Genomic DNA, 72,089 nt, shown 5'->3' with positions numbered 1-72,089 from the left:
CCAAATTCTGAGGTTTGCAAAGGATTCTGGGTAACAGAACCTGGTCAGAGCCCCACAAGTCACCGCATCTTGGATTCCCCTAGGTCTCTAGTTTTAAAAAATGCACAGGTTTGGTAGGTTTCCCTAGGTGCCGGCTGAGCTAGAGGCCAAAATCTACAGGTAGGCACTTTGCAAAAAACACCTCTGTTTTCTTTAAAAAAATGTGATGTGTCCACGTTGCGTTTTGGGGTGTTTCCTGTCGTAGGCGCTAGGCCTACCCATACAAGTGAGGTATCATTTTTATTGGGAGACTTGGGGGAACATAGATTAGCAAAAACGTGTTATTGCCTCTTGTCTTTCTCTACATTTTTTCCTTCCAAATATAAGAGAGTGTGTAAAAAAGACATCTATTTGAGAAATGCCCTGTAATTCACATGCTAGTATGGTCACCCCGGAATTCAGAGATGTGCAAATAACCACTGCTCCTCAACACCTTATCTTGTGCCCATTTTAGAAATACAAAGGTTTTCTTGACAGCTATTTTTCACTCTTATATTTCAGCAAATGAATTGCTGTATACCCGGTATAGAATGAAAACGCACTGCAGGGTGCAGCTCATTTATTGGCTCTGGGTACCTAGGGTTCTTGATGAACCTACAAGCCCTATATATCCCCGCAACCAGAGGAGACCAGCAGATGTAACGGTATATTGCTTTCGAAAATCTGACATTGCAGGAAAAAGTTACAGAGTAAAACGTAGAGAAAAATTGCTGTTTTTTTCACCTCAATTTCAATATTTTTCTTTTTTAGTTGTTATTTTCTGTAGGAAACCCTTGTAGGATCTACACATATGACCCCTTACTGAATTCAGAATTTTGTCTACTTTTCAGAAATGTTTAGATTTCTGGGATCCAGCATTGGTTTCACGCCCATTTCTGTCACTGACTGGAAGGAGGCTGAAAGCACAAACATTTTTAAAAATGGGGTATGTCCCAGTAAAATGCCAAATTTGTGTTGAAAAATTGGGTTTTCTGAATCAAGTCTGCCTGTTCCTAAAAGCTGGGAAGCTGGTGATTATAGGATCACAAACCCTTTGTTGATGCCATTTTCAGGGAAAAAAACCACAAGCCTTCTTCTACAGCCACTTTTTCCCATTTTTAAACCCACAAAGTCTGGGTACCTCTAGAATCCCTAGGATGTTGGAAAAAAAGGACGCAAATTTGGCTTGGCTAGCTTATGGGGACAAAAGGTTATGAGGGCCTAAGCGCAAACTGCCCCAAACAGCCAAAAAAAGGCCTGGCACAGGAGGGGGAAAAGGCCTGGCAGCGAAGGGGTTAAACAGTGAAAGAAAAATTAAACTGCTTACATGCAGTAGTAACATGTTACATGAAGCAATTCTACAGAAAAACAAAAACCCAACTAAATTCTAGGCAACTGTAGGGCTGAAAAACTTACTCACAACAAACAGTCAAATGTATAGTTAATAATCATCAGATTCAAGCTAAGTGGCCGTTCTGGTAGACTCAGACCACTGTTGACAACCAAAAAGAAACATCAACTGCATTTATCCACAGCACACACACCTTCACATCTTAAAGTTGGGCCCAATATTTATGCAATACTTTTATTGTGTAAATATTGGGCCCACCTCTTAGCATCTCTGCTTCTCGTCTGATAATTGATGCCTGCACCCAATTTACTAAGATGTCTTATGAGGAAATTTCAAACTTAACAGAGAACAGAGCTAGTACTTTTGGTTTCTCATCTGAAGAAGTTCAACACATTTATTCATTGATTGGGGTAATGGAGACCACAACCACAAGTGCAGGATCTATACAAAACAACATCAAACATTTATTATATGTCACTGTGAACACTGAGCTTATTACTAATGATTTGTATATATTATGGGAAAAGGATATGCATAGGAATTAGACTAATAAAGAAAGAACAATGTGCAACTTGGAAAATGTGCCGTCATTAAATAGATAATGCATTTAGAGAATGCATATTATTTAGTATTCAAAGTGTGCATGTGGAGAAAATTGTAGCAATATGTTATATTAATGATTTGATGTTATCTTTTTGCTTATTATTCGTAGGCTTTAAGTTAGCAAGGTTTGGGCCTAGTTGCACAACCTCATATTAAACTGCAATGTCTGAATAAGATCATGTAACTGTATGTCCAGAAAAACTAATGCATTTATTGTTCACACTGTGTTGATCACTGCTTACTAGAATGTCTTGCACTAAAAGTCGCTACATTGTAGAGTTTGATGCATGAGACAGCGATGTTCCTAGGAACCATCAATGGATGCATTGACTGGTGTACGGATTGTTTCAAGAATGTTACCTGACGAGCCGGACGATGGGAATAGGCGAAGAGGAGCCAATCATCAATGTGTAAAAGACAGTTCAGTTATATCTTAGATTTGGGGTTTAGTTTCTGTTGGATTAACTGTAAATGTAAAATTTTCTGACCAATTACAACATGGGAAGTTCTTTAGGAGGTTTTAACTTAGCCCGACTGCACAGAGGAAAAGTGTGCCTTTTCTATTTTGATTTGACCCCTTGAGGTTCTGTTTTGAGGAGCTGAACAGTTCCTGGTGACTTTATTTTCTAACTTTGACTTTATAGCTTAATTGTTAATAGTGGATGCTGATCCCTTAGAGATTGCTTCTTAAATGGTTCAGATTTTCTTAGAGTCCCCCATGTCTGAGCCATTCTCTTTCATTGTCCTTTTGATGAAGATTACCAGACGGATGTCCAACTGACGAAGAAAATCGCAGCTTGCCGATCCATATTGAGGAGCGGTATAACAAAATGCTATTCTCTTGGTTGTAGATTTTTGTTCTTTGTACCAACCGCTATTTGATAGAGCCATAGTTGGATGTTTTTCCAAATTAACTTTGACTAAATTGTTTTGCATGAAGCCCAAACATGTTATTCTAATCAGAAGGTTAGTCAGGGAGACCCAGGAAACAGATTAACTACTAAAAGGAGTTGATGTTGTTCATTGGCTGAATCTAGATGTATGTCATTTCTATTGCACAGTTATTCTTGCTATTAATTTGTACCGTGATTCTTGAATGCCTAACAGTTAATGCACTAGCTAAATTCAGATTCTTTAGAAGATTTGGTCTACCGGTGTTGTTTATGTATGTTTACCACTTGGTTTTGAGACTAATTTACGTGATATTAGCATTGTGAATCTAGGGAAATAAACATATTAATTTTACTAAAAGGTGTGGTTATTCATGGCCCAATGGGTCATGGTGCGTGAATTTGATGATGTTTATTGGAGATGATGTTATATTTGCATTAAACTTGGGACTTATGGTGGAATCACTCTAACCGTAGTCAAAAGAGCCATCGACCTTATAAAAGTCTCCTTATAAATTAACCATAAAAGACCAAATAAAGACTGATGTGCTAACAGAAATGGTAGCAGAGTTGGATGGTTAGTCTCCTTAAGAGGCCATCATAAGGTCATTTGCATGGTTAGTCTCCTTAAGAGGCCATCATAACGTCATTTGCATGGTTAGTCTCCTTTAGAGGCCAACATAAGGTCCTTTGCATGGTTTGTCTCCTTAAGAGGTCATTATAAGGTCCTTTTTTCCCTTAGAAATAGGTAAAACAGCTGGATGGGTAGTCTCCTAAAGAGATCAATATAATTCTCAGATTTGGCAGAGAAGTTGGTAAAGGTTAAGATTTTCAGATTCGATGATACAAAGTGGAAAGGAAACCTACCATGAGTTTCCCAAAACCTTGGAGTTTGCCAATACTTGTTTGAAGATTTTCTCTGCATCCTAGTAACAGTGTGAATGAAATAGATTTTGCATTTGCATAGCTTAAGCAAATAACAGGTGAATTGAAATGTTTGGGAGTGTTTAAGGATTTTGTGTACTCCAAATGAAGTTGTTTAAGGAGTTTGCATGCTCCAAAGTGTGAGAGTAGGGAAGTCGTCGAACTTCACATGTGTGTGGAGCTTTGTGCTAAAAAATTGCCCACGTGGTTGTTGGTAAATGGACCCTGTGTAATCTAAGACTGCGTAGTATTGAATAACTGTATGAGACACTTGGTTTATGTTGTAATTTGTCTGTTTAATAGGTTGCTCGGGTGTGGTTGACAAACTCAAGAGTGCGTGTGAAAGTGAAAGGTTTTCAACTGAGATTTGGTAAGTCCTATGTGCACCAGGAGGATCCAATGTTCAGTTGAGAGTGAAATTTGCTGGTCAAATTTTGCTTGCGAGTGAGGGAAACTGAGATAGAAGGAGTATCTGTTAAGAGCGAAATGTCACAGAGAAAAATCAGTAAGGTTTCTGAAGCGATTGTGTTACCTACCTAAAGTGAACAGGTAAATTTATGTATTGGTTTTATTTGGTGCTCACAATAGTTGCATTAGTTTTACGCAGATCTGAGTTTTGGAGGACCAGCCGAAGGGCTTTGTCAGCAGCTGTACGTGTGAGTGTGACATCATTGGAGCAGCACTGGGATAGGTTGGTTAGTAAGAAGGGCAGCGAACGGATTGGTGGACAACCATGAAGAGTCATCGGTTGAGAAGGCAGTCGAAATAGATTTTGGGATCGAAAGTCACTTCCGGATTTAATTGAAATTAGCGTAAATTACCGAAAATGAAATTTTTCAAAGCGTTAAAGAGTGCCCTAAGGGGTGATACGTTTATTCCAACTAGATTAGGAGAAATTACACCACCAGAAGATACACCCTCCTATATCATATTCGAAGAGCAAGGGGCTGCGCCATGTCTTCGGCTGAAACAATGGTGAAAAGAAACAGAGAGAGACGGGAGCTTAGCATTCCCGGTCCATGGAACATTTCATTTGAGGATTTTGGAGAGTTTGAGGCGAGTACTGTATGATTTGCAACTTTCTCAGAGAGCCGCACAGTTTGAAGCATTAGTTATTTGAGAACTAGTAGCCAGACAGCAACAGCAATTGAAATTTAAGAGGAAAATGAGGAAAGCTGAGAAGACTTAAGCTGAGGTGAGATGGGATAGTTGGCAGAAATGTTTGCGGACGAAGACTTTACAGAGAATTAAATTGTTTCCTGCAATTACGCAAGAGAAAGGGGATGCGACTAAAAAGAGTACTAGAAAGAGGGATTTCTATCCTTCTAATGAAAGAGAGCAGAAATCCACAGACTGTAGAAAGTCTTTAACTTGCAATGAAGATTCAGATGACAACAAGTTTATTTCGCAGTTACGGAGAAATCGTGCCCCACCAAATGCAGCACATGAGAAAGGTTAAAATGCTAGTGTACACCCTACAGCTCCGATACCAATTGAATCTACACAGAGACAGATACAGGTTAGCCGTAGTGTTCCAAACACTTCTGAAATTTAAATGCCTATGCTGCAGATTGGCATACTGAGAATTTACCCAGATGTGCCTATTGTAGATAATGCAAAAAAATTAGTAGTGCTGACAGGACACGTTTATCAGAAGCCGACTATGATCCAGATAGATCCCACACCTAATTTGATGTCCCCAGTGCTAGAACAGACAATCCCGAGATACACCCCCACAACAGGATCACAGACAGAGATGTCCCCTTTGAGAAGTCAGAATGCATCAGTAATGTACCCGAGAGAGTCAAATGCCAGATCCAGTCCAGATCCAGTGTGGGTACTGGTTACCATAGGTCCAGTCATACCATTGTTCACCCAGAGAAAAAACAGGAACAGTGAGCAGAAAATCCTGAATACGAGCGTAGAAGAACAAGGCGAAAGGTAGAGGTAGAGGTGGAATTGGAAATATGAACCGTGGTCCTGATTTGAATACAGTTGTGGTTCAGAATGATGTGCAAGGAATGAAGAGAATGTTACCATGTCATGCTTGCATAGGCCTCGGACAATGGAAATGGGAGTGTCTGATGTTAGGTTAGGTCAGGAAGGTGTTGCTCAGCAGACAAATGAAATCAATTCTTTCCAAATATGAGCGGACCAAGAATGAGAGATCAAAATCCAAATGTCCAAAATAATGTGAACCCGATGCAAAGTTTTTGACCCATGCAACAAGTCCAAATGCCACGTTTGCAGATGCCCCTATCGCATATGCAACCTCAAATGCAAATGCAAATGGTACCTAGTCAGCAAATTCAAATACCTCAAGCCCCAATGGAGCAGCAGCAGGTGATGCTTCCTCAGCAGGTCACATGTCAAAGTTTTAACCAGAGTAATAAAACAGGACACCAGTACACAGTGAGGATGAAGCGAATGATGATTGGGTAAGTGACAGTTCAGATGAAGAGGAATGAGTGTTAGTAGCTTTGTTAGAAGTAGATCAGAAAGTACTCTTTGATCAGTTTTTTTTCCAGTTTTCACAATACGAGATCTTCCTTCTGACTTACAGGGAACAGTTAAAATGAAAGTGTGGGACTTTACAGGAAAAGACATTGGTTTAATCAAAGGGTTTAAGCCAGTTAAGATCCCAGTCAAGCCAAATGCAACTTTTCCCCAGATACTCCAATACCACATGACACAGGACACAATTGAGGGGATTGCTCCCACAATTGCAGAATTGGTAAACCAAGGTGTTTTGAAAGCAGTGCTGAGCAGCCCATGATATTCACCAATAATGGGGTTACGAAAGGCATGTGGGAAATGTCAAATTACTCAGGATTTGCGGACAGTAAATGACATTGTTTTGCCCAGTAGAGCCAACTCCTGCAGTGATATTGTTTCAGATCCCATGCAATGCTGAATGGTTCACCACAGTGGACCTGTCGCAAACATTCTTTTCCAAACCTCTTCATGAGGATAGTCAATTACTTTTTCAAATTTTTGGACCGAGTCTACTGTTGGTGCACAATTCCTCAAGGAGTCACCGTCCACTTTCAACCAGATCCTGAAAAAGAATCTGGAGTCATTGAACATGTCTTTCCAGGGGGAGTGGTCTGGCCACGAACGAAGATGGCCGCCTAGTTTTGGTACTCCGCAAGGCTTTGGGCTCCGATCGGGGGCGAGGGTCGCTCCAGGTGCAGCATACTCTATCATTTTGGCCCAGGAGCTCCCCCTTGATGATGGAAGACGTCGTGAGCGGAGCTGTTGCTGGGTCACACAGCCCTAGGCCGGGGGAGAGAGATGTGAAGTAAGGGCCTGCCGGGGAACCGCGAACCATGGCCCACAATAAGATCGTGGCGTGACCGCTGGAACGGGTTGGCTACGCATGTGAGAGGTGTCGAGGCAGGGAGGCTCTGTGTCTGCACCTCGGAGCCCTGAGGGATGTAGCCACTGGAGCGGGCCAGCTATAACGCGGGCAAGAGACACCAAAGGTAAAGGCGCTTCTAGCGGAGCCCTCTAACAGGGGAGAGACGCAACAGGAGGGCCTGACAAGGTAATCAGGAGCCGCGGCCTGCTGTAAGACAAGGACGAGGGCGCTGAAACAGGCTGGCTGCATATGTGAGAGGTGTCGGAGGCACGGAGGCTCCGTGTCCGCACCTCGGAGCCCTGATGGTACTGGACACCACCAGACGACATGGGTGGGGTGTGAGACTCACTGAATAGTGTCAGGGGGAGGTGAGAAGAGGAGACTCCCCTGGACAAAAGCTGGCCTCAAGCACCTGCGATCGAGTGGGGCGTTAGCCACAGCAGAGCGGTGGGGTGCTGGCACGGCGGGGGAGGGCCGGCTCTGACGCTGCTCACCCGGGCTACCACCTGAGAGCCCAATGGCAGTTTTTGAGGGCCGAAGGGAGCGCTAAAAAACCTGAAGATCCCGAAGTACCTGGAAGCTCCCACATATGTTCCCCGAGTGGATCCCTTACAACGCCTGGAGAGAGAGAGTCAGGTGAACGACCTAAAGCAAAAAACCTTGCCCCGGGAGGGGGACGGGGTCGTAGGGGGTCTTTACTTTAAAGGACTGCAGAGAATTAGCAAACCCCTTGTTGTATCCTTTACACCCCCATCTCCCGTATCGCCTTAGGAGGTGCCTCAAACTGCACGGGATCCGGCCACATTTAGGAGAATCGTTCCTGCCACTCTTCTCCTTCCTCCGTTCCGTCTATTATTACATCAAAGAGGGCTTGCAGTCTCATTCTCCCCCCCCTCCTTCACTGACCTGGGGGGTACCATGCCAGCGCTCTGACGTGGCAGATCTGAGAGGGAGTGGGAGACAGGCAGAGGCCACATCGCTCAGCACATGGTCGTCTTCAATTGTACCAGCTTGCATATCTGGTCACTATTCCTCCAGCATCAATGGTGCACCAATAGGGCTCCTCTGTGATTAGCCTGAACTAGGGCCCCTTGCCCTTTACCAACACAGCCAGACTGCACAGACGAGATTTTGGAGAAGAGGCCCCACATCGAGACCTCTTCCTCTCCCACCACTCCATCTGGCCTGGGAACATAGGCTAGGCTTCCAACCGCTAGCCCTGAGGGCCAGCCCGAAATCGTTGTCCTGCGATACCCGGCAGGAAGACGATGGGTAAACCCTCAGGCATACCGGCACAACAGCTACTCTTCTCGGAGGCCCTCCAGCTTAACAAACCGGCGTCCTCACTTGTACAGTCCCAAGATATGGCGGGCAAGGAGCAAGTAACAACAATGGACCGCATACTCCAGGAGATCACAGTGGTCAGTCGCAAACTCGAAGGAATGGACACAGCTATAACCTCACTGATGACAGAGACCAAATCAATGCGCTTAGTAATAGCAGGATTTCAGTCTTGTGTAACAGGACTGGAACACCGAATAGCGACCATGGAGGACCAAGTTTACACGGTCTTAGACAAAGACCAGGAACTCCTGTTCCTCCATAGTAAACTTATAGACTTAGAGGCCAGAAGTCAGAGGGACAACATCCGTCTTTTTGGATTTCCGGAACACGCAGAAGGCACAGACATCCCCTCCTTCCTCCTCTCCGTCCTCCCAAAATTGACCGAAACAGTCTTCGAACCGCCATTGGAGTTCCAGAGAGCACATCGTCTGGGCCCAAAGAGGAAAGACGGAACCTCCAAACCTCGCCCGGCCATTGCATGTCTCTTGAGACACGAGCAGGTCCACCAACTCCTGTCAGCGGCCCAAGCGCACAGACCCTTCAAAACAGACGGCTATGAAATCCGCATAACAGACGATTTCTCCAGAGAAACCAACGAACGCCGAAAGGGGTTTTTGGCACTCCGACTTAAATGAGACAATCAGAAGTAAAATATGGCTTGTTCGAACCAGTGAGACTGTGGACCACCAAGAATGGAGTATCCAAGAACTTTTATGACCCAGAAGACCCAGTCCATCGACAGAACGGACTCAGACCGGCCTCTGCGACCACCCTGCGACACCCGAGACACCTCACTTCCATCGTCCAGCCAGGAGGGACCAGGCCAATTTGAACCCGACCGCAAGCCCAAAGGCAGAGATCTCGATAGACTTGCAAAAACTCAGGACGCAAGGGGACAGATCCTGCAAGCGGTGGCGCTCCACATACAGCTTTCGGACAGAGACAAATCCTGTTCCCCCCTGAAGCCCACACCGGACCCCACCTGGACTTGAACTCACCTGACCCCACCTGCGCTTACCCATACTCGCAGTCATGATATGAAGACCTCGAGAGCCCAGAGACTTGTTGAGAGACTGGAGGGCTCATCAACTGACCGGCAGACAGATGAGTATCTGCCCGCATGCTAAAGTTATAATGTTATATAATTACAATGTTTCTGGTTTCTTGCATCATACTTTATATGCGTGACTATACGTTTAGTTTTGGTCTTGATTATGGTCTCGACTGAGTTTTACAAGTCGACAAGGTATGGATAGACACATACACTGCCTCTCAATGTTTACGTTAATGGTTCTTTCTATGCAGTTGTTTCACCTTTTACGCTTTCCAGAACTGCCCACCTGCAGCCCTGCCGCTCCCACCCCTCATCTCCTCCCCATACCCCACACTTTCCCCTCCCCCTCTTCCCTCTCACCCCAACCTGCGTGGGCGTGACCGCTGCTCAGATAACCCCTCTCACCCCACGCTGAGGATTCAGTTAGGATATGACCCGACCTAACCATGGAACTACAACACAAGTGACCAGTACCTCCCTCAGACATGACGTACGCCCTTGGCTCTGTGAAAAACCGAGCCACAAGATGATTAGCAATACGGTCGCACTGACGGTACACACGCCCTGCATCACGCCGCATTTTCACCCTACCGACGAAAGTGGGAGATCCGCTCCTCTACGACCCCCCCTTGCGATCAATGCATTCCCAAGAATCAGAGATACCTCCGCTCAGTATGACCGAATAATACCCTCACGTCACGTCACGTCGCATGCCCTCCTCCCCCCCTCACTGCCTCCCCCCTATTTTTATTTCTATTTCTAATTCTGCTTAGGCAATAAGAATTTAAATCATTACATGTCATAGCGGTTCCCCTCCCTACCCCCCTCTCTGAGATGACAAGCACCCCTACGGCCCTTGGTGATTCTGCCCACTCCTGTGGTCTGCCCTCTTCTACCCCGGTGGGGACAGGCCGTGGGCGTTCGTGCCCCCGATTGGCGCCAATCTGGCTGAGCGTGGGGCCCCATAGGTACGAACCTGCAGTCGCCAGATCCGGTCCCTTGGAGTTTTGTTCCTGTACTCCTTCACCTAGCTTCCTAGCTCTTCTCTTTTTCTCTATCCCCTTCCGTTCTATCCTCTGTCTATTCTCCTCCTCACTCCCCCCTCTGTTTCTTCTACCTATTTCTCTTTCCTCTCTTTACACCCACACCCTTGCTCCTCCCCTCCCAGCCTCTTTCCCTCTCCCCCTCCCCCGCATCTATCTCTGCACTACCTCTCCCCCAAAGGGGGACATCTAATGCTAGTCACTCCCTCTCCCCCACTTCTTCCTCCGTGACCCAACTTGACAGCCCCGCTGTTCTATACGGTGCCTACCTCCCCCCACCTTTACCCTAATAACCTCTTTTGGCTCCACCATCATGGCCGGCCCTATTCCTCCTGCTGCCTGCCCCCTTTGGATTGTCACGTGGAATGTCCACGGCCTGACGCATTTTGTGAAACAGAAAAAAATACTGTCCTACCTTTAGTCCAAACGGGCTGATATCGCTCTTATCCAGGAGACACATCTGGATAGCACTGAATCCAGTAAACTACAGAGGGACTGGGTGGGAAAGGTACTTTTTAGCTGCTACCCTCAATCTCAAGAGATGGGAGGTGGCACACCGCAGAAGTGCGGGGTTGCAATCTTGCTCCGCAAAACATGGGAGGATCCCGAGGGGAGATTGTATTCACTAAATTGAGGCTGGGAGACTCATCAATTTTGGTGGGTTCAATATACGCTCCAACCGGCCCCAAAAGACAGTTCCTCTTGCAACTCAACCACCTTCTGACAAAAATAGGAGCAACCCGCTATATCATAGGGGGGGACTGGAATTCGACGCGAGATGCAGTATTGTACAGGACGGGCCCTCTCAACATTTGCAATAACCACAACAGAGCTCTCTTAACTGACGTGATGGCAGACGCAGGACTGGTAGACTGCTGGAGACTTAAACACCCAGCCGACAAGGAATACACTTTCCTGTCACCTGTACATGGCACTCAGTCTCGACTAGACTTTTTCTTGGTGTCGCACAATGCTGTGGCCCAAATACAGGATACTAGTATTATGGAATGTGGCCTTTCCGACCACTCCCTGGTTCAATTATTAGTACAGTCGGGCTTGATGTATCCCGGCCGCAAACCATGGCGTTTCACCGTCCCACATTATAGAACTCCCCAGGGCAAGGTACGCCTGCAGAACCATGTGTCCACCTACATGAGGGACAATTCCGGGTCTGTCGCCTCAAAGAGAGTGCTATGGGCAGCAGCGAAGGCAACGCTAAGAGGGCAAATGATGCGAGATGCAGCAATAGATAACAGAGACAGGAAAGCTCTCCAAGCTACCCTACAGGAAGATATACGACGTCTTACGAGACAATATACCATCCAGCCATCTCTGGGTATGCGCCGCTCCCTGGAATGCGCCCAAATGGCACACAACAAGCTCTTCACGTCCCAAGCCGAATATGCGCTACAACATCTGCAGGTGAGACACTATGAACAAGGGAAGAAGGCTGGATACTACTAGCGCCGCAGCTCAGGCAAAGAGAGGCTGCTTTCGCAATACCAGCCATCACATCCACGAATGGCGAGATACTCACTCGACCCCAGTACATAGTAAACTAATTCGCAACTTTCTACCAACATCTGTATACTCCAGAATCAATGTCTGACCCCACCCATGTAGAAGCATTCCTCAACACTACAGCTCTACCGTGCCTTTCGGACGTAGGCCGCTCTCTCCTAGATGGACAGTTCAACAGGACGGAAGTAGAGCTCGCCATTTCCAATCTCCCTTACCACAAAGCACCCGGGAAAGACGGTTTCCCTGACGAATTTTACAAATGGGCTGGTGATCAGGCGCTTAGCTCTGTCCACGATGCACTCAATGGAGCCCGTCGAGAAGGCTCTCTTGGCGAGATGTCCAATAGAGCAACGAGCTATTAAGCAGTAGTTATCGCCCCATATCTCTCCTAAACGGGGATAGGCTCGCTTGCGCAAAGTCATCCCGTCCTTGATACACCACGACCAGGTGGGATTTGTACCGGGACGCACTTCCCTGAACCACTTGAGCACTCTTGGCCACACCCTGTGGGAAGCCAGGTACATCCCAGAAGAGGCTCTCGCCCTGTCCTTAGACGCTGAGAAGGCTTTTGACCGGATTGAATTGCCCTATCTTTTCGCCACCTTGTCAAAATTTGGATTAGGAGACCAATTCATAGCCAAAGTTCGCATGCTCTGTGACCACCCTACAGCTCAGGTCAAATGCGGGGGCTTTATATCGGACCCATTTTCAATCCAAAGAGGGACGCAGCAGGGATGTCCTCTCTTGCTGCTCCTGTTCTTGCTGGCAATGGAACCTCTCACGGCCACTGTAGGAAGTTGGCTCTGTATGTGCTATTTCAAAGTAAGGAATAGCATGCACAGAGTCCAAGGGTTCCCCTTAGAGGTAAGATAGTGGCAAAAAGAGATAATACTAATGCTCTATTTTGTGGTAGTGTGGTCGAGCAGTAGGCTTATCCAAGGAGTAGTGTTAAGCATTTGTTGTACATACACATAGACAATAAATGAGGTACACACACTCAGAGACAAATCCAGCCAATAGGTTTTTATATAGAAAAATATCTTTTCTTAGTTTATTTTAAGAACCACAGGTTCAAATTCTACATGTAATATCTCATTCGAAAGGTATTGCAGGTAAGTACTTTAGGAACTTCAAATCATCAAAATTGCATGTATACTTTTCAAGTTATTGACAAATAGCTGTTTTAAAAGTGGACACAGTGCAATTTTCACAGTTCCTGGGGGAGGTAAGTTTTTGTTAGTTTTACCAGGTAAGTAAGTCACTTACAGGGTTCAGTTCTTGGTCCAAGGTAGCCCACCGTTGGGGGTTCAGAGCAACCCCAAAGTCACCACACCAGCAGCTCAGGGCCGGTCAGGTGCAGAGTTCAAAGTGGTGCCCAAAACACATAGGCTAGAATGGAGAGAAGGGGGTGCCCCGGTTCCGGTCTGCTTGCAGGTAAGTACCCGCGTCTTCGGAGGGTAGACCAGGGGGGTTTTGTAGGGCACCGGGGGGGACACAAGTCCACACAGAAATTTCACCCTCAGCGGCGCGGGGGCGGCCGGGTGCAGTGTAGAAACAAGCGTCGGGTTCGCAATGTTAGTCTATGAGAGATCTCGGGATCTCTTCAGCGCTGCAGGCAGGCAAGGGGGGGGTTCCTCGGGGAAACCTCCACTTGGGCAAGGGAGAGGGACTCCTGGGGGTCACTTCTCCAGTGAAAGTCCGGTCCTTCAGGTCCTGGGGGCTGCGGGTGCAGGGTCTCTCCCAGGCGTCGGGACTTTAGGTTCAAAGAGTCGCGGTCAGGGGAAGCCTCGGGATTCCCTCTGCAGGCGGCGCTGTGGGGGCTCAGGGGGGACAGGTTTTGGTACTCACAGTATCAGAGTAGTCCTGGGGTCCCTCCTGAGGTGTTGGATCGCCACCAGCCGAGTCGGGGTCGCCGGGTGCAGTGTTGCAAGTCTCACGCTTCTTGCGGGGAGCTTGCAGGGTTCTTTAAAGCTGCTGGAAACAAAGTTGCAGCTTTTCTTGGAGCAGGTCCGCTGTCCTCGGGAGTTTCTTGTCTTTTCGAAGCAGGGGCAGTCCTCAGAGGATGTCGAGGTCGCTGGTCCCTTTGGAAGGCGTCGCTGGAGCAGGATCTTTGGAAGGCAGGAGACAGGCCGGTGAGTTTCAGGAGCCAAGGCAGTTGTCGTCTTCTGGTCTTCCGCTGCAGGGGTTTTCAGCTAGGCAGTCCTTCTTCTTGTAGTTGCAGGAATCTGATTTTCTAGGGTTCAGGGTAGCCCTTAAATACTAAATTTAAGGGCGTGTTTAGGTCTGGGGGGTTAGTAGCCAATGGCTACTAGCCCTGAGGGTGGGTACACCCTCTTTGTGCCTCCTCCCAAGGGGAGGGGGTCACAATCCTAACCCTATTGGGGGAATCCTCCATCTGCAAGATGGAGGATTTCTAAAAGTCAGAGTCACCTCAGCTCAGGACACCTTAGGGGCTGTCCTGACTGGCCAGTGACTCCTCCTTGTAGCTTTCTTTGTTCCCTCCAGCCTTGCCGCCAAAAGTGGGGGCCGTGGCCGGAGGGGGCGGGCAACTCCACTAAGCTGGAGTGCCCTGCTGGGCTGTGACAAAGGGGTGAGCCTTTGAGGCTCACCGCCAGGTGTCACAGCTCCTGCCTGGGGGAGGTGTTAGCATCTCCACCCAGTGCAGGCTTTGTTACTGGCCTCAGAGTGACAAAGGCACTCTCCCCATGGGGCCAGCAACATGTCTCTGGTGTGGCAGGCTGCTGGAACTAGTCAGCCTACACAGACAGTCGGTTAAGTTTCAGGGGGCACCTCTAAGGTGCCCTCTGGGGTGTGTTTTGCAATAAAATGTACACTGGCATCAGTGTGCATTTATTGTGCTGAGAAGTTTGATACCAAACTTCCCAGTTTTCAGTGTAGCCATTATGGTGCTGTGGAGTTCGTGTAAAACAGACTCCCAGACCATATACTCTTATGGCTACCCTGCACTTACAATGTCTAAGGTTTTGCTTAGACACTGTAGGGGCACAGTGCTCATGCACTGGTACCCTCACCTATGGTATAGTGCACCCTGCCTTAGGGCTGTAAGGCCTGCTAGAGGGGTGTCTTACCTATACTGCATAGGCAGTGAGAGGCTGGCATGGCACCCTGAGGGGAGTGCCATGTCGACTTACTCATTTTGTTCTCACCAGCACACACAGGCTTGTAAGCAGTGTGTCTGTGCTGAGTGAGGGGTCTCTAGGGTGGCATAATACATGCTACAGCCCTTAGAGACCTTCCCTGGCATCAGGGCCCTTGGTACCAGAGGTACCAGTTACAAGGGACATATCTGGATGCCAGGGTGTGCCAATTGTGGAAACAATGGTACATTTTAGGTGAAAGAACACTGGTGCTGGGGCCTGGTTAGCAGGGTCCCAGCACACTTCTCAGTCAAGTCAGCATCAGTATCAGGCAAAAAGTGGGGGTAACTGCAACAGGGAGCCATTTCTTTACACAAGCCCCCCCCAGCCCACAGGCCAGGAGACTCAGCCAACGCTGGAAGAGTCTTCCTAGTCTGTCAGGCGAGGAAGAGTAGAGGAAATGGCTGGTTTGTTGCAGGGCCTACTCTGCCTTACATCCTCCTGTTCAGGTCATTCCCTTTGGGGAACTGACCTACTTCCACAGTGATAGGACCTAGTCTGAATTGCCTCTTGTCTGCCTCTTCAATGTCTCCACCCATTCTTTCTATTTTGGTCTTAGAGGTATCCACCTCTGCTAATCTTATCTTGGCCAGGGTTACCCCTAGCTTACCCAGAGAGGTTACCCAGAGCTGGAGTAACCCCACCATGACCAATAGGGTCAGGGGGCCTAACTTGCTATTTGGCATGGGGTCAGACCACCATGCTAAGGATAGTGCAGCCATAAAGGCTAACACCCAGCAGAGGCCACTGACAGCTGTCAGTGCCCAGAACCACACCTTTAGCTCTTCACCTACAAGGGAAGGGGCTAAGTTACAGGCTTCTTTGGGTTCAGGGTGCCTGTCTGCTGTATTAGAGTGGGGGGTCACCACATCTTGTAGTAAACACCCTTCTTCCACTCTTTCTTCGGTTAGCTGAGGAGCCACCCACTCAGGCTTAACAGTTGCCTGACTAGCCAGGACTTCTTGTGGGTCAGGTTGGACTTTATCAGAGCCATTTTTGGAGTTCTCCCCTACTGGAGCAGAATCTCCTTGGCTTGCTGGAACCTTGGCTAAAGGTTGTCCACCTTTCCTACTCTGTTTCCTTTTCTTTTTCTTCTGGGGCCTACTTGCATTTACTGCAGAGGCAGGACTTCCAGAATCCTTGGGAGAGGACTGGCACTGGACCAGTTCCTCTCTTGGGCTCTGACTAACCTCTGGGTAGTCATTTCCAAGGAGACAATCAAGGGGGAGGTCTGTACTGACTACTACCCTTCTCCAGCTAAGAGTGCCACCCACTTCTATGGGTACTAAAGCCACAGGCCTCTTAGTGACCCTGTCTAGGCTAACTCTTACCCTGGCAGTCTCACCTGGGATGTACTGGTTTGAGAGCACCAGCCTGTCATGCACAATAGTGTGACTGGCACAAGTGTCTCTCAGGGCAGTGGTTGGGATTCCATTCACCAGTAGGTGGTGGAAGTGTCTACTTCCCTCTGGAATCTCCAACTCACCTGTTGGGCCCTGTTTCCAGTTGAAGGCTATGAAGACCTCCTCATCTGAGGAGTCATCTCCCATGGCTACACTGGTTACCCCTGGAATCTTGTTCTGGGGTTTGTTTTTGGGACAAGAAGTGTCCTTGGTGTGGTGCCCAGACTGTTTACAGTTGTGGCACCATGCCTTAGTGGCATCCCAGTTCTTACCCTGGTACCCACCTTTGTTTTGGGTTGTGTCTTGGGGCCCACCCACCTGTTCTGGTTTTTGGGGGCCTACAGAGGACTCTTTTTCTTTGTTTCTAGTGTCACCCACTTTCTCCTGGGGAGTTTTTGTAACCCCTTTCTTTTGGTCACCCCCAGTGGAAGTTTTGGTTACCCTAGTCTTGACCCAGTGGTCTGCCTTCTTTCCCAATTCTTGGGGAGAAATTGGACCTAGGTCTACCAGATACTGATGCAACTTTTCATTGAAGCAGTTACTTAAAATGTGTTCTTTCATAAACAAATTATAAAGCCCAACATAGTCACACACTTCATTTCCAGTTAACCAACCATCTAGTGTTTTTACTGAGTAGTCTACAAAATCAACCCAGGTCTGGCTCGAGGATTTTTGAGCCCCCCTGAATCTAATTCTATACTCCTCAGTGGAGAATCCAAAGCCCTCAATCAGGGTACCCTTCATGAGGTCATAAGATTCTGCATCTTTTCCAGAGAGTGTGAGGAGTCTATCCCTACACTTTCCAGTGAACATTTCCCAAAGGAGAGCACCCCAGTGAGATCTGTTTACTTTTCTGGTTACACAAGCCCTCTCAAAAGCTGTGAACCATTTGGTGATGTCATCACCATCTTCATATTTTGTTACAATCCCTTTGGGGATTTTTAGGATGTCAGGAGAATCTCTGACCCTATTTAAGTTGCTGCCACCATCGATGGGACCTAGGCCCATCTCTTTTCTTTCCCTTTCTATGGCTAGGAGCTGCTTTTCCAAAGCCAATCTTTTGACCATCCTGGCTAACAGGGGGTCATCTTCACTGAGAGCATCCTCAGTGATTTCAGAAATGTGGGACCCTCCTGTGAGGGACTCACCATTTCTGACTAACACAGTTGGAGACAGGACTTGAGGGGTCCTGTTCTCCCTATTTAGGACTGGAGGAGGGACATTGGCCTCCAAGTCACTAATCTCTTCCTCTGTGAGGTCATCATCAGAGGGGTTGGCTTTTTCAAACTCTGCCAACAGCTCCTGGAGCTGAATTTTGGTAGGTCTGGAGCCAATGGTTATTTTTTTGATATTACAGAGAGACCTTAGCTCCCTCATCTTAAGATGGAGGTAAGGTGTGGTGTCGAGTTCCACCACATTCATCTCTGTATCAGACATTATTTTGCTAAGAGTTGGAAGACTTTTTAAAGAATCTAAAACTGTTTCTAGAATCTAATTTCAAACTTTTAACAAACTTTTAAACTCTAAAAGACAATGCTAAACAGGGACTTAACACACAAGGCCCTAGCAGGACTTTTAAGAATTTGGAAAAATTTCAATTTGCAAAAATGAATTTCTAATGACAATTTTGGAATTTGTCGTGTGATCAGGTATTGGCTGAGTAGTCCAGCAAATGCAAAGTCTTGTATCCCACCGCTGATCCACCAATGTAGGAAGTTGGCTCTGTATGTGCTATTTCAAAGTAAGGAATAGCATGCACAGAGTCCAAGGGTTCCCCTTAGAGGTAAGATAGTGGCAAAAAGAGATAATACTAATGCTCTATTTTGTGGTAGTGTGGTCGAGCAGTAGGCTTATCCAAGGAGTAGTGTTAAGCATTTGTTGTACATACACATAGACAATAAATGAGGTACACACACTCAGAGACAAATCCAGCCAATAGGTTTTTATATAGAAAAATATCTTTTCTTAGTTTATTTTAAGAACCACAGGTTCAAATTCTACATGTAATATCTCATTCGAAAGGTATTGCAGGTAAGTACTTTAGGAACTTCAAATCATCAAAATTGCATGTATACTTTTCAAGTTATTGACAAATAGCTGTTTAAAAGTGGACACAGTGCAATTTTCACAGTTCCTGGGGGAGGTAAGTTTTTGTTAGTTTTACCAGGTAAGTAAGTCACTTACAGGGTTCAGTTCTTGGTCCAAGGTAGCCCACCGTTGGGGGTTCAGAGCAACCCCAAAGTCACCACACCAGCAGCTCAGGGCCGGTCAGGTGCAGAGTTCAAAGTGGTGCCCAAAACACATAGGCTAGAATGGAGAGAAGGGGGTGCCCCGGTTCCGGTCTGCTTGCAGGTAAGTACCCGCGTCTTCGGAGGGTAGACCAGGGGGGTTTTGTAGGGCACCGGGGGGGACACAAGTCCACACAGAAATTTCACCCTCAGCGGCGCGGGGGCGGCCGGGTGCAGTGTAGAAACAAGCGTCGGGTTCGCAATGTTAGTCTATGAGAGATCTCGGGATCTCTTCAGCGCTGCAGGCAGGCAAGGGGGGGGTTCCTCGGGGAAACCTCCACTTGGGCAAGGGAGAGGGACTCCTGGGGGTCACTTCTCCAGTGAAAGTCCGGTCCTTCAGGTCCTGGGGGCTGCGGGTGCAGGGTCTCTCCCAGGCGTCGGGACTTTAGGTTCAAAGAGTCGCGGTCAGGGGAAGCCTCGGGATTCCCTCTGCAGGCGGCGCTGTGGGGGCTCAGGGGGGACAGGTTTTGGTACTCACAGTATCAGAGTAGTCCTGGGGTCCCTCCTGAGGTGTTGGATCGCCACCAGCCGAGTCGGGGTCGCCGGGTGCAGTGTTGCAAGTCTCACGCTTCTTGCGGGGAGCTTGCAGGGTTCTTTAAAGCTGCTGGAAACAAAGTTGCAGCTTTTCTTGGAGCAGGTCCGCTGTCCTCGGGAGTTTCTTGTCTTTTCGAAGCAGGGGCAGTCCTCAGAGGATGTCGAGGTCGCTGGTCCCTTTGGAAGGCGTCGCTGGAGCAGGATCTTTGGAAGGCAGGAGACAGGCCGGTGAGTTTCTGGAGCCAAGGCAGTTGTCGTCTTCTGGTCTTCCGCTGCAGGGGTTTTCAGCTAGGCAGTCCTTCTTCTTGTAGTTGCAGGAATCTGATTTTCTAGGGTTCAGGGTAGCCCTTAAATACTAAATTTAAGGGCGTGTTTAGGTCTGGGGGGTTAGTAGCCAATGGCTACTAGCCCTGAGGGTGGGTACACCCTCTTTGTGCCTCCTCCCAAGGGGAGGGGGTCACAATCCTAACCCTATTGGGGGAATCCTCCATCTGCAAGATGGAGGATTTCTAAAAGTCAGAGTCACCTCAGCTCAGGACACCTTAGGGGCTGTCCTGACTGGCCAGTGACTCCTCCTTGTAGCTTTCTTTGTTCCCTCCAGCCTTGCCGCCAAAAGTGGGGGCCGTGGCCGGAGGGGGCGGGCAACTCCACTAAGCTGGAGTGCCCTGCTGGGCTGTGACAAAGGGGTGAGCCTTTGAGGCTCACCGCCAGGTGTCACAGCTCCTGCCTGGGGGAGGTGTTAGCATCTCCACCCAGTGCAGGCTTTGTTACTGGCCTCAGAGTGACAAAGGCACTCTCCCCATGGGGCCAGCAACATGTCTCTGGTGTGGCAGGCTGCTGGAACTAGTCAGCCTACACAGACAGTCGGTTAAGTTTCAGGGGGCACCTCTAAGGTGCCCTCTGGGGTGTGTTTTGCAATAAAATGTACACTGGCATCAGTGTGCATTTATTGTGCTGAGAAGTTTGATACCAAACTTCCCAATTTTCAGTGTAGCCATTATGGTGCTGTGGAGTTCGTGTAAAACAGACTCCCAGACCATATACTCTTATGGCTACCCTGCACTTACAATGTCTAAGGTTTTGCTTAGACACTGTAGGAGCACAGTGCTCATGCACTGGTACCCTCACCTATGGTATAGTGCACCCTGCCTTAGGGCTGTAAGGCCTGCTAGAGGGGTGTCTTACCTATACTGCATAGGCAGTGAGAGGCTGGCATGGCACCCTGAGGGGAGTGCCATGTCGACTTACTCATTTTGTTCTCACCAGCACACACAGGCTTGTAAGCAGTGTGTCTGTGCTGAGTGAGGGGTCTCTAGGGTGGCATAATACATGCTACAGCCCTTAGAGACCTTCCCTGGCATCAGGGCCCTTGGTACCAGAGGTACCAGTTACAAGGGACATATCTGGATGCCAGGGTGTGCCAATTGTGGAAACAATGGTACATTTTAGGTGAAAGAACACTGGTGCTGGGGCCTGGTTAGCAGGGTCCCAGCACACTTCTCAGTCAAGTCAGCATCAGTATCAGGCAAAAAGTGGGGGGTAACTGCAACAGGGAGCCATTTCTTTACAGCCACTATTCGTCAATCCCCACAGATTAGCAGTATACCCCTGAAAGGGGGAACCTCCACAATATACCTATATGCGGACTACGTGCTACTCACCCTAACTGACCTGACGAGATCCCTGCCGGCTTTACTGCAGATCATTGATGATTTTGCATTGCAATCCGGTTACCGAGTGAACTGGGACAAAAGTGAAGCATTGTCCCTCTCGTTCATAACGAAGAGAGCAGCACTACATGGTTCTCAGTTTTGGTGGACCCCGTACTGCCTCAGGTACCTGGGAATACTTGTCAACCGGGGTTTAGAATGTATGGTGCCAGATAACTTGGACCCCCTTATAGCACGCATGAGACCAGACTTTGCGAAATAGTCACAATTGAGCCTCTCCATGTGAGCAGGGTACAGGCAGTGAGAATGATCACACTCCTGCGTTTTACCGACGTTCTAGGCATGATCCCCCGTCAAGTCTCCCTCTCAACCCTCAGACAAATAGACGCAGTACTGAGAGCCTTCGTGTGGGGCTCTACACGCCCATGACTGGCAATGGCAAAACTTCTGGCACGTCGATCCTGTGGGGGCCTGGGTCTCCCCTCCATCGAGCATTACTCCCTGGCTCTCCACTTATCACAAATGCTATTCATGTTACCCGGACACCCAGAACAACCACAATGGGTAGCTACAGAGAAACTCCTACTTTCACATTCTGGCATCCTAAATGGCCTATATTGCATGGACCCTACACAGTCCCACCCTTCCAACCCGATTCTAGCGGCAATGCGTGCAACCTGGCGCAGAGCACACCGCCTACTTGGTATACACCCCTTCATACATACCCAAGCCCCCATTTGGGGGAATAACAACTTCAAGATTGGGGGAACTACCCTTAATTGGCCATAGTGGAGCCAGGTGGGCATTGAATGCCTTGCTCAGATAGTCGATGAGGGGTCCCTCCAGTCATTTGATAGCCTACGAGTGGAATACAATCTCCACACGAGGCAGGAATGGTGCTGCCTGCAACTCAAACACTGTCTCCAACAAACACTGGATGCTCCTTCCCTTGGGACGTTAAGGCCTCTCCAGTGGTCACTTATTTAAAAACATGGGGTCACCATAAAGGAGTATTGGCAGGCCTATGTGATGTACTAACATGTCACCTTCATTTGCAACCCCCTCCTCGAAACACTACGCTCTAAATGGCAGGTCCATTTACAGATGGACCATTCAGTGGAAGACTGGACAGACATACTGGATGCCATAGACAGGGGAACAAGGGAAGCCCGATTGAAATTCTGTCTCTTTAAGCTATTACATGACTGGTACTGGACCCCCATGAAACTGCACAGAGTCGGACTACTATCACATGCGAAATGCTGGAGATGTCTGAAGACTCAATGCGACCTGCTCCATATTCTGTGTGAATGCCCCTATGGGAAGCGGTGAACTCCAACCTCAAAGACTCCATGCCACTTCAATCACCACTCACCCCCTCGACTATCCTTCTACATGATCTGGACCCATTTCCCGCTCTCTCTCCCCCGCAACAAAGACTGTTACATGTGGTGCTTGCGACAACTAAGATTTGCATCCTTCGGCCCTGGAGATCAATGGCATCCCCAACCCCAGAAGAATGGATTACGGCTATGATAAGAATAGCCACCCACAAACGGGTTATCTACAATCTACAAGATCAGGCAGCCTTATTCATCCAGGTGTGGGCCCCCTTCCTAGTGGAGGCATCATAACTCCTACCTCATCCTTCTCCCTCCCTCCTCATCCACACAAAGCACCATGGACCTTCAGTCACAGCCTAGCTGTTTTCCCCCTACCCTCTGACTTGTGATAGTACCTTCTGTGTCTGTCCGTCCTTTACCCCATCTCCCCTCCTTTCTTCCCCATACCTCTTTTCTCCTTCTTTTCTTCTCTCTTCTCCCCCTTATCTTCTCCTTCTCTTATCTGCCCTCCTCCACTCCCCACAGGCCCTCCCTTAGCCTTGTTGTGGACAATCCCCCCCACCGCCAGCATGAAGATATGGCCTACTGATACATACTATCAAGGACTACACCTTTCACGGATAGGCGACCCCCCCCTTAAGCCCTACCCCCGAAGGCCAACACCTGGCACCTACACTGACAGCCAGGATGGATGGCCTGCCTGTAGACCCACACACAGGGGTCATCAGACATCGGACATCATGACTGTGCCTCTTGCTCTACCGGGCATACGAAATACGAATGGGTTGGGTCAGGCTGGCACACCCAGATAAGCAACAGTTTACGTTTCTCCTCAGTCTGCAACAGTATAATGTTTACCCTACCACACCTCCTTGGCCTTGAACGTCTTCCCCCCCTTCTCTTTTCCCCTCTTTCTCTTTCTCCCCTTATATTTCCCTGTCCTGAATATTATTTTCCTTTCACAGGAATGGACAATTGTTAACCTTGTGCGGTGGTCTTTCATGTATGAGAAATGTGTTTTGGCCATTATGATAGGCCGCAATGATAGACCTCAAAATGTCCTTTAAAATGTCCTTTATCCTGTACAGTTTCCATATGTACTATTGAATATCTATAATCAAGAACTGAAAAACAAAAAAAATGGAAAATGCCTTTCCAATCGATGTTAGTCCAGTACATTGATGATTTGTTAGTTGCGTCAAGGACAAGAGAAGCATGCAAGTATGATACTATTGCCTTACTGAATCACTTAGGAAAAAACTGACATAAAGGGGGTCATTACGACCCTGGCGGACAGCGTTAAAATGGAGGAAAGTACTGCTAACAGGCTGGCGGTACTTTCCTCCATATTAAGACATTGGCGGTTTGTCTCAAGCCAAACCGCCAATGTACCATACCGCCCGCCACGGCGGTAACGACTGCCGGGCTAGAGACTTCACTCTCCAGCCTGGCGGCTGTCACTTGCCCACCTGCGGGATTATGACCTGCCTACCGCCATGGTTTTTGTGGCTAGCTTACCTCCACGAAAACCATGGCGGTAGGCAATATCAGTGACAGGGAATCTCTTCCCTGTCACTGATACGGGTCTTCCCTGCCCCCCTTCACAGATTCATCCCCCTCTTCCCATCCAGCCCCCCTTCGTACACGCACCTTCATGCACACATGCACACGCATACACACACTCATTCCAACATTCATCCACGCATGCAGACATCCATTCACACACACATCCACACACACTTACATACGTACAGGCTCACACGCATTCACACAACACAACATACACGCACTCACACATCCATACATGCGCACACATACAAGATGCAACACACACCCACATTCACGCATGCACAGACATAAACACCCACCCCACACACATACACAACACCCCCCACCTCTCTTCCCTGTCGGAGCACCTGACTTATCTGTTGTCAGGGGGTCCTCTGGCAGGAGAAGACGGGACACTGCTGCTAGCAGCAGCCTCTGTCAGCAGAACACCACCAGGCCGTATCATAGGTCATGATGCGGTCTGCGGTGGTCTACTGGCGTGGCGCTGCTGGTGGCAGCAGCGCCACCCTACCGCCATCCGCCGGTATGGCCACAGCCAGATTTCCACCATCTTTCTGGCGGAAATCCGTCTGTGGTCATAATAAGGCGGACGGCTGGTAGCCTCAGCGACCGTTTATTTGGCGGCCATCGCTGCAACGGTAGGCGGTTTTTCAACCAAGGTCCAAATGAGGGCCAAAGTGTTCCCAGCTAAATTACAGTATAGTCAGAAAGAAGTGAAATACTTGGGACACCAAATTGAGGAGGAAGCTAGGAAGATTTCAAGAGAGAGGATTACAACCATATTCCAGATGAATCCCCCAGCTACACAGAGAGATGTCTTTGCCCTTGCGGAAGCTGACTCACAAAGAAGTTACTGATCCCTTAGTGTTAGTTCAAGCTTGTATGAAAGCCTTTACTGAATTGAGAGAGAACTTGTGCAAAGTCTCCGATTTGGGAATGCCTGATTACACAAAACCCTTCATGTTGTTTTGTCATGAGCATGATGCATGTTCTTTGTCCGTTTTGACACAAGAGCTTGCTGGTATAAACCACCCAGTAGACATATTTTTCAGATACTTTGGACCCAGTTGTAGCAGCTTCACCAGGCTGTCTGCATACTGTTGCTGCGGTTGGATTGAGCCTCACTCAGAGTCAGAGCATTGTAATGGGACATCCTTTAATGGTTATAGTCCCTCACTCCATAGATGTTTTACTTACCCGAACCAAGACTCAGCACCTGACGAACGCCAGGTTGACCCGGTATGAAACTGTCATCCTGGGTTCCCCCAGTGTAACATTGAAAAGGTGACAGAGCTTAACCCAGCAACTTTGCTTCCAAAAGAAAATATTGAAGTTCGTAAATTGAAAGAAGTTGAACATGACTGTCTGGAGATTACTGATTTGTGCACCAAACGTAGACCTCATATTAAAGATACTGGATTGGATGAAAATGACCAAATAATGGCCCTCATTACAACCCTGGTAGTCAGTGATAAAGCAGTGGTAATACCGCCAACAGACTGGTGGTAACAAAAATGAAATTATGACCATGGCAGAAACCGCTCAGACAGACAGCCACTTTAACACACCAACCGCCACAGCAGTATCAACAAGCACCATGGCGGTAACCGCCAACAGCCAGGCGTAAGACAATGTACCGCCCACACTAATACGACAGGCCTATCCATCACCTTTTCCGGGGCGGTACCAACGACATCAAAAGCATGAAGGAAACAGAACACAGAAGTCAAAGGACTCACCTCTGGAGAGTCAGGGAACAACCATGACGCCATGGAGCCCGAGCTGCACCTTTCTACCTTTTCCTGCATTAGGAGCAGCAACGCCGGCGAAGATGACCACGGTGAGTACTGCCACCTAGCACACAAGGGAGGGGGGAGGAAAAAGAGAGTGACACACACACGCAACACGCAACACCCCCACCCCCAACACCATACACACAATCAGATGCACTAACATTACATATCCACCCTGTGCCCCTCAGGAATAATGCAAGGACAAAATGGTTGGAAGAAAGTGAGTGTAATATGATAAAATAACATTAATAAGTGCATCAAAATACAAACGTATATACATATTTACAAATGTAGGGACACTGCCCAGTCCTCAATGTCCGTGGGCCACAGGGCCACATCACATAGGTCAAGTCCCCACCTCACTCATGCAACAACACGGAGAGAACACTGCTGGGACATCAGGTCGAAAATACACAGGCATCTCAGGGGGATGGGGAATGGGGGGGCACCTCAGCCGGAAGATGGTACAACGCCAGTGGTCCTGGAGGGGGCTATATGCCCTGTATGATGTCCTGGGGAGTTCAAGACCACAGTCTCTCAAGTGGGTGGTTTGCCCACTGCTTGGTCCTGGGGAGTGCCAGGCCACAGTCTCTCAAGTGGGTGGTTTGCCCACTACTTGGTCCTGGGGAGTGCCAGGCCACAGTCTCTCAAGTGGGTGGTTTGCCCACTGCTTGGTCCTGGGAAGTGCAAGGCCACAGTCTCTCAAGTGGGTGGTTTGCCCACATGCTCTGGAGGGGGCAACATGCCCTGTGCTCGGTCCTGGGGAGTGCAAGGCCACAGTCTCTCAAGTGGGTGGTTTGCCAACTGCTTGGTCCTGGAGAGTGCAAGGCCACAGTCTCTCAATTCGGTGGTTTGCCCACTGCTTGGTCCTAGGGAGTGCAAGGCCACAGTCTCTCAAGTGGATGGCTTCTCCACTGGTTCTGGAGGGGGCATTGTGCCTGGTGTGCTTCAGACTGGGAAGGATGGGATGAGTGGATGGCTTCTCCACTGGTTCTGGAGGGGGCCTTGTGCCCAGTGTCCTTCATCCTGGGAAGGATGAGGTGAGTGGATGGCTTCTTCCACTGCTTCTGGAGGGGTCATTGTGCCCAGTGTGCTTCATCCTGGGAAGGATGGGGTGAGTGGATGGCTTGTTCCACTGGTTCTGGAGGGGGCCTTGTGTCCAGTGTGCCTCATCCTGGGAAGGATGGGGTGAGTGGATGGCTTCTTCCACTGGTTCTGGAGGGGGCCTTGTGCCCAGTGTGCTCCATCCTGGGAAGGATGGGGTGAGTGGTTGGCTTCTTCCACTGGTTCTGGAGGGGGCATTGTGTCCTGTGAAGCAGATCTTGGGGAGTGCAAGGTCACAGTCTCACACCTAGATGCTTAGCTGGGGCCAGGATGCAGAACAGCCCATGGAGGCAGGACTCCACACTGTCCACCGGCGGTGATGGCTGCTCAGTGGTGGCAGTGGCGGTGCTGGTGGTGGTGCTGGCAGAGGTAGGGGTAGGCTCCAGCCCATCCCCTGCAGCCTCGGACGGCTGCCCACTGGGGCTGCTGCTGCTGGCAGTGGTGCTGGTGGCATTGCTGGCAGTGGTGGGGGGAGGCTCCAGCCCATCCCCTGCAGCCTCGGACAGCAGCCCACTGGGGCTGCTGCTGCTGGGAGTGGTGCTGGTGGCAGTGCTGGCAGTGATGGGGGGAGGCTCCAGCCCTTTTCCTGCAGCCTCGGACGGCTGAACCACCATGGTTGGTGGTGGGGGCTCTGAATGAGTCCCAACACCAGGCCTTCTGTCCTTTCTGCCTGCTGGTGCAGGCCCCTTGCCCTTCTTGTCAGCAGCTCAGGGTTGCCCCTTGCCCTTCCCTCCTGCATCTGGTGATGCCTCCTTGCCCTTACTAGATGCTGCTGGTGGTGCCTCCTTGCCCTTCCCTGTCGCAGATGGTGGTGCCTCCTTGCCCTTCCTTGATGCACCCTGTCAGTGTTGCTGCCTGGTGCCCGGGATTCTCTCTCACCTGCAGTATCTGTCAACATTACTGTGGCCATGGACTGGGTGGCTGAGGTGTTCGCCTGGGTTCTGACCACCCTGGCCCGACGAGAAGGATGGGAGGAGTGGTAGGGAAGAGGTCATGGGTGGAGAGGAAAAGATTCTCAGGGACATTGGGGCGGGGAGAGGGTGAAGGTTTGGGAGTGGAGGAAGAGGAAGTCGTTGTAGGAGGTGTCTATCTGCTGTGTTTGGTGCAAGTGCATGGGCTAGATGCTGTTGTGAGGTGTATGGCTGTTGGGTGTCTGAGTGCTTGCGTTTGTGTACTTTATGAGGAGGGGGCACAGACTCAGTGGGAGAGGACACAGGGGACGTGTGCATGGATGTGGGGTGGTGACTGCCAGTGAGGGGCGTGTAGTGATAGGCGTGATGGTGGTAGTGGGTGAGGATGTAATGCATGCAGGTGTGAGTGTAGACGCAGATGGGAGGGAGGTGGACGATGAGGAGGAGGGGGACACAGTGGAGGCAGTGGATGTTGGTATGTCTGCATCTGGATGGTGTTTGTGTGAGTGCCTGTGGGATGATGTGTGGTGCTTGTGTTTGCCTGAACCACTCCTGTGTGTTGTCCTGGGTGCATGCTGGTCTGCCTGTGTGCTTGGGATAGGTTGGGGCTGAGGGGAATGGGATTGGGCAGAGTAAGTTGGAGGGGGGAGGCTAGAAACAGGGACAATGGCTGCCATCAGGGGGGAGGCCAGAGCCTGGATTGATCTCTGTAGGGCCGCCACACCAGAGTGAATGCCCTCCATGAATGCATTTGTTTGTTGCAAATGGGCTGCCAGCCCCTGGATGGCATTCTCAATGGTTGACTGCCCAACAGAGATGGATCGCAGGAGGTCAGTAGCCTCCTCACTCAGGGCAGCAGAGCTAATTGGGGTAAGGGCCTGAGGTGCCTGGGGTGAAGGAGATGCCCCCCTCCTGGTTGAGCAGTCACAGGAAACACACTGAGGGGCTGCTGGGAGGGGGTGCTGGTACGGGGGTGGCGGCTGTACCTGTAGTTGGGGTGGGCACAGAGGTGTCCGCCACCACCAGGGAGCTTCCATCGGAGGAGGTATCACTGTCAGAACTGTCCCCTCCAGTCTCCACCATGGTACTCCCCTCCGTCCCTCTGGTGCTCTCTCCGTCAGTGGATTCGGCCTCCTGGGCCCTGTGGGATGCAGCTCTCCCCATCGCCGGTGCCTCTGCTCCTCCACCAGATGATGCTAATGCACGTAAGGACAGAGTGACAAAACAAAAAGGGGGGGGAGACAAATGATACCCTTGATCAATAGCGGCAACAACACTATCGTTGGGGTACACAACAGATACAGGGAACAGCCCTACGCACTAGGCAATGCACTAACAGTTACAATGCTAGTCACCAGCCCATGGACAGGGATACCTAACGCCAATTGCAGCATACCTGAGACCCACAGACACCTGCCCAGTAGTGGATGCCTACTAGCTTGGTTGGAGGAGGTGTACATCCGACACTGCCTAACATGGCCCCTACCCTGCAATGTCCAGCCTGGCCTAGGGGCACCCACATCCCCCACCCGGATGCCACCCCACCACGTGCAAGTAGTATATTGAAGCCCTTGTGGCTGCTGTGATGCCCCCAAACGCCCACCCAGCTCTGGATAGTCCATCGCCCCTATGCGGGTCATCAGGGGGGTCAGGGTTCGACAGGCACCCTTTCCTTGTTGGGAGACCATCCCCAGCTGGGCCTCCGCCGTCTTCCGCGCTCAGGGTCTCAGGTCCTCCCACCATTTGCGACAGTGGGTCCTCCGCTTGCCATAGACCCCCAGGGTCCGCCCGCCCTCGGCGATGGCACGCCATGTGCCCTTTTTTTGATGGGCGCTGACCTGCAGAGAAATTCACATAGGAAAAGGTATCAGTCAGACCGTCCTGCCTGTTAAACTCATTGCCCATCATAGCCCTCACATCCCCTTATGAACAGACATTGTCCACCATACATGCAGCACGCTGCCCGGGGCCCTTCAACCAACCCCCCCCACACGAGGCCCTCACACACAGCACTCCATGCATTCATGCCCCATGCATCATGCTCACAGTGTACTCACCTGTTGGTCTGGAGGCCCATACAGCATTCGGTACTAGGGTAGGACCCCATCCACCAGTCTCTCCAACTCTGCAGTGGTGAAGGCAGGGGCCCTTTCCCCAGTGACACGAGCCATGGTCGGTTCCAGACACAGGTCACAGCAGCACTTGCAGTGTAGGTCCTCTCCTGTTGAAGGTCAGGTAGCAAGTGAGTGAACAGATAGAAAATAGCAGTCATGTCCGCGGCGGTGCATACTGTCACCGCGGGCGTACATCACCATTGGCCACTGTAACCCAGAATGCCCAATGGTATCCAATGAGGAGTTCCACAGCGGTTCTCAACCGAGTCCCGCAATGGTGCACAACGTCAGCGGAATTATCTCATTTCCACCTGTACCTCCATACAGGACAGGCGGACGCCATTTCGGGGGGAGGGGCAGGCCATGGTACCTAACTGCATCACAGTACACATAGGCACTATTTAGGGCTATCCAACGATATACTGTTACAGTCACAACATGCAATGCAGTGAATTGTTTGGAAATATGGAATACTGACCAGCTGCTCACCATTTGCCCCCTAGATTGCAACCACTGCGGATGAATAGGAGATGGAGACATCCCCCCGTGTACAGGCCCCTGGTGGACTTGGAAACCATGGAGGACAGGCACATTATCCTCACCTATAGACTGGACAGGGCCACAATCACTGACCTGTGTGCCCAATTGGAACCTGACCTGATATCTGCTATCCGTCGGCCCACCAATCCCCCCTCTTGTGCAAGTCCTATCAGTGCTCCATTTTCTGGCAACTGGCTCCTTTCAAGTGACAATGGGCTTGGCAGCGGGAATGTCTCAGCCAATGTTCTCAATAGTGCTGACCAGAGTGTTGTCTGCCCTCATTAAACACATGCGCACCTACATCGTTTTCCCCCTGGTGGAGGATTTGGCCACAGTGAAAGCAGATTTCTATGCAATGTGGCATATCCCCAACATTATTGGGGCAATAGATGGTACACATATTGCATTTGTCCCCCCCAGAGAAATGAACAGGTGTTCAGAAATCGATAGAGCTTTCACTCCATGAATGTGCAGAGAGTGTGCCTGTCAGACCAGGACATCTCCCATGTCAATACAAAGTATCCTGGGTCTGTGGGTGATGCCTTTATCCTGAGGAATAGCAGCATCCTATATGTGATGGCTCAACTCCAGAGGCACCGGGTGTGGCTAATAGGTGAGCCCTGGTTCCCACCCAGTAGGTGTTGGTGTATGGGTATGGTGTTGGCCCTAAGGGTTAGTGTGTGTCTAACAGTTGTCCCTTGATATTTGCAGGTGACTCTGGTTACCCCAACCTCTCATGGCTACTGGCCCATGTGAGGAATCCCAGGACAAGGGCAGAGGAACGTTACAATGAGGCACATGGGTGAACAAGAAGATTAATAGAAAGGACATTCGGCCTCCTCAAGGCCAGGTTTCGTTGCCTCCATCTAACAGGTGGATCCTTGTACTACTCACCCAAGGTGTGCCAGATCATCGTGGCATGCTGTATGTTGCACAACCTTGCCTTACGTCGCCAGGTGCCTTTTCTGCAGGAGGAGGAGGCTGGAGATGGGAGTGTGGCAGCAGTGGACCCTGTGGACAGTGAAGATGAGGAGGCAGAGGATGAGGACAACAGAAGTGCTATAATACGACAATACTTCCAATGACACACAGGTAAGACATTGTAATTTCACTTTACATTGACAGTTTTGTGTTTGACATTGTCACTGGCAGGCTGATTTTCCCACTTCTATGGCCACTTACTGTACCCTTTGGCATCTCTGTTTTCAGATATTTGTGCCCCACTATCGCTCCTGGTGTGTTGTCTGTAGCCAACTACAGGTCATTCCTATGTATACATTACTGTACAGTTGTATTGCAATATTGAAAGCTTGTTAATCGAATAGATAGTTCAATCATTTGACAGACTCCATACTTGTATTTATTCAAATGGTGTTTATTTAAGTGCTAATAAGTAGAGGGGGGTGTGCAGTGGGCTGGGGTGATGGTGGAGGAATGTCCAGGATAGAGTCCAGTCTATTTGTATCACAGGTACATTGTCCAAGGGGGCGTAGGAAGTGGAGCAATGTCAGTTTAAGGTGGACAGGGTGACAGAGTGGGACACAAGGGTGACAATCAGGAGAGTCTTATTTCCTGGCAGGGGTCTTGGCAATAGTCTCTGGCTTCTGCCTGGATCGCAAGGACCGTTTGCGGGGTGGTTCTCCTTCGGCAGGGGGTGGGGTTCTGGTGGTCTGTTGTTCCTGTGGCGGGGCCTCCTTTCCACTAGCGGCAGCGGAGGTGAAAGGCTGTTCATTAGTTTGGCTAATGTCAGGGGCCCGCTGGTGTGCCATTGCCTCCCTCATGGTATTGGCCATGTCTGCCAGCACCCCTGCAATGGTGACCAGGGTGGTGTTGATGTCCTTCGAGTCCTCCCTGATCCCTAGGTACTGTCCCTCCTGCAGCAGCTGGGTCTCCTGCAACTTGTCCAGTATCTGGCCCATCGTCTCCTGGGAATGGTGGTATGCTCCCAAGATGTTGGTGAGTGCCTCCTGGAGAGTCGGTTCCCTGGGCCTGTTCCCCCCGTCGCACAGCAGTCCTCCCAGCTTCCCTGTTGTCCTGTGCCTCTGTCAATTTAACCGTGTGCCCACTGCCACTGACCCCAGGTCACTGGGTGTCCTGTGTTTGTGGGGTGGCCTGGGGTCCCTGTAGTGGTGGACACACTGCTGATTGATGTGTCCTGGGGACAGAGGTATGGGCCTGCTGGGTGGGTACTGTGCTGGTGTTTCCTGAGGGGGGAGGCTCTGTGGTGGTATGGGACTGTGCCTGGGTTTCTGACTGTTAGAAGATCCCTGATGGGCCAGGTTGGTCATCCAGATCCAGGCGTCCAGAGCTGCTGTCATCACTGTGGGCCTCTTCTGGGAGGGGACTGGCTGTTGCTGGCACCTCCTCTCCGGTGACGTTGGGTGGGGGACCTGTGGGGATGTAAATGCAGTGTTATTGTTTCTGTGTGTGTCATCTTGTGCATGGGTGTGTTGCCCTCTATTGTTGTTATTGCCCTGTCAGCTTTGCCTTATGTGAGTAGTTATTTTGTGGGCTAGGTGATTCTCTCTATTGTGCATGCTTTAGTGATGGGTGTCCATGCAGGTCTGGGATGGGGGTCCGTGCATTGGTGTTACATGCAGGGCTTGGTATTGGGAGGGGTGGGTTATGATGGTGGGGTTTGTGTGAGGTGGTGGAGTGATGGGAGTGAGGGTAAGGGTGGGGGTTTGTGATGGTATGATGGTAGGGGGGGTGATAGTAATAGAGAGTTGACTTACCAGAGTCCAGTCCTACTCCTTCTCCTGCCAGGCCCACAGGATGCATGATTGCCAAGACTTGCTCCTCCCATGTTGTTAAGTTTTGGGGGAGAAGGTGGGGGTTCACCGCCAGTCCTCCTTACAGCTATTTGGTGTCTTGCTGCTGTGGAATGCACCTTTCCCCGTAGGTCATTCCACCTCTTCCTGATGTCATCCTTTGTTCTGGGGTGCTGTCCCACGGTGTTGACCCTGTCCATGATTCTCCACCATAGCTCCATCTTCCTAGCAATGGATGTCAGCTGCACCTGTGATCTAAATAGCTGTGGCTCTACCCGGATGATTTCCTCCACCATCACCCTTTGCTCCTCCTCTGAGAACCTGGGGTGTTGTTATGGTGCCACAGGTGTAGTGTGAGTGGTGTGGGTGAGGGTGTGTGGGGTGATGTGTTGGGGCGTGTGATGTAAGGTGAGTGGGTGGTGTATCGGTGATGGTGTGTGGCTGTGGTCTTGTTTTGTATTCTTAAAGGTTTCTGGGTAATGTGGGTGTGTGTTTTATAGTGGTGTGGGGGTGTTTCTTGTGGTGTGTGTATGTGTGCCAGGTGTGTGTTATTCAAATTGTCCAATGTGGTGTTGTTTTGTTAGGTTGTGTGTATTTTGAGCGCTGCGGTATGCACTGCCAATCGTTTAGCACCACTAAATGTCCGCCAGAGTGATTCGTGGGTCATAATGCTGTAGGCGTAGTTCTGTTGGCGTAATGGTGTGGGTTTTGCTACCGCCAGTTTATCACTGACCTTTGCGCTGGCAGACTTGTTTGTGTGGCTGTATAGTGACGGATTGCTATGTGTGGGTCATTATATGGGTGGTGGTAGTCCGCTGAGGTGGCGGTATGTTGGCGGCAGTCAGCATGGCGGTAAGCGGTACTTACCGCCAATGTCATAATGAGGGCCTATGTTTGTTGATGGTTCCTGTTTAAGAGAAAATATGGGAACATTGAGAGCAGGATATGTTGTGTGCACAATTTCTGGTATACACGAAGCTTCATGGCTTCGAGGAGTGTATTCTGCAAAAGTGGCTAAATTGGTAGCCCTTACGAGAGCATGCCATGTCTCCGCACAACTTAAAGTTACCATTTATACTTTTAGCCAGTATGGATTTTGGTCAGCTATGGTCACAGAGAGGTTTCCTGACCTCTTCTGGTTCACCAGTCAGAAATGGTGAAAGAATCCATGATTTGTTACAAGCTATACAAATGCCTGAAAGGATTGCTGTGGTGAAATGCAGTGCACACCTGAAATCACAAGATTTTTCGTCAATCGGAAATGGATATGTGGATCAAGTCGCAAGCTTTTCCACATTGAACTGTATATCGTTCAAAGACAAATGGGAATTGTTACCTGTTATGCTTTACATGTCATTGACACATTAGAAGAACTAAAAGCACTTCAGGAAAATGTTGGCAGGGAGGAAAAGAAAAATTGGTTAAAGTTGAAATGTGTTCAGCGTGAAGAAGATATATGGGTGTCCGGGGAGGGACAAGTGGTACTACCAAACAGCTTGTTGACTCAAATGGCTAGTTATTATCATGGTCAAGCACGTGTTGGAAGGGATGCTATGATTCGAACATTTAAACAGTTTTGGTTCAATCCAAACTTTAAACAGGTAGCCAAAGCAATTTGCCATTGTTGCGTCATCTGTCAGCAGATGAACATGGGTAAAGGGACTGTTGTCAACATGAGCCATATTGGAAGAGTGGCAGGTCCATTTAGCAGAATGCAGATGGATTTTATTGAGCTGCTGGTGTGTTGAGGATTGAGATATGTGCTAGTGATTGTCTGCATCTTTAGTCACTGGATGAAAGCTTACCCTACATGAAGAAATGACAGCCTCACAGTAGCAAAGTTGTTGCTTAGAGAACTGATCTCTTGTTTTGGTTTTCCGGTCTCTTTAGAATCAAATAGGGGAAGTCACTTCAGCAATGAAGTGATCAAATTGCTTTATTCATCTTTAAACATTGAGCAGAGGTTGTATTGTAGCTACCGCCCTGAAACATTAGGACTTGTTGAGCAGATGAATGGTACCTTGAAGTCACAAATTGCGAAAATGTGTTTGTCTGCAAATTTGAAATAGCCAGAAGCACTACAGTTAGTTCTGATGATCATGAGAAACACATCCGGCAGGAAAACTGGACTGTCGCTGCATGAAATCCTCATGAGCAGAGCAATGGGATTGCCAGCTGTTCCTGTGAATGCTCTTGTGAAAATAACAGATGATATGGTGTTGGACTACAGCAAAGGTCTGGCTGATGTAGTTTGCTCTTTTTCTCATCAGGTGGAAGCCACCACACTGCAACCATCTCAAGATCAAAGCCACAACCTGAGAGCAGGAGATTGGGCTGTGATCACAAAACACGAGGGAGACTTGCTAGAAGCCTCGGTAGAAAGCCCATACCAAGTAGTACTGCTTACTACTACAGCTGTGAAGTGCGCTGAAGTTCTGAACTGAATCCATGCCAGTCATACTCGGAAAATACCCTCTCCTTTGGATGATGAAGAAGAGTTGTTGAGAGTACCAACAACTTCCTGATCTACTCCAGAACTGTAGAAGAGAGCAGGAGAATCAGAAACTGAATCTGAGCAAACTGAAAGTGGTTCAAACCCTCCCATGAGAGACAATGTGGAAGAAATACAGGAGAGCGACAGTGAACCAACCTCACCTGAGGTAACAGGAGAGCCTAGTCAGAGGAGGGCTCTCCCTGAAGCAGATGGTCTTGAAAGACAAGCAGAGCAAATGACAGGCCCTGAGGGGAAAGGTGTTGAGGCGGATCAAAGCCAAAGCGATCTGACTCTGCCTGAACCAGTACCAGTAGCAGGTACATCAAGATAAAATCCTGCAGGAAAGAGAGAAGTTACAAGCCCAACACCGAAAAGAGCATTAACAAAGGGTCCACTGAAAAGAGTTAAGTGGCCGAAATCACAAACAATGAGGAAAGAAGCCATTAAAGTGACAACAATTGAAGAAGAAATACACACAACAAGAAAAGAAGATTTGAGTGATGGAGACTTAAATGGAGATCGAAGATTGAAAACAACGCAAATTTCAAATGGAAGGTATGCAGGTCCCGAATGGACATATGCAACAACAAGTGAATGGCAAAGTGAATTTTTGTCTTTTTGTTTTGATCGAGAAATCCCATGTCAATATTTTGGCACGTGAAAAAAAGATTAATGAACTGAACTTTGTAAAGTTGTGAAACTAAGAAAGGTGAAAAAGAGACAATTGAAAGTAACTGGAAGAGACTTTTGAAATAACCTGATTTGACAATCTGCTAAACCCATTTTGACAAATTGCCGATTTTGACAAGTTACATATTTTTGACAAAAAGGGTCCTGGAAGTAAGACTGAAAGCTGTAAATAACTGCTAAAGAAGATTGAAGATTTTATTTTGCTTTTGCTGAATGGCTATACATTTTCTCTTCTATTTTCTGATTCTTTCCACATCATGAGTAACCACAACCAGCAGGTTAGAAACAATAGGTGCTGTAAATACATAGGTATTGGTTTAGCAATTATGTGCATGATAGGGTGTTTGGAACGAATTGTGAGTATGACTTTTCTTGACAAGATGGTGGCCAACCATACCTCTGCTTTAGAGACAAATACTACACTTATAGAATTAGATATGTTTAAGATAGATGAGAAGTATTTGCACGTAGACAACAACCAAGGAGATCTTTCTTCTGAGGTTTTCTATCTCCCATTGCGTGATTATGTTGAGACAATGAATGCGAGGGAATGTTATGTGTTCACGCAGATTTCTTCATCAGTGGAGGAAGGAATTACTTACCATAGTTTGCCTCTTACTTATGGAATAAGTTGTAGTCTTTACTAACAAGATTCTAGAACCAAGAATACATTCAGTATTTCTACTCAAATCATCAAATCATTAACATTTATCAAATCAAATCATTAACATTTATAAAGCGCGCTACTCACCCGTGCGGGTCATGACATAGTGTTTTCGTTTGTTCTGATAATTAAGTACCTGAGTAGAGTAGCTAAGGAAAATAACATAAAATTAGTGAGAGGATTCTTTGAACCTACATTGACATTTGGCACAGCTTACGCTCACAGAAACAACCTCACATGCTTGCTGACACCTATAGAAAAGAGTTTCTTAGATCAGACTGATGATAGGAGAAAGGCAGTAAAGGAAAAGTTAGAAAAGGGCTTACAATAAAGGACATTTAGCAATGATCATGCATTTAGTGAAATAAAGAACTTGAATAAAGTGCAAAGATCACGGAATTACATCATGTTAGACAAAAGCGAGAATCTTATTCTGGCATAGTGGGAGATATATTTGGAGGAATGATTCCTTCAGTTGGTAGTTATTCTGAATTCAGTGAAAATTCGAAAGTTTTCTACTATTGTGGATAACATCCTAAGTTTTCGGGAGCCATAATCCTAATGGATACAGAAATGGCTGCGTTAAGATCTATGACTCTTCAGAACCACCTTGCGTTAGACATCCTTTTAGCAAAGAAGGACGGACTTTGTAAAATGCTGAACTCGCAACATTGTTGTATGTTCATACTTAGCAATAGTGAAGAAATTAGATGCCTTATTAACAATCTGACTAATGATAGTGCTGATTTGAATGAGTTGAAGGAACCTGGAGTTTGGGAAAAGGCTGGCAAAGGTTTTGCTTCTGTGGGAAATTGGCTTGGCAACCTAAGGAAAGGGATCATTTTGAAAATAATACAGATAATATTGCTTATTGTGATTTGTATAATTGGAACATGGGGAATTTATAAATGGTATTATGTGAATGAAATGAAGAAGTTGAAAAATGATAAACATATATGAAATATTGAAAATATATTAGATTAATGTAGTAATATGTCATATTGAGAGTTATAAATTATGCCCTTACTTATTAATATAGGCCTTGACTTAGCGAGTGTCTTGTCCTAGTCTTGCCAGGCCTCATGCAGAAGCTGTATTCCTTAGCATTCAATGGAAATGCTTACAGAGTGAACTAACTGTGAACTGCTCATTGTTTTAATAAAAAGCTTAACTGGTGCTTTCTATGGGAACCGACGGACAGGAGATGATGTTTCTAGTAATGTTTCACATTGGATGTAAAATGCGCTGGATGTACTTTCCCAGGACGCGAACAATGAAGACACTGACTGGACAAGAAGATGCAACAATTTTGATACCTGACGAGCCAGATGATGAGAGCATCGTAAAGCAGACCAATCAACGACATGTGAACTGTGAAATATTAGAATTTATAGATTTGGTAAATGGACATAATTGGTTAGAATAATACGTACGATTAATTGACCAATTGGAAATTAGGGGATGGTTTGGGTGACCTTGATATAACAACGTGACAGAGGAGAACACAGAGAAAGAGACTAGATAGATCTTACTTCGTTATGAGATGCGATATTGAGAAGAAGAGATTTGAGATTCTGTCATTGGGCTCATACTCTCTGACTGAGAGCCTGATGCTTTACTGATCGACTGATGACCTGAGGACGAAGACTGATTCTGCTTGCTGACCCATACTGTGGATAGGTAGATATGACAATGACTGAATTGCATTTTTATGCTCTTTCTTTCTTGGTACCAACTGTGCTGTCTAAATATTTTTATTAGGTGAGTGTTTTCCAAATTTGTGTTCCAAAATTGTTTTGCATGAAGCCCCACATGCTGATGCTAACCTGAGATAGTTAAGGTTACTGACATGACGACTGACAAATTACATAGACAAATGGTTGACAATTTATTTTGCAGAACCTGATGGATGTCATAGGTTTGCTGAATTGGGTTTTACTAATGTTCTAGGTTGATGCACTAGAATGTCTTCTGATTCAGGCTTTGATTAGATCACGTCTTTTGCGACTTGCTGATTAACAAGTATTATTAGAATTGTTTTGATTAGAATTGATGATTAAAGTTCATGACTTAGTATTGTTAACGAATAGGGAATAATCTTAATAAACTTGTAATTAAAGGTTGGTTATTCATGGCTGAAAAGTCATGGGGTGTGGAATTTACTGACTCCATTAATTGTTGATTTGACTAATGGTTATTGATTATTGTGCATTGATTATTGATTCTGTACGAAACTGTGGTAAGAACACCATATACAAATCAAAAGGTTCATCCAACTATACGTGTCCCCTTGTAAGTTTACTTATTAAGGACCGACGCGCTACCAATATTCAGATTGTTAATCTAGGGAAATAAACATATTAATTTTACTAAAAGGTGTGGTTATTCATGGCCAAATGGGTCATGGTGCGTGAAGATTATTGAGTCCAGAGATTAATTTGATGAAGTTTATTGGAGATGATGGTATATTTGCATTGAATTTAGGTCTTATGGTGGAATCACTCTAAGCGTAGTCAAAAGGTCCATCGACCTTGTAACGTGTCCCCTTATAAATTAACTATAAAAGACCAAATAAGGGCTGATTCACTAACATCACTAAAAGAGAGAATAATCAAAGATTACATGCTAGCACCCTCATTAAGTATCACAGAGTTTAACGAATACCTTGGGGCTTAAGGAGCTGACTCAAACCTACTTTGTGGAAGAAGCAATGGTATGCAATTCTAAGTAAATGCTCATTAGACCTTATCCTTCATATTGTTGAAGAGTTATCCAGGCTATTGGAGGACCTCAATAAAGAAAGCAGCCAATCAAATCACAAATTATCCTGTAAAATGAACAATGAAGAATGGGATAAGACTCTTAGGCCCATATTTATACTTTTTTAGCGCCGCATTTGCATAATTTTTTTATGCAAAAGCGGCACAAACTTACAAAATACAATTTTATTTTGTAAGTTTGCGCCGCCTTTGCGTCAAAAAGTGGCACAAATGCGGCCCTAAAAAAGTATAAATATGGGCCTTAGTGACATTAACATCCAGTTAGACTGGTACACTAAAGAGATAAATCAAAGAAAAATAAGGACGTTCAAACGTGATGCCAAAGACTAGAAACTGGGAGAGGTGTATATACACGGGTGGAAATTTATGCTAAGAGGGGCAGAACAAACCTTTTTCTACGAGTTCAACTGAAGGAGAAACATCCACATCAGAAAGTGACTTGGGGAATCAAGTAAGAAATGTAATAGAAGGGATACATCAGTCCCCACCAGTTTGAATAAATTAACATCAGATTTTTCGGTTTCATCTGGTGTCTTTTTTTAGAAAAAAGCCTGGACATCAACGTCGACCCCGGAGAGGGCACAGCAATAAAAGAAAAGACACAATTAACCACTAAGGATGACAACCAGAAGCCAGAAAATATAAGCACTGATAACTTGGCAATCAACATTTCTAAATGTCAACTTACAAAGATACAAATCAAAACCTTACAGAAGGGTACATCTTTTGTCCCCATGTTTCATTATAATGAATTAGAACAACAGAGAAGCTTATTCAAATTCATGAGGATTACGTCATTTTTTTCACAAATGTAATAGAGGAACGACCACACAAAGAAACAGGAACCATTATTGGTTTAATAAACGAGAGTAGCTTTTTAGCTCCAGTAAGTCTCAAAGTACTGGATTCATTCAAAGTAATTGTCCAAAAATAATTTCAGAATGCGTTTAAATCCAAGATTCCCAAGATCTCCAATTTTGTTATGATAGAGAAAGAAACTATTAAAAAAATCACTTACAATACGGAAATTATATGTTGTAAAGAAGATAAAGGTGGTGCCATAGTTATTATAGATAGATCTTTTTATATTGAGAATGGGAACGATCATGTCAGTGCCAGTTCTACATACATGAGATTGAAGTCAAATCCTACAGAAGAATTTGTCAAAATTGTATGTGATATTCTTGATAAAGCAACCAAAGTGGGCACCATCACAGAGGATGACTAACAATATCTTATACAAAGGAACCCAACTCCCAGCACGTGCACATTACCTAAAATACATAAGAATCTCATGAAGCCACCTTTCAGACCCATTGTTTCAACACAGAATTCTATACATGAATGAGTTGGCAGATATTTAGACTGTCATTTACAACCACTGGTGCAGAACATGAGTACCTACTTGGAGGATACTACTGACTTTTTAAATAAGATAGCACAAGTTCACTTTGAAGACATTGACAACCCTATACTGTGCACATTAGATATTAAATCTTTATACACCTCCATTCTGCACAACTTGGGTAATTTTTCTGAATTCTCACATGCATGAAGATTCTAAGGAGTTCCTACTTGATCTATTATATTTCACTTCATACCACACTTATTTTTCATGGAACAATGAGTGCTACCTACAAAAGCCAGGGACATCAACAGCAAATTGTGCCACCCTTGCCATACCAACCTTTTCATACATAGGTTTGAACTTGAGAACATTCTCAACAATCAAGAGTGGCAACATAATTTACTTGCATACTGGAGGTATATTGTTGATATCTTCCTAATATGGAAGGGTACGAAAACAAAATTGACCAGGGCCATAGAACTGCTTAACACTGTTGATGATAGGATAGGTTTCATTGGAACCATTAGTGAGAACAAGATTCCTTTTTTGGATGTGGACATCATCAGAAATGGTCATTATTCAGAAACTTACATTTTAAACCTACAGACCTTAATAACATGTTACAGTACAGCGGTTTTCACCAGAACTCATTGAAAAAACATCTTCCATACTCCCAGCTGTTAAGAGTGAAATGCATCATATCTAACTCCAGTCATTATAACACAGGAAAAACATGATGGTGATTAAATTTAAAAAAAGGGGTCACCCTAGCAAGGTGATACAGGAAGCCATGGATTGCATTGACATTAAGGATAAAACCCACCTTCTTACAACTAAAAGTGCTCACAGTGATTCCAGAAGGATGGTATTTGTGTCAAGGTATTCTACCAGAAGCGCAAAACTCTAGGGCATTATACTAAAGTACTGGCCTATGGTTAAGACTGAGAAAGATTTTTGGAGAATTTTCAATTTACTTCCACTATTGCTTATCAAAGATCTAAGGGCCAGATGTACGAAGTATTTTTCTAGTCGCAAAGGGGTCGATTCACAGAAAAATCCTTTTTGGGATGTATAAAGCCCAAACTGAGATTCGGTAACTTGTTACAGAATCGCAGTTTGGGTTTTGCGATTGGGTATTAGGAAGGAGCGTGTCAAGGGCGTCCCTTCCTAATACTGAATCTAAATGGTATGCATGTATGATTGTTTTGTGACTGCGAATGCGGTCGCAAAACAATCGCAGTTAGCACCAATTTCAAATTGGTGCTAACCCATTCGCAAAAGAGGAGGGGTCCCCATGGGACCCCCTTCCTCTTTGTGAATGCATGCAAAAACATTTTTTCAGAGCAAGCAGTGGTCCCATGGACCAGCACTGAAAAAATGAAAAGAAAACTTTTCATTTTTGTTTTCGAAATGCATTCTGTTTTCCTTCAGGGAAAACGGGCTGCATTAAAAAAAAAATGCTGCTTTATTTAAAAGCGGTCACAGACATAGTGGTCTGCTGACACCAGCAGGCCACCATCCCTGTGAGAGCCACCATTCCTATTGGGGTCGCAAATTGCGACCTACCTCATGAATATTTATGAGGTACGTCATTTGCGACCCCATTGCGCATTGCAGTGTCATTAACCGGATCTTTGTACATGTGGCCCCAAGAACCTTAAAGTACTCCTTGATAGGAAAGAGGACCAAAAGGATAAAACTGTATACAAAGAAACTACAGCTTGTCTTAACTGTGGCAGCTGCAGTAACATCATAAAAGGTACTACAATAGCTCATCTGACTCAAGGAACTAACATCAATTTATACGCCACTGCCACATGTGACTGTAAGAATGTCATTTACTCTCTGAAATTACTGTGTGAGTTGGTCTACGTGTGCAAGACTAAACACAAAATAAAAATCAGACTTACTGAACACAAAAGTAAAATCCGACAAGACATGATGAGTCTACAATAGTCACTCACTTCAATTTTATGGGCATAACATCAGCCATCTGAGATTTTTGGTAATACAAACTGTAACTATTAGAGAAGGTATTGACAATAGAAAAAGAAAATTGATATGGTCTTTCCAAAAGGTTTAAATGACCGCATGGAATTTAGTTGTTGTCTTTGATGATCTCTAATTAACGTTGATATCCTAGAAGACATAATATATCAATGAAGTTGTGATGTATTTTAATGTTCACTCACAAATTTCTTTTTTACAGGTCATTAGTTGAATCAAGGTCTACATGTTCAGATTAAGAGGCCTTGTTTTAATATGAAATGCTTTGAACGTACTGTGGGTTTAGGTACAGCTCAGCTGCATTGTCGTTTAGATTCCATGCTGCATGTACAATTCCAACATGGCGTGTACTGCACTTTATTTACGTCGTATGGCTGTCCGTTGTCCATGCATACTAATGGGTTTAAAAACGAACGAGATGGCAATAACTTTAAATGCAACAATTAACCTTATCAACATTTATTCATGTATGGTAGGTAAGACAATTTATGGCTTCACACCATTTCCGCAATAGTAGATATACCTATTGTAAGCATGTTACTAACTGCACTCGAATTGCTAAGCATGCTTCACCTTTTAGAGCTATATTCCACCACGAGATTTTAGACGAAACGCGCACTGCATCATTACTAACTGCACTGAAATAATTAAGTATGCTTTACCCTTTAGAATTCCACTAGGAGATTTTAGATGAGACGCATGTTGCATCATGACCATTCAGCACATAGTCAGTGACACAAATTTAAGTAGTGTAAAAGGCCATTTATTTAGGACAGGATTGCATATTGTAAACATAACATTAAATACGATCTGAAATTCAACTTCAACTTTTTAAACCTCACCCTTTTGACAACTTCCCCCAGTGTTCCTTTTCACTCATTCCCACACTTTTCGTCCATTCACCCAGCCTCCACTTCCCACACTTTTCCTCCATTCACCCGTCCTCCACTTCCATTCACCCACACACACCCCTTTTCCTTTCGTCCCCTGCCTGCTTCGGGCATCCCCCACGCTGTCATCTTTCACCTGCTGCTTTTTCCCCTGGAAGGGTGGCCTGGCCCGCATCTGACCCTCCACCCTGCCCCATCTACTGCCATCCAGCACAAACCCTTTAGGTGTTTTGCTGCCCCACCAGTGAACCCACTGCAACACTGCACATCCTTACACAGACTCTTTGAGCTACATCTTTTCTCTCCACAAGTCCCCCAATGCACTCATCAACCCTGAAGAGCACCACTTCCTCCTCTTTAATCCCTTCATGTTTCAGCACCTTAATGTCATGAGCAGAGCAGAAATCCCTCATCGCCCAATTGAGCTTCCTCCAAGCACTCTCAATAGCCCCATGTTTCATTGCCTCTCTCCATTTTCTCCTCAGCACAAATTCAGTCCAGACCAAGCAAGTTCCATGCATCTGTTGTCAGAGCAACTTCATGTCCTGTTGCATGTGTTGCAGTAGGGTGAGCCCAGAGAGCCGCACCAGATCATTCTCCCCCAAATGTAACAGTAAAACATCAGGACATCCCCAATTCGGAACTATAGATGTTAAGGAAGGAAGCAAATTACCCCACCTCATTCTATTCTTCCCCCACCATAAAACCTCGTGACAGCTACTCGGCAGTCCTAATGGGCGTCCATAAATCTGTTTCTCCACATACTTTGCTTTCCAGTGTATAAACGAGTGCCCGACCAGCCATGTCACCATTTTCGAGTTCCTTGGGCCACTCATGCAATCTGCAAAGAAAACAAATTTCAATATATGGCCTACAAACACCCCCCATCCAATAACCTTCCTTATCGTTCCTACTCCCATTGCCCATGCCCAGAACTCAATCCCTCATATATTGCTCGCAGCATTTAGATCTCCACCTCCCAATACACCTGATCTGGGCCCAGTCCCAACCTAAGCGAACTGCAGCTATTGCTGTCCCAATTCCAATGTGCCTGCCGCCCAATCCATCGCAGCTCCATTTGCAATACTGACAACAACTGAAATGCTGTAAGCTTCTCGCCATTCGCATGACAAAAAACACCTACCCCAATGGGCACCCTCCACACCCTGATGCTGACCCTCTCCAAAACTGAGCATGCAGCTACCTCTCCCCTTTACACAACCACACCCATTTTCCCCTGCCTATTTGATCAGTTTTCGACTTTCTGAGGTATATGCCCAAGTACTCCCCTCGCAAACACACTTCACCCACCTTTACGCCCACAGACTTTCCCACATCCAATAATTCAGACACCTGAAATGCCCCAAAAAACATCCATATCATACCTGAACAGTGCTACCTTGTAAGCATCTTCACAACAGACCAGCAACACGTGAAGCAGCTCCAGCAGCAAATCAAACATAACGACTTCCCTCAAAGCCCTGCCAGACCCAGCTTTAGGTTTTCCCCATCTTTTCAACCTTTTCCCCAAAATGTCATCCTTTGCTGCATCGCATCCAAAAAACAACTTTACATAAAAGGAAGCACCTGCCAACTTGCCACCAATTGTGGCCGGCGACAGACCTTCGTGAATCAAGAACAATACAAAACGCAAAGCCTGTGACTCAAGCTTGCCTCTATCCTGAACCCAGAATTCCCCTTCTAAGCTTTCAAAATTCTGAAACTCCAACCATGCAAGGCGATAACTCTTCTGCAGTGGATTCCGTAGTGACATCTCCACCAGCCTAATGATCATCACGCCCCCCACTCCCACGTCCCCTGCCTGTGCAACACCTGCTCCAGGCACCTCATGTATCGATTCATCTCCGACCCCTATAGAGTTATAGTTAAGAGCCCTGGGCCACCATTCACCTTTACCTTGTAAGCCAGATTCTAGGGCTCCTGCTTCCTTCCTTGTCCTGCGACCACGATCCTCCTTGTGCAACAAGTCCTGATCCCATGCACTTTTTTAACACAGAAAGTGAAGAGGGGGTTGCGCCACTCCTGCGCCCCTTCCCCCTCCCTTTCTCCCTGCTCACCTCACTTTCGCGGATGTCCCCACACTCCCACTCGTCCAGCTCATCCTCATAGTCAGGTTCCACCACATCCTCGTCTTCCATCCCACACTTGTCATCACCCACAGCATCTATCACCTCACTCCACTCCTCTGTTGTCTGGCCCACATGGCATTTGCCATATGTGCGGCTGCTGAGTTCCTGCACTGTAGAGAAGGCCACCAAAGACCCCTCTAGTACTTCAGGCCAACGTCCTGGGGCCGTGTTGCATCCTGTTGGCATCATTGACTTTCTGCAAGCCTCCGCAGTTGATTCGCATGGCCGTGTGCCACTTGTGCCCCTTGCGCCGCCGGGCCCTCTGGCCACACAGTCCTCCTGACCCTTTCTTGCATCCCCACGTGGAACCCATACCCAGCTACCCTTTCCTGCCATAGTGTCCTCTGGGTCCTATGCTCCCCCGCTTGACTTTCTTTTGGTTTGCCTCTCTCTTCCCAATGCCTCCTCCTTCTCCCTGCATAGCTTGGCCCACCTATCCTCAGTTCCTGCTACCACTCTCCTTTGTTCCCTTATTCTGGCCTCAATGTCTACGGCTGACCACTCAGTGGTCCCTGCCTGCCCTGCCATGCCACCCTTTGGGTCCTCACCCCTGTGCCCAGCTTGCTCCCTAGACCCCCTCTTCTGCCCATGGACAGTCTCACTGGCCTCCTTGTTGCCCCCTGTGTTTGACCCCAGCTGGCCTTTGGCCATGCTCTGCTGGGTCTTTCCTATGATCCTCTTTTGCCCAGGGGCCTCACCCCCCCTCCTCTGATTGCTGCCCTCTGCCTGTGGAGAGATCCAGAGGCAGGTGTGACTCTCTACAGCCCCATGCCTCCTCTCCCCCAACTTGTGCAGGCTCCTCTGTGGTGCCATCCAACACAGGGGACCCACTGGGGCTCAGCAGTCCCTTTGTCCCTCAGGCCCCACCCCCCCATCACTGTGTCTACTGACGCTGCAGGTACTGCAGCAGCGCCTGATTTTTTATTCAGGGGTGAACGCGCTGCACCCCCTCCTCCCCACAGACTTCTTCCTTTGCCCTTTTCCTGGCGTTTGGCAGGTGGCGACAGCCGCTGCCATGCTGTGCGCCACGGAGCGCGTAGGGCGCACAATACTGACCCAGGCCTGGTCTAGTACACCAGGCCTGAACAGGTCTGCCCTGTCGGCTTTGCCCAAGACGCGAAACGCGGCCTGCACCGGGTTGGCATCATGGCCTGAAGCAATGTTGCTGTGCTATCCCTGTTCTCTTTTACTACACCTAGCGGACAAACTTACGACCGCGCGATCGGCTGGCGCGGAAGAGGCCAGTCCCTCCCTAACCCCTCATTTATATACCCTCCTCCACGTACCTCCCCACCAGTCCCTGTCCTCTCCTGTCACTTGCCTTCCTGAAAGCTCCCGTGGAGAGACTAGACTGCGTCTGCTCTCTAAGGGGCCCTCCAATGTGCCGGCGGTCCGTTCAAATTACACATCACAGTGACATTCAGGGAGCATGATTTATTTGCATTATCGGTTAACTAATTTTCATGGGCACTTTCGGGAGTCACAAGTCATTCGTCTACATCGAGGATGTAGTTATGTAGGAGGTTAGGTTCACATATTCCTCCATATTTAATTTGATTTTCTTAAATGCACTTGGCCACATAAGTAGTTTTTAAACTACATATTGTTCATGGATAACACTTTGTGGTGCGAGCTCAACTTCCTGAGAAACTGTGTGGTTATTTGGTCCTTTTCTCTATTTTACAGGAAGCCTTTTCCCTGATGAAGGGCCTGATAATTAGTGGGATGAACTAAAAAGCTATATAAAATGATTTGATTACCAAAAGATTTGATTACATAATGTGATGTTCTAACATTATACATTCTGAAAAGAAGATTGTTCTGCATTGAATCACAAGAATAAACAGAACTGTTTAGTGGGACTCAGATGTAAAGAATTTATAATAAATTTGATGAATTATTTGAGGAACAGGCACCATCTGGTTTACCAAGATTGACCCTTTTCGGCGGAGTGCACATAGGGGACGCTGCTCCTGACAAGGGGGAGCGCAACATATTCAGTTCTGATTCACACCCATGATCAGAGGGTGATAACCTAGTGCACCCAAATAACTGTAATTAGGCGATTACTACTAGTGTTACTTCAGGATTACAAGGGAGTGCAGTAGTCCACTTCTCAGTATCTATACTTTTATCTTTTTGTCATTATTTTCAAAAGCATTGATCACTGGATGCAGCCTCAATAATGCATCATCATTTTCCTCAGTTAATTACTTCAGATTTTATCCAAGTTCTGCTTAAGCTATTTGATAGCTATTTCTCCTGTCTGTTTTGCTGCAGGGGAAGGTGAGAGAAGGTCCTATGTCTTTCTTTTGTTCCCTCTCTTCTCTGCTTCTCCAACCCATGTGATACACCATTTCTTCTTTGTCATCTCACTCGTTTTAATGTTAGATACAATGGCTACACACTGCTTCTACCCCTTGATTTTCCATGTCCAGGTCCAGCCACCATGGCTTTAATCATCCATCACTGCTTACCCTGACTCTTTGCTTTTCTGCTTCTGAAGGTTTTTTGGTTTAGGGGTCACCAATGGCCCCACATTAGAAATTGTCTGACTAATTTTAGGCAGGAAAGAATAATGGATAATGGCACCAGAGGGCAGCTGATAGGATGAATGCTCTCCTTATAAATTGACAGGCACTGGGCATAATATTGCAAAGCCTGTCAGAGCCACAAATGTTTGTCACAAAGAGTTTATGTCCTGCTACAATGACTGAACCTTGAGGGGAGTGATTCAGTACTGGCTTGATCTTCTCTTGAATGTGCTATATTAGTAGTTATATTGTTGTGCCTAGTTGTTCAGGTTTTGCTTTAATAATATATATGAATGTTTTCTTATTATTATGTTAATGTGATTTTTAACATGAAGAATATAGGTTTTGTGATACAGGATTAAAGCCATAGATATATTTTGAGTATTCTGTGGTATTTGGTGAGTGTTGTGGTTTATGGATAACTGTGGAATGCATATGAATTGATGTGTGAATGATTGCTTTTGGTTTGAACAATTACTGTGGGGAGTTTTTAGATTTTCTGTTTGAGATAAAGCCTATCCCAGGATGACCTGTCAAATGTTATTGACCCTAAATTCCACTTTCTGTGATAATTGGGGTGATTTTAACATTGTTGCAGAACCTATGATAGACAGATCCCCCCTACCCCTGCGTGATTCTCCTGTGCTATGGTTAGCTCAAACATTTAGAGACTGGCAGGACCATTGGGAGAGGGGCTATAGCCTCTTAGGGGCAGATTTATGAAAAGTGCACCTTAGCACAGGCCTAACGGCACCATCTGCATGCCGTATTTGAATTATGCACACCATGGCGGTAGTCAGGGGTACTAGCGTCATACTTTTTTATGCTAGTCCAGTACTTTGCAGGATTAGCATAAAAAATGTTGATGCTAATCCTGAAAAGCACCCAGAAGCCCACTGTGAATTATGGGAGCCTCCCTTTAATGCCTGCTCTCAGCAGGTGTTAAAAATGACGAGAAAAATGCTAGCTACTCAACTATTGCTGAATATGCATTGCCTAATACCCAGGACAAGATTTGCTTTATCCCTGGCCTGTCAGGCTGCTTAATTGTTTTGGCAATCTGTCAGGACTACACATCAACTGGCAAAAAACTAGTCTGTTTCCTATTCTACCACACTGGAAACAGTAAAGCCCCTTTAGGATTGAGGTAGAAACCCACCTCTATAAAATATTTGGGGGTTCAAATATAATGAGATGACGGAGACCTAGAGGAGGGAAACATAGGAATGGCAGTGACGGCATACCAGTGTGGAATAGAGTTTTAGGAAACTTTACTAAAGTCGGTTGCAGGTCACATTGCGGTTGCCAAAATAGTAGCTCTGCCCAGACTAATACATTATTTTGCTGTACTCTTGGTAATTATCCCCATAAGTACATTTCAGGAGATTGATACTTTGCTAACTGATTTGATATCGGATATGGGCAGATGCCAGATAGCATGATTCAAGCTCCAGTGCCACATCACGGTACAGGCCTAGAAGCTCCGGACCTTGAGGCACATTACATGGCAGCCCAGATGAAGTTGTTTACTAGATGAGGCATGTGCTCAGGCAGAGGCGGTAGAGATGGCAGTGGGCATTGAACATGCATTCGATAGCCTAGACTGGACGTACCACTGCAAAGTGATGGAAAAAAATTAACTGGGGAGGGGGTTTGAGGACTGGACATGGCTACTCTATTCAAACCCCATGGAAAGAATGAAAACAGGAGGAGTCCTCTCTTATGATTATGTTGTGGGACAAGGCACGAGGCAAGGCTGTCCATTGCCACCACTGCTATTTGCTGAGTGGTGGAGCCCATGGCCTTTAGTGCATGGTCTGGTTCCTATATGAAGGACTTATGGTCCGAGGAATGAGTCACCACATTGCCTCATATGTGGATAATATGCTACTCTTTCTAAAGGATAAATGGATAGGAATGGCAAGGGCTGACAGGCTGCTTAATTGTTTTGGCAATCTGTCAGGACTACACTTCAACTGGCAAAAAACGAGTCTGTTTCCTATTCATACCGCACTGGAAACAGTCACAGCCCCTTTAGGATTAAGGTGGAAACCCACCTCTCTAAAATATTTGGGGGTTCAAATATATTGAGATGATGGAGACTTAGTGGAGGGAAACATAGACAGCAGCAACAGCATAGCAATCTGAAATAGAGTTTTGCAAAATGTTGGTTGCAGGTCATATTTTGATTCCCAAAATTGTAGCTCTGCCCAAACTATTATATTATTTTGCTGTACTACTGGTAATTATCCCTAAAAGTAAATTTCGGGAAATTGATACTTTGCTAACTGAAATGCCAGATAGCATGATTCAAGCTCAAGCACCCCATCACAGAAGGAGGCCTAGAAGCTCCAGACCTTGAGGCATTTTACGTGACAGCTCAGATGAAGTTGTTCACTAGATGGAAGATGTGTCCATCGCGACATATCAAGAATGAATCCAATTGTTACTGGACCCTAAATAAACCAAGACAGATTGTACTGGACCACTTGTGGTAGCCAAGCATTGTTGGCTTTGTTGCCTACAAAAATCCCAGACACAATGCTCCTATTCCTCTGATATACAATTACAATAGCTATCAGTGCTATGGCACAAGGTAATTGGAGGGGGCTTGCGGACTGAAAACCTCTAGGCATTCAACACCCCAGGGACCTATTCAGAGCTGGGGAACTATTAAGCTGTGAAGATTTAAAATAAAGCCCAACTTTGACCAACCAGTGGGGCAATTTGTACTCTATGAGGTGATAGTAACAACAGTTAAAAAGCACTGGTAAATAGGCACGATGAACTCTCTCTGTCATAATGGATGCCATATTATATGCAACCCCACAGGAATGCATAAAGCTATATCAAGTCTATGCAAGGCACTCCGAACAGATATTAATGCCTCTTTGACAACATTATAAGATAAATAGTCAGCGAATAATGGAACACCAGTTAATGATACAGACTGGTTAAAAATACTGGAACAGGTCCCAAAAGTCTCTAACAATGCTATATTTAAATTGATACACAATTACCTGACTATACAAGCATGTCCCAGATGCAGAGAAGAGGGAGCAGAAATGCTTCATATGGTGTGGGATTATGCTCACCTCTCAGTTCTGGCTAGAGGTTGTTGACTTTATTAACAACACTACGGACCATAATATAATACATTCACCCACAACATGTGTGCTGGGTCTGTTTCCTCGCCCAGCCAAACGCAAGGTCACAACCAGGTTTATTAACCTGCCTCTGATCCAGCTAATTGACAGAAATGATTAATTTGAAAGCCGCTAGAAGGCCATGGCTAGACAAATTGAAAAGGGAATTTGTCAGGTGGGCTGAATATGAGAGTGCACCCTCTTTAGTGAATTAAAGGGAGGGAGAAGTTCTATGAAACCAGCACACGCATGGAAGAGTTTTTTGGATGAGATTAAACAATTAGATTCCAATTCAGTGGACAATTTCCCCCTTGATAATATGTAGCTACGGTATTGAAAGGACATGGTTTCAACTAATATAGTCAGTCAGATACGAACTCAGGAATACCCGGTCAATCACATTAGTACTAGACTGGCACTAGTGCTTCCCCCTTGACTATTACTAAAGTAGACCTGTAGACACAGTTATGATGGCCAACAACCCTTGGAATTATCACAGCTAGTAGGCTGCAATATACTAAGCCCTGGATGGATTGGGACCAAGGAGAAGGAGGCGGGATTAATAATGTTGTTCTGTTAGATGTTTTTCTTTTAGGACTATGGCAACACAATAATGTTGAACTGATAGCTGGAATTGTGAATTACTAGTAACCTATCATTAGATGTTGATTACACAAAATGTTTATGTACCTGTATCAATGTTGACACTGCTCCCCAGACTACTGTATTACTTTGTAAATCTTCCAATACGTATACTGAAGTCATTCGTCAAAACACTGACTACCCCATTAATGGAATTAATATGGGCAACATGACATCACCGCATTAGCATCCAAAAACTACAATTGCCAATGGATGAGGGGAGGATTGAGGCCCCCGATTTTCAAACATATTGCCTCGCTGCACAACTGCAGTGGCTAGCTTATTGGCTGGTGGGTATCCATCTACAGAAGATAAACTACACACAGGTACGCTTGAAAAGTGGAGAATTAAAGTTGCCGCTGCTACCCACTAAACCCTCACACAAACAGCGGCTACCTCTGTTATTACACAATGCTCAGTGGTATTGGTGCATGGCCCTCTGACTAATCAGTCCCACAACAGCATATGCCCCTAACATTCCCCTATGTGGCGTTCCTACCCCATCTGGCATTTTATCCACATCCAAGCTAAGTCACTGGGAGGAGAACGGAGTATCCACCCTGGGGGTCTCTTTGAGGAGGGTTACCTTATACCTCATTGTGAGTTTATTGCCCAGAGCCAGCTACCGGGTACTTTATTCCTAACACATGCCAATATGTTGACTACATATGCCGACAGGGAACTCCAACGGGGACAAACACCAGATGCACGCCCTGGTGCAGGCACTTTATGACATGGGATCAGGGAGGCATTTAGTTAAAAGGCTGTATAAAGCACTGTGAACGCATTCCCACACTTCACTAACTCCACTCCAGGAAAAACGGGAAATAGATCTGGTACACTCATTACATGATAAAGAATAGAAATTCCTTACGGAACACGCATCTCATATACTACACAATTCACAATTTAAATTCATCCAATTTGCAATCTTTTAGAAAGCCTACCTGACTCCTCAAAAGGTCATCATGCCCCGATGCTATGCAGAGTAGGCCGATCTCCTCCATATGTTGTGGGCCTGTCCATTCCTGAGACACTACTGGAGTAAAATTTGTGACACACTGAGTCCTCACACTGGGATTTGGTAGATCACTGCATGCTGGATCTTTACCCAAGACCTAGTAAATCTGTAGTGGTGTCTAGATTTGTTTACATGGCACTAATACTAACCAAGAGACTAATTACAATACGCTGGAAATCCCCGACTCCTTCACCTGAATTGACATGGAAAGTGGATCTGCTCCATTGGAGGGAGGCAGAGGGTGCTGCCTTACGTAGGGAAGAATATAGGGGACTAGGGAAGTGCCCCATATCAGCAGAATGGGAGATATTGTTAGAGCGTGCCAACAAAAAAGGGACAGATGAGAGAAAGAGGACCGTAGAGGGTACATGAGTGGCTGTGGCAGGCTGAACCGAGACGCCCTGGTCACACAGTTTGCAAACTTCTTCTATCCTCTACATCATGCCAAGGTGTCCATGCACAAGGCAATGGTATACAATATGTGCAGGTGGAAATACTGGTCATTGTGGTAAAGGATTTATTAACAATTCAAACATGAATAATGTTAATAATAATTCACAGATGAGAAATGGTCCTTGCCACATATGTGGAGAAAATGGGCATTAGAAAAGGGATTGTAGCATTTCAATCCAAGTAGATTTCAAAGTGAGGCACAAATGGTTCCCCAAATGAAGCAGAAAATGAACCAGATGGCATAGAATGGCATGACACACCTAATGGTCCCAGCCCTTCTGACCTCTGTGCAGAACATTCAGAATCCAAGACAATTTTATGAAAATATTCCTTTTGCTCCAGTCATGCAAGAAGCCATGCAGAGATTTAAGCCAAATTTCAGATTTCAGCACAAACCTTCATTGATTATTGACATTTTCCACTATTTGCAGATACATTACGAAGTTCCTAGAGGAATGAGACAGTCACAATGACAGTGCCTGATAGGGGAGGAGGAATACATGCTTGGTGTAGTTCTAAAGGTAGACTAGAATAGGCCTTTGTTGAAGAAAGACTGAATGGCCATTCATTGTCATTTTTTAATCGATGCAGATGCTACTTCCTCCATGGTTAGGCTGGTGAAGGTTACCAACCAACCCCTTTCTGAAAAAGAAGTCCACGTTGTAGGCACCTGTAAACAGGTGACTATTAGGTTGTCAGCTAATGTCCCAGTGAGAATTGGTTTAACTCTAAATGATCATGAATTCATAATCAATGAGATCAGTCCAGGTCATTTGTTGGAGCGTGATCTCTTGTGTAAATGTAACTGCATAAATTACTGCTCACTGGGTAGTTTAAGCTAAAAATCACAGGAAGCAGCCTCAAAATATCTCCAGTTCGCACAGCAAAACACATACCTCCAGATTTAAGACATACTGTGAACCAGGAAGTGTGGAACTTTTCAGGAAAGGTAAGGTAACTAGGCCAGGCCCTGTGGCCAACCCCCACTGCACACAGCCGACCACTGTGCCCAGCGAAGGGTTGGGTGGTTATAGGGGATGGCTGTAGGGCCTGGCCTAGTTACCTTAGAGCGTGAGTTATGGTTCAGTCTCCAGTAGGTCGTTATAGTTAGCAGCATGTTTCCATAGGAAAAGCATTTTTTGACTTGCCTATATCTTTGGCTCCGCGTGTGGATTTAGCAAAATTTTCCAAAAAAATGTGTGCTGGTAATCCTTGTTGAGCATGGAAAACACAACTGCAGCCGAACTACTGAACATATTTACACCAAATGTGGCAGAAAGGTAGATTTTGTTTAGCAGATTGTGCTTTTTGTTATTTTGTGTAAATCCGTTGAGTAGTTGTTGAGAAATTTAAGGAAATCCAAATTTGCATATCTAGGGCTGCGGTTCCTCTGCATCAACTTTGTGAAGAATAACAAGCTTGTGCAGAGAAATGCAGAGCTATGGTTGGCTAGCAACACATTAATCAGGAAGTGTTGGCAGCCATCTTGGGACTTCAGCTGAGCCCCCCAGAAAATGCAGAAAAAAGAAAAGGGGGCAGTGTACGAATACCCTGACCCTCTAGCCGTGGTACCGTCAGGGCAAAACATTTATTTTTATTTTTTGCTGTGAATTTGCATCAAATATTGAAAAAAAAACAAGCGCAATCTCCTGTGCTCGTTTTAAATCGAGCCCCTGGGTAGGGCAGATTCTGGGGGCATGCAATGCTTTAAAACAAAATAGATGGGGGGAGCATGGGGTCCCCCACCAAGGGCTTATTTATGCCCCGTGGACCGCCACCTCCCTGGGGCTTAAAGTAACTAGTATGTGGGGAGCCGCGTGGCCCCCGCACCCTAGGGACCACCACCTCCCTGTGCAAAGTACCCCCCCAGGTAGCGCCACATCCCCAGGGCTTAAAGATAATAGTATGCAGGGGGCCTGGGACCACCTCCTCCCCAGGGCAAAATACTACCGCCACCTCCGTGGGGCTACTAAAAAAAATAAGGAGGGGATCCGTTGCAGACCGCCGGCCCTGGGGACCACCACCTCCAGAGAGCAAATTGTAAATGCTGGAGGAGGACTGTGCAGCCCACCACCTGGAGCAAAAATGGCCTTGGGGACTGCCAGAGATGTGGGCAGCTAAAGAAATGAAACAATTGCTCTTGAACACAGGAAACTGCATTTTTTGCAGCTCCCTGTGTGCAATAGCAATGCCCGCTCCCGCAGGAGGCAGGGACCCAGCTGGGATCGCGGGTGCCTTAAGGCTCCCCCCGCTGTCCTGGTCCTGCATACTGGGTGACAAAACACACCCAAGAGACATGGCCAGGAGATGAGGTCCCTGGGGCCGAAATTGGCTCGGGCAGGGGGGCCGTGTGGTCCCCCTCCCCCATTGAATTGTGGTGGACACCCAGTGGATGGGGTCCATGGGGCTGAAATCAGCCGTGGGAGGGAGGCCGCATGGCCCCTCTTCCCCATTGAATTGTGGTAGGCCCGGGGGGATGGGGTCTCTGGGACCAAAATCGTCCCTGGGAGAGGGGCCATGTGGCCCCCACCCCCATTGAATAGGCCCGCACCATCTACCTTAGTAGTATGCAAAGGTCTTCCCGCCTTTTGCCATGATGATGGACAGCTTTCCAAAGGCCCCCTAGTGTGTTTCCTGCAGACTTTGGTGGTGGATTCTTGATGCCAAGGATTATGTGGTCATCCCCATTAAACAAAAAAGCTAAGAGGAAGCACCCTGGTTTGGTGGAGATTTACATCTTTGTAGTCTTGCTGTCCTCTCTATAGGAGGATTCATGTTATCAAAGAATTCCGAAGAAAGATGCACAAGAAACAATCAAGTTGCTAAATGCACACAAGGTCGTTGGAGACATTTCCTTGTGGTCCATTAGGCAGCTGTAGTGTAGAATACACACTGTACATTTACCCAACAAGGTAGCACTTACTAACTAACCAGTAGAAATCACTCCAGTTGGGTAGACATGTTGTGCAAAACTGTGGACTCTTGTTGGATAAACAGGCAGTTGTGCTTTCTCTGTGACTGAGTCATTCCTGCAGCTAGTGACACACCCACACAGATACTCACACACCCATTCACAGGCACAACTCAGACACCCATGCACCTACTCACAGACCCACTAAGAGACTCATGTATTCGCTCACAGACCCACTCAGACACTCATGCACCCACTTATAGGCCCACTCAGACATTCACACACCCACTCACAGACCCTCTCGGACATCATTGCAATCACTCACAGACCCACTCAGGTTCATGCACCCATTCAAAGACCCACTCAGAGACTCATGCACTCACTCGCAGACTCTCACAGAAACTCATGCACTCACTCACAGATGCACTCAGAGACTTATATGCCCACTCATAGACCTACTCAGACACTCATGCATCCATTCACAGACCCTCTTAGATACTCATGCACCCACTCACAGACCCACTCAGAGACTCACGCACCCACTAACAGACCTAATCACACACCCTTCTGACAGACCCACCCATACACTCTCACACCCACTCACAGACCTACTGTGTATGAGTGATACTTATGCACTCATACACTCACTGTCAAAGGTTAGTAGTTATAGTTAGGAAATAAAATTCAAAAAGCCTTAGAACTTCACTTAAAGAAACAAAGGTTACAGGGATATTACAGTTAGGAAACAACATTTAAAAAAACCTTAGAAATTCACTGAAAAAAACAAAGTTTACATGGACGTTATAGTTAGGCTCAGATTTCACTCATGCAAAGCCAGTGAAATTCAGTAGTTATAGTTACCTGAGCTAACTATAACTTACCCCCCCACAATGCACTACTTATGACTTCACATATTACATCGCTCATGTTTGTTGAGATACAGAATGCCTTAAGTAGCTTGGATAGGAGCTTTCTCCATGCGGTCATGCTTCAACTGGGGCTTGGGCCTCAATTTGTGGCCTGGACCTTTCTATTACACATGGATCTTATTACTAGGGTACACACCAGAGGCACAATTTCTGACCTAGGGGACCAGGCAGGGCTAGCCACTATCGCCTTTGCTTTTTGCCCTTTCTGTTGAGCCACTGGCATGCAAGGCATGCAAAAGCAGATCGCCTCCTCTCAACCCTTGGGAAAGCCTCTGGTCTTGAGGGAAATTGGCTTAAAACCAATCTATTCCTGATGGGCTACGATGGAGAGGAGCATGCGCTGGAAACCAACGGTGGTGCAATATTTTGTATTACCGGTATATCGATCTTTTCCCGACCTTCTGGAGGATAACATGGGTACAGCAGTCATGGCTATTCGTCAAAACGTGATTTTCTGGAAGACCCTACCCCTGTCTGTCGCAGTCTGCACTGTGATGGCCAAGATGGTGGTACTCCCCCGTCTCCTGTATTTCTTTGCAGTGTTCCCCTTGGTGATCCCACAAGCCATGTTTAAAGAGCTGGATTACATCCTTACTGATCTTATTGGGAACAAAGGTTGCCGACATGAAGCTTTAACTAAACTACTAATGCACCTAATAGTTGCAATGATGCATGGACTGGTTCCAGAGACAGGATGCTTGGCTTTTACTACACTTGCCAGAGATCTCTGATTCACAGCAGCTTTGGACTCTTCTGCTTAACCCAAAATGGGTCACCCATGCAGGTCGGCATGACTTAACAGTTCTCTGGTCATGTTGGGTGCGTGTTATGGCTAGGGCATGTGTAGGGTCACTGTATTCCCCAAACTGTACAGCTGCAGGGATTGCAACCCAAGAACAGGGGTTAGAAAAGGATTGCTTTTTGGAGTGGGTGCCAGCGGGAGTGGACACAGTAGGTGCATTTTTTGCCAATGGTGTGCTACGACCTTTTGATGAGCTGTGTACAGACTTTGTTATTTCTGCAGGGCAATTTCTGTTGCACAGTACAATGACAGCAGCCATACAGACGGTCTGGGGCTGATGCGGTGTGTAGCCCAAGACTTCCCAGCTGTCACTCCCTCTGCGACACCTCCAACACTTGCTACCAGATCTCACGCCTTTTTTGGCCCTGAGGGACGATGCCTGTTCCCCCCTTGCGGTACTCTGGGTAGATGGGAGGAGGATTTGGGGACGCCTATTTCAGTTAGTGACAGGGTAACTATGTGGGAAATGGCGTCCAAATTTCCTGCAATGCTCACTTAAAAATAATCCATTATTATGTCCTCCACCGGACGTACCTCACGCCCTTGAAACTTGGGGTCTGATTTAGGTCTTGATGGTCTTACCGCTAATCTGCAGCGGTGGAGGACCCAAAAAGACCATCAAGATGACAGTGTTCTGCCTGTGTATTTAAATGTTCTGCGGTGGAGCCGCAGACCGCCACGACCGAGTGTACTCTGTTGCTCCAGCTGCATCCTGCAGCCGACGCGGCGAACTCCAATTCTGATGATTAGCCCACCATTGCCGTCTTGACGGTGGGATCCCGCAAAGCCTATTTAGATAACACAGTCATGCTGGCGATGTATCAGTGGTGGTCCCATGACACCGGAGTCTGTCACAGAACCAGTTCAGTATAGTACTACGGCTGTGGCTATTGGTTGGATGCTAGCTGCCCACACGTATTGTAGAGTGGACAATTAAGAACACTTGCAAAACACATCATAAAACACATTCCATTTCAGTCCATGATCCTGCAAGTCTGGATGATCAGCAACAGCCTGGTCCTTCTCATCTGTCTGGCCAGATAGCTCAAGTGAGTCGCACTCTGACCATACTTACACCTCCCACCTCAGATGTAACTACATCTCAGCATCAGGTTACCTCCACTTCCTTTGTACTGAGAAACTTCACACCAAGCTTGTGCCCCCCAAGGTCCTGGCTGCTTTTGAGACAACAACACCACCACCTCCAGTGGGATGGGACACACTGTCTCCAGGGCACAGGGTAGTGGGTTTAGGGTCATGGGAGGGAATCTCTGGGCCAGCAAAGTGAGGCCACTGGCATCTTTGTCAGACAGACCACCAATGACCAAGTCTTGGTTGTAGTACAAGAGTCCCAAGACGTGATGGGCCAGATTGTAACTGAGCTCTGAGAGATCAAGGAGGTGCAGAGGGAGTTCATGTTGGAAATATGCAACCACAATCAAACAAATGAGCTCCCTGACTGGGTGCTTTTCAACATCTATCACCACATGTGCTGGGCTTTTCCCATACTATCTGCTCCTGTCTGTGGTCCTTCTACAAGTACATCACAGCCAGCCACAGACAGGGAGTCCCTCCCACATGAGGAGCCTGCTCCTTGCACCCCAGTCCCTGCATCTGTGTCCCCCTCCTCCCTAGAGGGGACGGTCATCCGGCCCACCAGGAGAGGATGGCAAGACCTCCACCACCACATCCAAGAGACACAGATCCTAATTTCCTCCAGTGTGTCTATAGCATTCACTCTGTGGATCATTTCAGGGACACCTTTACCTTTTTTGAGGTCAGTTGTATTTTGTACATTGGACTGCAAAGTTTTTGCCTCTACTACAATACATTAATCCACCATAATAGTTGTTTGAAACACTTTTTAGATCCTTTGTGTCATGCAAAAATGATATAGACACAAACCGCAAGACTGTTGTTGCATTTACTGTGGCACTTCACTTTTCTTGTCTGTCTTCCACCATCATTTTGTCAAATCTATTGAACAATTAACAAAGAGGTAATGTGTTACCCATTTCATTCAAACAAAATAAATCAAAGTCCCAATGTATTGGTGTCCTACATATGTAGGTAACAAGTCTTAGACACAATCAGAGCTGAGTATCACAAACTGTGCATAACCCCAATATTCTGTGCCATTCAGAGGTGGACACTCCACAACCTTAACACCATGGAAGAAAGTGAAAATTACATATGTTCAAATTAAATAGGAAACCTATCATTGATGCATGACCTCAACTGGAATCAGACATCCTGCCATCACAATAGGAATCCTACATCAATAACACCAATAGTCTAAATCATGGCAGCAACACAATTTGGGGCCACATGACCATTACAGGACACTATGGCAGTATATGGTGCAATGTCACAACCACCATTCAGTGGTGCGCTAAAAAAAAGTTCTAGCAATCATGAGGAGACACATTAACAGCTACCCGGCTGAACACAAATTGAAGATTAAGCCAATGTGAAGGAAGGACAGTATGCTATGGCTTGATAAATACACATGGGGTTTGGGCAAGTTAAGTAGCACATATTGCCTTGATGGTAACATCCCACAGAAAATAGATCTGATACAATCTCAATGACTTCCATTCAATCACAGTGTAAATTGTTTCTGTACAAGCTCTGCCCATCCCAAGTGGGTGTCTGTCCCAAGATCACCATGTTCACATTTTACTTTACAACAGCAGCATATCACTGCAAATGTCACAACTTTGAAATGTCCAAATGAAGATGACATGGTGAAGGACCCTGAAAAAGAATAACAATTGTGATTGTGATTTCACAAATACAATCAGCCTCGAATTATAAATTAGGAGGACGCATATACTTAGCACAAGTAAATCCTGTTGTAGGAGCTGTTGATGTGTCTCAACCTCGAAGAAAGGACCTCTTGTAGCACACCACTGAAAGTTGGTTGGGACATGCCTCCAGATACTTCACAGTATATTGAAAAGAACCAGTGGCCACAAAATGAAGGACTGACATTTCTCTATTGGTCAGAAAATGACCACAGCACTCAAACAGTGTACAAATTGTAAGCGTATAGGTACAATCTTATATGTAGTAGGTCTTTAATTCAGATTAATAGTCGCCAAGTACAGTCAAACAGGCACAGCCAACACGTGTTTCATCACAAATGTGACTTCCTCAAGGCTGTAACAATATATACAGTAACGGGTTTAAGGAATGTAAATGTGAACTGGAACAAATATACCTTGCAAATAGCTAGTGTAAGTGTAAAGACATGGCAAACAAAACCAGTGTGCAAACGTGAGGTAGTAACCTGTGCAAACAAGATCGTGGGAATTGCTTCCATAGTGAAAACAGAAAGTGGAGCCCAATGAACATATCCCAACAATGTGTATATATAACATTCCAAATTTACGTTAAAAGTGACTTATACATAGCATGGTGTTAAACCATGGTCCCCATATTACGCGGCTACCCAGTGTAATATCACAATTGCAATGAAATCAATGAAAAGGGTACAAATAGATGGTAAAGCCGCCTACCTTTTTTGTCAGTAATGGGAAGGAGTACCTTAGCGAAGCATGTAAAGGAGACACCTGGGGAAATAAGAAAGGTAGAGGGAGGAGGGAAGAAGAGAAGGTAAAAAGGAAGAAAAGGTACAGATTGGTGAGTGGAGTCAAAGTCAAAAGTAGAAGGGGTGAGTTGAAGAATGGAATCAGACTACCTGCGCATGAACAGGTGTAGAAAGGGAGTCCAAATCCGAGTGAAGAACCGTCAGTTGTAAGACGACGTCTCCGTAGAAGTATCATGCAAAATAACAGGTAAGTGTGCCGAAATAACGATGGTAGGTAGGACCCTGGTAAGTCCTAAGATAAGTTAAAGGTAAGTATGTTGAGGTTGTCAAGAACAAGACAGACGAGATCTTCAGCGTAAAGAGGCAAGCAGCCTCTGGTGAGTTTTTAAATATTCCTAATATTGATTAACCATATATGAAGGAGCAGCAGTTACTGAAAGCGAGATGTAAAATAATTGTAAAAGTGAAGGCAGTACGGGTATCATAAGTAAAACGACAAGTAGTGGCAAAGCGTAAAAGTGAAGGCAGCATGGGCACCATAAGTAGAGAGACAAATGTTGGCAAAACGCATTAGTTAGTGGAAGAAGTCCGGTGTGTTTCCGAAATTATAACATGAGGACTATGGGCCTCATTCTGAGGCTGGCGGGCGGCTACGGGAACCGCCAAAAGGCCGCTCGACCGCGGAGGCCATTCTGGTTTTCACGCTGGGCTGGCAGGCGACCGCCAGAAGGCCGCCCGCCAGCCCAGCGGGAAACCCCTTCCCACGAGGAAGCCGGCTCCGAATGGAGCCGGCGGAGTGGGAAGGTGCGACGGGTGCAGTTGCACCCGTCGCGAATTTCAGTGTCTGCACAGCAGACACTGAAATTCTTTGTGGGGCCCTCTTACGGGGGCCCCTGCAGTGCCCATGCCATTGGCATGGGCACTGCAGGGGCCCCCAGGGGCCCCACGACACCCCATACCGCCATCCTGTTCCTGGCGGGCGAACCACCAGGAACAGGATGGCGGTATGGGGTGTCGGAATCCCCATGGCGGCGCAGCAAGCTGCGCCGCCATGGAGGATTCCGTCGGGCAGCGGAAAACCGGCGGGAGACCGCCGGTTTTCCTCTTCTGACCGCAGCCAAACCGCCGCGGTCAGAATGCCCTGCGGGGCACCGCCAGCCTGTTGGCGGTGCTCCCGCCGACCCCGACCCCGGCCCCGGCGGTCCTTGACCGCCGGGGTCGGAATGACCCCTTATATGTAAAAAGGTCAACAATGCAATGCGCTCTGACATGAGGGGTGGGAGAACAAAAACATTTAAAATTATAAAAGAAAGTCTGTATGCATGGTAAAAACGTGTCGCCATAGAGAACCCTTTATGGCAGTGGTGAGATGACAGTATAAGGGGTAAAGTCGGTGCCGTGTATTGCGGGACTTGCGCTAAGTAGTATGGTAAGAAACGCGGTAAACGGTAATGGTGCAGATTTAAGCCGTTAGGGTTGGGGGCGTAAAGGGGTCAGGCCAGTCTCATGGCTGAGAGAGCTGTAAGATCGTCATTGGCCGGTCTGTCACCAAAAATTAAAGAAGCGCGGTAAGCAAGCAGTGTCAGATACAGGACTAGGCTGTAAACCAGTAACAGCGGTAGAAAATATTGAATGCACGGATACATGTTAAAGTAAATAGCGGAAAGGGTGGCAGCAAATTCTTACAGCTGAGAACACTCACCGTGACCCCACATGTGTGTCTCCTGTAGGTTTGAAGAACGAGGCTGGTGAGACTTGGTTGGGTAGTGAATTAATAGAAAAAAAGGGGGGAACGTCGAGGAAGACATAGAGAGGCATCGGATGTCGTCCGGACCCAGGAAATGGCCAGAGTCGGGTCAATTGTGGCCGCCATGTTGGGAGGGTGGTGTAGGTAAGTGATAGTATGGAAAAAGAAGGTGAGAATGATGTTTGTAGGAAATGTGTGATAAATAGAGACCCCAAGTCAGAGACAAATATGTGTTAAGGGAATAGCACCACAGTAAAAAACTCCTGGATGAATCCACAGTATAGAAAACAACATTAAGCCCAGGTGTCACATATAAGAGGGAGGTAATTAACAGCAGTATTTAAAAATAGTACACTTGTAACTAGTGCAGTTCAAACATATATATAAAACCATGATTGTTGCACATCAAATGAATATTTTTAGAATACACCCCCAAAGGATTAGTAGAACATAGAAGTGAGTGACATGGAGTAAATTATAAGTCAATAGTATAAAGTCTACCAGGCAGTATTAGTTGGTCCTAAGTTTCCACTAGTTATTTATACAGGTAAATCCTATGTGTAACATATAGGGGGTCATTACAACCCTGGCGGACGGTGTTAAAGCGGCGGTAAGACCGCCAACAGGCCGGCGGACAAAAAAAGAGAATTATGACCCTGGCGGGAGCCGCCAACAAAGACAGCCACCTTAACACACCGCCCGCCACGGCGGTACAGACAAGCAGCGCGGCAGTCACCGCCAACAGACAGGCGGAACACAATGTACCGCCCATAGTATCACAATCCGCCAATCCGCCACCTTTTCCGGAGCGGATTCACCGTGGATAAAAACACGGCAGAAACAGCTTTGGCAATGGGAAAACGCTCACTTGAACACATCCCACGAGGAATGAGGAATCCATGGACCCGGAAATCCAAATACTCCATGCCCTTGTCTTTCTGCTCCTCTACGACCATCATCTACGTAGGCGCCGAAGACAACGGTGAGTACTGCACCTACGACGTGGGGGAGGCAAAAGTTAGGGGGACACCCACCAAACACCCCAACCTCGCATTATACAACATACACATCAAAGCATTCACAAAAATCACAGTAACAACCTACAATCCCCCCGGAAGAATGAATAGACAAAGCGAAATTCGGTCAAACACTGTAATGTGGCAATATACATGTCATACAAAAATATACAGATATATATGAAAATCAGTCATAATTATATACAGTACGAGAAGTAGTGCAGATATGTACACAACAATGTCCGTGCACCAACAGTCCAAAAATGCATGGGCGAGGCCCACAAAGGATACCTGACCACAATCGGAGAGAACACTGCCGGGGCATCAGATAGAAATACTACAGGCACCTCAGGGGGAAGGGAAGGGGGGGCACCTTAGCCGGATGACTGCAAAGCCAGATCCACGACGGGGCTCCATGCCCATTTATGTATCCTGGGGAGTGCAAAGCCACAGTCTCTCAAGTCTCTTTAGTGGGTTGGGTGCCCACTGTGCCATCCTGGGGAGTGCAAAGCCACAGTCTCTCAAGTCTTTCCAGTGGGTGGTTTGCCCACAGTGCCATCCTGGGGAGTGCAAAGCCACAGTCTCTCAAGTCTTTCCAGTGGGTGGCTTGCCCACTGTGCCATCCTGGAGAGTGCAAAGCCACAGTCTCTCAAGTCTCTCCAGTGGGTTGTTTGCCCACTGTGCCATCCTGGGGAGTGCAAAGCCACAGTCTCTCAAGTACATACAGTGGGTGGTTTGCCCACTGTGCCATCCTGGGGAGTGCAAAGCCACAGTCTCTCAAGTAGATGCAGGTCTCCACTGGTACTGGGGGGGACTGGTGCCCAGACTGGATGAGTCTCCCCGTGAAAGTTCCTTTCCTATCACTGTCCCAGCTGCACATGGGATAAGGATGCCTGATGTGGCGGTCTAATCATTCCTACCCGGTGCTTGCCCTGTTCAGCGGTGCTTCGACATGGCGGTTCAGGACTGTTCAGCGGTGCTTTGCCATGGCGGTCTTTGCCCTGTTCAGCGGTGCTTTGCCATGGCGGTTCAGGACTGTTCAGCAGTGCTTTGCCATGGGGGTCTTTGCCCTGTTCAGCGGTGCTTTGCCATGGCGGTTCAGGACTGTTCAGCGGTGCTTTGCCATGGTGGTCTTTGCCCTGTTCAGCGGTGCTTTGCCATGGCGGTTCAGGACTGTTCAGCGGTGCTTTGCCATGGGGGTCTTTGCCCTGTTCAGCGGTGCTTTGCCATGGCGGTTCAGGACTGTTCAGCGGTGCTTTGCCATGGTGGTCTTTGCCCTGTTCAGCGGTGCTTTGACATGGCGGTTCAGGACTGTTCAGCGTTGCTTTGCCATGGCGGTCTTCGCCCTGTTCAGCGGTGCTTCGACATGGCGGTTCAGGACTGATCAGCGGTGCTTTGCCATGGCGGTCTTTGCCCTGTTCAGCAGTGCTTTGCCATGGCGGTTCTGGTACGGACATTGGTGTGTGGCATGACGTTCCCTACACTGGGCATTGGTGTGTGGCATGACGTTCCATCATAGCCCAACTGGGCTGTGGCAGCCGGGGCCCTCCTGTGCTGTGACTCCGACGGTGACGGTGGTCTCCTGACCAGTGACGATACTTGTGCCCTCCTGGGCTGTGACTCCGACGGTGACGGTGGTCTCCTGACCAGTGACGATACTTGTGCCCTCCTGTGCTGTGACTCTGGCGGTGGTCTCCTGACCTGTGACGATACTTGGGCCCTCCTGGGCTGTGACTCTGGCCGTGGTCTCTGGACCAGTGACGATACTTGGGCCCTCCTGGGCAATGACTCTGGCGGTGGTCTCCTGACCAGTGACGATACTTGGGCCCTCCTGGGCAATGACTCTGGCGGTGGTCTCCTGACCAGTGACGATACTTGGGCCCTCCTGGGCAATGACTCTGGCGGTGGTCTCTGGACCAGTGACGACGGTGCTGGTGGTTGTGTCTAGACCGGCGGGAATGATGGGGCACTTCTCCACCGTGACACTCACAACAGGCTGGGCAGACTTCCTCTGGCCCTTCCCCACCGTTGGTGGAGTCACAGCTGACTCTCCAATCCCCTTGGAACCCATGTGAGTTGTTATCCCACCAGGAGCCTCACACGGTCCCGTCGTCCACTCTCCAATTTTAGAGCCTTTACAGGGGGTGGCCTGCCAGTGCCTTGGCTCTGGGTCATACTGCCTGCCCTGGTGGCCAGAGCACTCCACAAACCTTGAACAGGCACCACTGGTATTGGAGGCTTTTTGGCTGAGGCGCTACGACGGGACTGATGAATTGGAGGGGGGGCAAAAAGGTCAACTTTACAGAGGGACAGTTTCTGACGAACACTGGGATGGGTAGTTGGAGGGGGCCTGGGAGTGGAGGAAGAGGAGGTGGTTGTAGGAGGTGTCACTTTAGGTGTTTTGGGTGCAGGTGCAGGTACTGGAGGCTGTCGTGAGGTGGATGGATGTTGGGTGAGTGATTGCCGGCGTTTGTGTACTTTGGGAGGGGGTGTCACAGACACACTGGGAGAGGACACAGGGGACGTGTAAATGGGAGTGGAGGTGGTGCCTGTAGATGTAGTGCATGCAGGTGAGAGTGTAGACGAGACTGGGAGGGAGGAGGGAGACGACGAGGAGGGGGACACAGTGGAGGCAGTGGATGTTGCTGTGTCTGTATGTGAGTGATGCTTGTGTGAGTGTCTGTGGGATGTGTGGTGCCTATGTATGCTTGAGCTACCTGTGTGTGCTGACTTGTGTGCATGCTGGTCTGTAGGTGTGCTTGGGATGGGCTGGGGTACAGGAGATTGGGTCTGGGTGGAGGAGGTTGGAGGGGGGAGGCTAGACACAGGGACAATGGCTGCCATCAGTGCTGAGGCCAGAGATTGCAGGGTTGGCTGAAGGACAGCCTGACCAGAATGAATGCCCTCCAGGAATGCAATACCGTGTTGCAACTCTCGTTCTACACCCTGGATGGCATTCACAATGGTGGACTGTCCAACAGTGAGTGACCTGAGGAGGTCAATGGCCTCCTCACTGAGGGCAGCAGGGGTGACTGGGGCAGGGCCTGAGGTGCCTGGGGCGAAGGTGATGCCCACCCTCCTGGGTGAGCGGGCACGGGGCGAATGCTGAGGGGCTGCTGGGAGGGAGGTGCTGGTAGGGGAGGTGGCAGCTGTACCTGTAGAAGTGGTGGGCACAGATGGTGCCGCCACCATAAGGGAGCCCCCATCGGCGGACGAGTCCGTGTCGCTGCTTGGTGATCCGGTGGCCGACGTGAAGCTCCCCTCGCCCTCCGTCCCACTGGTGCATTCAGAGTCCGTGGTCTGGCCCTCCATGGCCATGTGGGATGCAGCTCCCTCGTGCTCCGGTGCCACTGTACCTCCGCCTGATGATGCTGATGTACAAAAGGACAGGGAGAGCAGAAAAAGGGGGGGAGACAGAAGAAAGAGAGTTTTAGTGCATGGCATACCGCTACCGTTGGCGGACAAGACAGACACAGCAGCCCCCTGCATTACGCCGTGCTCCTGCCCTCTGCACATGCAATTCCTGGGATATGGCCTACATGGCAATGGTGGACATCTGCGCACATGGATGCCACAGGGGCAACTATACCTCAACTTGGCACTCTGCTGAGGTGGGGTAGAGTGCCACATGGCCTACATTACGGAGGGGCCTTGCCTACCGAACTCGACCTGGCCTAGGGACACCCACAGCCCACCTCCCCCACCCAAACACCTCCACTGCGCGCAAAGTCCGCAGAATGAGAGTGTACTCACCCCCATGTGTCTGCTGTGATGCCCTCAAGCGCCCATCCAACTCCGGGTAGGCCACCGCCAGGATCCGGAACATCAGGGGGGTCATGGTGCGACGGGCACCCCTCCCATGTTGGGAGGCCATCCCCAGCTGAGCCTCCGCCGTCTTCTTGCTGCAGCGGCGAATGTCCTCCCATCTCTTACGGCAGTGGGTGCCCCGTCTCTGGTGGGCCCCCAGGGTCCGGACCTCCTTGGCGATGGCACGCTAAATGTCCCTCTTCTGGTGGGCGCTGACCTACATGACATGCACAAGGAAAGAGGAACAGTCATTAACAACTGTACCGTCGCTTTGACTAGCCCCCCTCCCTACTCTGGCCATGTGGCCCATTCATTCCCATGCATTAATGTACTATGAACTCTGCCCCCTTCCATCTTCCAACCAGCCCTCTTCACCCAGGCCTAGCCCATCCCACGTGCTCCCTGTGTACTAACCTGTTGGTCTGGAGGACCGTAGAGTAGCGTGTACTGGGGGAGGACCCCGTCTACCAGTTTCTCCAACTCCTGTACAGTGAAGACAGGGGCCCTTTCCCCAGACGCAGCAGCCATTGTCGCTTCCAGACCGAGGTCACAGCAGCACTTGCAGTGTAGGTCCTCTCCTGTCGAAGATCAGGTATCTAGTGATTGAACAGATAGAAAATGGCGGTGACGTCTGCGGCGGTGCGCATCATCACCGCCGGCGCACCTGTTCATTGGCCCCTGGGACCCATAGGGTCCAAAGTTAACCAATGCAGCATTGCGCCGCGGTCTACGACCGCCTACCGCGATGGTGTGCAACGCCAGCGCTGTTACCCCACAATCCCATTGTCCCAGTTTGGAGGTCAGGCAGCCGCCATTTCAGGGGCCCACATGGCTTAATTTACCTCTGCGTCACACATAGCTAGGCCTACACTCAACACACATACAGGAAGGGTTCTGTGAGTGGTGTAGTCTTGTGTGTAACTGTGGGTACATACCTGGAGGAATAATGACTGATTCTACGCTGTTATCCTTCGTAGGCACCGTCAGCTGGGACAGTTGAGAAGATGGCGGAATCCTCCGGTGTACCGACCGCTGGTGGACCTGTTGACAATGGAAGAGCGACATGTCATCGTGACCTACAGGTTTGACCGTGCCACAATCCAGGAACTATGTACCCAGTTGGAGCCAGACCTGATGTCACCAATCCGCCATCCGACTGGAATCCCCCCTGACGTGCAGGTGCTGTCAGTGCTCCATTTCCTTGCAAGTGGGTCTTTTCAGACAACAGTGGCCATGGCATCAGGGATGTCCCAGCCTATGTTTTCCAATGTGTTGTCCAGAGTGCTGTCTGCCCTGCTGAAACACGTACGGAGATACATCATTTTCCCTGAGGTGGCAGATTTGCATACAGTAAAAGGTGACTTCTATGCCCTTGGACATATCCCCAACGTCGTAGGTGCCATTGATGGCACCCATGTAGCTCTGGTCCCCCCCCACAGGAGTGAACAGGTGTATAGGAACAGGAAGAGTTATCATTCAATGAATGTCCAGATGGTATGTTTGGCAGACCAGTACATCTCGCAGGTAAATTCTATGTTCCCTGGCTCAGTGCATGACGCCTACATCCTGCGAAATAGCAGGATCCCTGATATGATGGGTCAACTCCAGAGGCACCGTGTATGGCTATTGGGGGACTCTGGTTACCCCAACCTTTCCTGGCTATTGACCCCATTAAGGAATCCCAGGACCAGGGCAGAGGAACGCTACAATGAGGCCCATGGGCGGACTAGGAGGGTGATCGAACGCACCTTCGGCCTCCTGAAGGCCAGGTTCAGGTGCCTCCATATGACAGGTGGATCCCTATTCTACTCACCGAAGAAGGTGTGCGAGATCATCATCGCCTGCTCCATGCTCCATAATTTGGCTTTGCGACGCCAGGTGCCTTTTCTGCAGGAGGATGATCCAGATGACGGTGCTGTTGCAGCTGTGGAGCCTGTGGAGCCTGTGGACAGTGATGAGGAGGAAGCTGAGGAAGAAGACAACGACAACAGGGAGTCAGTCATACATCAATATTTCCAGTGACACACAGGTGAGAACATTTGCATGTTTAACATTACATTGACTTTCACACGTCTACCTCTATCCTGTTTGTCGATTTCAAACACTATTTGGTAACTGAGTTGTACCTTTCCATTAACGGTTTCACAAGTGTGGTTACCAACGTGTCATCTGCTTGCATCCTTCAAGGACTTATGATGTGTGACATAGGTATGTTAGCCTTACAATGGGAAACGCATTATGACACTGTCATTGATAATACATGATTAGTAAATCACAGACTGACTCAAGATTGTTTTGTGTTTCAAGGGTGTTTATTGAAGTGCTCAGAAATATGAGGGGGTTGTAAAAAGAGGATGGGTGATGGCGTAGGAATGTCCATGGCAGAGTCCAGTCTATTAGTCTCACAGATGCACTGCCCATCTGGGCATAGGAAGTGGAGCTGGGGCAGTTTAAGTATGGACAAGGTAACAAGGTGGTACAGTGGGAGGACAAACAGGGTGGTCTCATTTCCTGGTGGGGGTCTTTCCATCTTGCTCTGTCCTGTTCCTGGATCTCAGGGACCGCTTGCGTGGTGGTTGTCCGTCTGCAGGGGGTGGGGTGCTGGTGTGTTGGTCCTGTGGAGGGGCGTCCTGTCCACTTGCGCCGGCGGAAGTGGTGGGCAGTTCATCGTCCTGGCTAGTGTCAGGGGCCTCTTGGAGTGCCACGGTGTCCCTCATGGTGTTCTGTATGTCCTTCAGCACCCCTACGATGGTGCCCAAGGTGGAGCTGATGGTCCTGAGCTCCTCCCTGAACCCCAAATGCTGTTCCTCCTGCTGGCGCAGGGTCTCCTGAAACTTGGCCAGGACCGTCGCCATCGTCTCCTGGGAGTGGTGGTAGGCTCCCATGATGGAGGAGAGGGCCTCGTGGAGAGTGGGTTCCCTTGGCCTGTCCGCCCCCTGTCGCACAGCAGCCCTCCCAGTTCCCCTGTGTTCCTGTGCCTCCGTCCCCTGGACCGTGTGCCCACTACCACTGCCCCCAGGCCCCTGTTGTTGTTGGGGGGATGGGTTATCCTGGGTTCCCTGTAGTGGTGGACACACCGCTGATTGACCTGTCCTGGGTAGGGAAGTTTGGGCCCGCTGGGTGGGTTCTGTGCTGGTGTTACCAGAGGGTGGAAGGTCAGTATTGGGCTGTGCCTGTGCAAGGGGAACCGACTGTCCC

The sequence above is a fragment of the Pleurodeles waltl genome, chromosome 2_2 (assembly GCF_031143425.1).
Source record: "Pleurodeles waltl isolate 20211129_DDA chromosome 2_2, aPleWal1.hap1.20221129, whole genome shotgun sequence".
In the NCBI taxonomy this organism is placed as follows: domain Eukaryota; kingdom Metazoa; phylum Chordata; class Amphibia; order Caudata; family Salamandridae; genus Pleurodeles; species Pleurodeles waltl.
Note: the sequence above shows the minus strand (reverse complement) of the source record.